Source organism: Camellia sinensis, chromosome 12 (genome assembly GCF_055761805.1).
Source record: "Camellia sinensis isolate YWXY chromosome 12, ASM5576180v1, whole genome shotgun sequence".
NCBI classification, from domain to species: Eukaryota; Viridiplantae; Streptophyta; class Magnoliopsida; order Ericales; family Theaceae; genus Camellia; species Camellia sinensis.
In genome coordinates this window covers 55,800,488-55,872,576 of record NC_138972.1, presented here as the reverse complement: position 1 = coordinate 55,872,576, position 72,089 = coordinate 55,800,488, and the positions used below count along the sequence as shown (strand labels likewise).

Below are 72,089 nucleotides of genomic sequence, written 5' to 3'. Positions count from 1 at the left end.
TTTCAAAATGGGCTCTTGAACTCGGCCAATACGACATTCAATTTTTACCTAAAACTGCAATCGAGGGGCAGGTGTTGGCCGACTTTGTTACCGAATTCACCGGCGAGCTCACCAACCTCAAACCTGATGAAGTTCGACCAAAGGCTGAAGTTCTACCAAAGCCGAACTGAAGAATTTATGTCGGGGATATTTGGCAATTGTACTGTGATGGATCATCTAACCAAAGGGGCAGTGGCGCCAGAGTTGTAATCATGTCTCCAGACGGCGTAGTAATTGGGCAGGTCGTCAAGCTTGGCTTCGAAGCATCAAATAACGAAGCCGAATATGAAGCCCTTCTAGCCGGTCTGCGGAATGCATAGCTTCTCAGCGCTCGGCGTCTGCTTGTGTTTTGTGATTCAAAATTGGTAATCAATCAACTAAAGGGGGAATACGCGGCAAGAAACGACCGTATGGAGGCCTACATGAAAATGGCCAATTCCTTGCTGGCAAAATTTAACCATCACGAATTGAACCAAATAACACGCGACCAGAACACACACGCGGATGCCTTGGCGTGCCTAGCCTCCGCCATCAATTCTGAGATCAAGCGGACCATCGAAGTAGGTTTCGTCCCGGAGCCGAGCATTGGCCCTCCGAATGAAATCCATGTCAACGTTATAGAATCCGTACCAAGCTGGATGGACCCCATTGCTGCATTCCTCTCTTCTGAACAACTCCCAGAGGACAAAAAAGAAGCACAGAAGTTGCGAAATAAAGCCCTGCGATACTATCTGGATCCGCAAGGAGGGCTTTACAAAAAGTCCCTCTCTGGTCCATATTTGGAATGTGTGCACCCCGACAAAGTGGAGGAGCTTCTGACAGAGATACATGAGGGCAGTTGTGGTGCCCATTCTGGCGGACGCTCCCTAGCCCATCGAGCTATAATGCAGGGATACTATTGGCCGACAATGAGAGCTGACGCAAAGAGTTATGTAAAAAAATGTGAACAGTGCCAAAAGTTCTCCCCATTAACCTATCTGCCTACCGAAGAATAGAACTCTATCACCAGTCCCTGGCCGTTTGCTCAGTGGGGACTTGATATCGGAGGACCATCGCCCAGGGCCCTAGGGAACAAGCGATTCTTAATTGTCGCGACAGACTACTTCACAAAATGGGTCAACGCGGAGGCTTTAACACATATACGAGATGCCGACATTAAACGCTTTGTATGGAGAAACATCATAACACGATTCGGCAGTCTGAGAGCTCTCATCTCAGACAATGGCACCCAGTTCGATTGTGGCGTATATCGAGAGTTATGCAGCAAATATGGCATTCGGCCTTACTTCTCGACACCGGCCTACCACAAAGCAATGGTCAAGCCGAAGCCTCTAACAAATCCATCTTGGACGGCATCAAAAAGAGGCTGGAAAAAGCTAAAGGCAAATGGGTCGAAGAATTGCCAAGTGTATTGTGGGCTCATCATACTATGCCGAGGAGAGCCACTAGAGAAACGTCGTTTGCTCTATGCTTCGGAACCCCTGGAAATCAGCCTCCCAACTCTGAAATCGCAAGTTTTTGATACGGGCCGAAACGACAAGATGCTTGCCCTGGATCTGATCCTGATCGAGGAACGAAGGGACCGCGCCCTGGCATCCATGGCATGGTATCAACAGCAGCTCGCCAAGTCGTATAATCAGCGAGTTCAGTTGCGCCGATACACGACAGGAGAGCTTGTCCTTAAGAAGGTACTTCCAGCCGACCGGAGACCGGCCGATGGAAAATTGGGTCCAAACTGGGATGGCCCCTATCAGATAGAATCCATCGGAGGCACAGAGGCATATCGGCTCTTAGACATGTCAGGAAGAAGCCTGCTACGGCCTTGGAATTCAACACATTTACGTAAATTCTATCATTGACCCGACTTGAGGGCTTGATACTTGTACATGTTCCACCTTTGCAATACAAAGTTTCTTGCTTTCTCATGCCCGCTCCCAAGCCTTGATTAATTAGGGCCATAGGGCCGATTAAGACTCCGAATTCGGAGCGCCCTTCGTGGATATCACGATTGGCCCAAATAAAGCCTCCGGATTCAGAGCCCCTTTCGGTGCATGACACCTTAGGGCCGATTATGACTCTGGATTTGGAGCGCCCTTCGTGGATATCACAATTGGCACAAATAAAGCCTCCGGATTCGGAGCCCCTTTCGGTACATGACACCTTAGAGCCGATTAAGACTCCGGATTCGGAGCCCCTTTTGGTGCATGACACCTTAGGGCCGATTAAGTCTCCGAATTTGGAGCCCCTTCTAGTGCATGACACCTTAGGGCTGATTAAGACTCCGGATTCGGAGCGCCCTTCGTGGATATCACGATTGGCCCAAATAAAGCCTTCGGATTCGGAGCCCCTTTCGGTGCATGACATCTTAGGGCCGACTAAGTCTCCGGATTCGGAGCCCCTTCTGGTGCATGACACCTTAGGGCCGATTAAGACTCCGGATTCAGAGCGCCCCTCATGGATATCACGATTGGCCCAAATAAAGCCTCCGGATTCAGAGCCCCTTTTGGTGCATGACACCTCCGACTAAGTCTCCGGATTCGGAGCGCCCTTCGTGGATATCACGATTGGCCAAATTAAAGTCTCCGGATTCGGAGCCCCTTCTGGTGCATGACACCTTAGGGCCGATTAAGACTCCTGATTCGGAGCACCCTTCGTGGATATCACGATTGGCCCAAATAAAGCCTCCGGATTCGGAGCCCCTTTCTGTGCATGACACCTTAGGGCCGATTAAGACTCCGGATTCGGAGCGCCCTTTTGGTGCATGACACCTTAGGGCCGATTAAGCCTATTAAGGTCGATTAAGACTCCGAATTCGGAGCGCCCTTCGTGGATATCACGATTGGCCAAAATAGCCTCCGGATTCGGAGCCCCTTTTGGTGCATGACACCTTAGGACCGATTAAGGCTTCGAATCCGGATTGGCCTTTTTTGAGATGCATTCGCATCACTTCATTGGCCGAAAAAATATTCACTGAGAATCGTTCTTAATTCAAGCCGGTCAATACATGTTTAAAAATTTACGCCACGCAACACAAAACTTGCCAGAAAGTTGAAATAATACGATTAATTAAACACATAACATTTCAAGACCAAATACAAACGTTGAAAATAAAAGAAATTCTATTTATTCGGCGCGAAGTCTATTCATTCGGCACCCTCATCGTCGTTCTTCTCAATTTCAAAATCGGAATAAGGAAAGTAGTGGTGATGATATAGGGGCGAGGCTGAATCAATGCCCACGGCTTCGAGAGTTTCCTCGGTTTGAAGGGCCTTGATCCAGCCATGCTTGAATCCACGATTTTCACATCGGCAAACCTCCTCGGCAAGGTCCTGTTTGGTCTTCTCTATCCCGACCTTCAGGCCGTTCTGAAACCCCTTTTCATAACTCGAGATCCGTTGGGTCATTCTCTCCGCAACAACCAATTTAGATTGATCGGACGCCACCGACACGCTCGTTTGAACATTCTTCAGCTCCCGAAGCTCACACTCAGCCTTTTCCGTGCGAATCTCCAGACTGCGATTCCTTTCGTCCTTTTTCTCGCTCTCACGTCGCGCCTCCCGCAAACGCATACCGACTTCGTAAGCAGTATATAGCCCTTTTACGGCCCCATGTATGCCGTCTCGAAATACTTCAAAATCTCGACGTCCGACCATCGATTATTGGACTTCCGGCGGGAATATCTGTCGAGCGAACTCGACTGCCACATCTGGGTCTTTAATGATAAAATCCCCTTCCGTCATTGGACTATTCCTCACAAAAATCGCAAAACTCAACGGTCGTGGCGTCGCATCAGGCTCAATTTTCGGTCACGGGCGCGGAGAATTTCCTCGTTGTTGCCTGTCCTTTCGGGGTGATCTGCTTTGATGACGTTCTTCTTCCCGATCCTTGGACATTCTTCTTCCTGTGCGCGTAGCCTCGCTACTACGACTCATTGCGGCGACTGATTCAGTCAATCTTCATCCCTCCCAAGTTGCCTGAATGGTAATAAGTAGGGCCTCTGGCGTGCACCCGCCCCATTTATCCTTCAATGTTTGCTGCTCTCCCGAGGCAACGTCAGTAATCCCAAACGTCAACCCACGAGCTGGGCCAGCTCGCACCCTGGCTAAGGCAAGGGCAGATTCACTAATCTGGTCGACCATGTTTTCAAGCGCAAGCGTGGCCATGTTTTCGAGTGCAAGCGCGGCCATGTTTTCAAGTGCAAACGCCGATCAATTAGCGCCTCAGCCAGCCCACGAGTTACACCCATTCGTCTTCCCAAGCTCGTGCCCTGGCCTGGCTAAGGCAAGGGCAGATTTACTAATCTGGCCGGCCATGTTTTCAAGTGCAAGCGCCGATCAATTAGTGCCTCAGCCAGCCCACGAGTTACACCCATTCGGCTTCCCAAGCTCGCGCCTTGGCTAAGGCAAGGGCAGATTTACTAATTTGGTCGGCCATGTTTTCAAGCGCAAGCGCGGCCATGTTTTCAAGCGTAAGCGCCGATCAATTAGCGCCTTAGCCAGCCCACAAGTTACGCCCATTCGGCTTCCTAAGCTTGCGCCCTGGCCTAGCTAAGGAAAGGGCAGATTTACTAATCTAGTCGGCCATGTTTTCAAGCGCAAGCGCCGATCAATTAGTGCCTCAGCCAGCCCACGAGTGACGCCCATTCGGCTTCCCAAGCTCATGCCCTGGCTAAGGCAAGGACAGATTTACTAATATGGTCGGCCATGTTTTCAAATGCAAGCGCCGATCAATTAGTGCCTCAGCCAGCCCACGAGTTACGCCCATTTAGCTTCCCAAGCTCGCGCCCTGGCTAAGGCAATGGCAGATTTACTAATCTGGTTGGCCATGTTTTCAAGTGCAAGCGCCGATCAATGTGTGCCTCAGCCAGCCCACGAGTCACACCCATCCGGCTTCCCAAGCTCGCGCCCTGGCTAAGGCAAGGGCAGATTTACTAATCTGGTCGGCCATGTTTTCAAGCGCAAGCGCCGATCAATGTGTGCCTCAGCCAACCCATGAGTCACGTCCATCCGGCTTCCCAAGCTCGCGCCCTGGCTAAGGCTAGGGCAGATTTACTAATCTGGTCGGCCATGTTTTCAAGCGCAAGCACCGATCAATGTGTGCCTCAGCCAGCCCACAAGTCACGCCCATCCGGCTTCCTAAGCTCGCACCCTGACTAAGACAATGGCAGATCTGATCGACCAAATACCTAAGCTAAGCAGCCGATCTAACCATAACCGAAAGCAATAACATTCATCAACAACATTTTCCTTAGCCAGTTGAGCACAACTCATGAAATTTTATATACTCAAGTTACCAAACAAAAAGCTACAAGCCCGCATAAAAATGCCTAGCAAAAAATAAACACTATGATTGTAGCAAAGGATGAAAAATACTAAATTAAAAATCGTAAAAATACATTTGACATCCTAAATATTGTCAGTCGGCCGGATCAGCCATCGGAATCAGACTCCAATGGCTCAACATCCAATTGCTCATATGGTATTGGCATAATCAATGAAGCGTTAGCAGCAGCAAGTGCTTTGTGCCAGCCATGTTTGAATTCCCGATTTTTAAACTTGGGGACTTGGTCCACGTACTCGGCGAGTCCAGCATTTTTTCCAGCCTCGAATACTTTGGAAGACTCCGAGTCGGCTAATTCCTTCGCCGCCTTCATTTCAGCCAACTCAGCCTCCAGTTTGGAGATCGCCTTCTGGGCTAACTTGAGCGCATTTTTGCTCGCGTCTGCCTTCTTCTCGGCATCGGACCTCAATTGATCCGCGCAACGAGCCTTCTCTATCTCGGTGTCGGCCCTTGAGGCTTCCTTGTTCGCCCTCAAAGCTTCGACCTCGGCCCTTCTTCTCTGGCCTTCAACTTCCTTGCGTAAATAACTAATCTGTTTGATGGCGTTGCGATGGTGACGACCCATATCGGCTATCCATCCGACGGCCTGTAAAACAAGAATTTAAAATCATAACTTCAACAGTATTTGGATTAAGTGAAGCTAAGTTTGAATATGTACCAAAAGTGTCGATTGGGCGGCTAGTGCTGTCGCATTCAGATCCGTTTCCACCCGGAAAGCCTCATTGTCAGACGACAACAACACGAACATAGCCAAGCTGAATGTGACTTCTGGATCTTTAAACGCCGAAGCATCAGAAGAAACCGGCATATTTTTTATCATCGGTTGAATGAAAAAAGGAACGATCACATCTGATCCCTCTAATCGAGGACGTTTGCCGCCATGTTCTTCTACGCCGGCTTCAAACTCGGCAGGGCGTTTCTCTGCCTCAACTTCTTGGCCAGCCTACACGATCAAAATAGATTCGGCATCCCGATTTTCTGTTGTCTCCACCTCAATAACGCGCAAGGACTCTGATTCGCTAACACGTAGGGAGAATTGAGATTCGGTAGAGGGTGGTACTTCAGACGGAAGGGCCTCCGCTCTTCACCGCGCGGCCAACCTTTCCGCATTCGCCTTCCTGGCAAGTTTTGTCAGGCTTAACCCGGCCATGTCTTCGGGGTTTGTGGTAGGAATATCCTCTAAGCCGTGAAAAATGCCGTCAAGCGAAACATCCCCTCGGCCCGAAGCGGATGGGGGATCGGCCGAATTCAATACCGCGTCAGACTCAGTTTCAGACTGATCTGATTCGGTAACATTAGCTACACCCCGCTCCGAATCTGACCCTTCAAAACCAACCTGCCTCAAGTTTTTGAAGTCGGACAAAATAAGAGCGATGAGAGAGTCTTCACCCTCCGGAACCAGGATATTTTCCGCCGCCGAGAAGGTCGTATATGTCGGCTCATAACGAAGCAGAATGTGGGCCGCCCTGTCTTGTTTCTGAAGACTTCGACGACCGAAATATTTGAGCGCGACCTCGATATCCGAAAGAACGGCGTCGTCAGTTGAAGACACAGATTTCTTCAAATTTCTCCCTACACAAGCCAAGCCGTAACATTTCAAAGAAGAGGCTTTACAACAAAAACGAACAAATAATAAAAGCGAGAAAGCAACCAGCCACCTGGCTCGCCCCTCCGTCTAGGAATAGGGTCGACGTGATCCTCCCCTTCGCCAAATTCCCAGTTACCCTGGACAACGACCATAACATCATCAACTCATTTTCCAGAATTGGAAAGCATAGTAATCAGCTGATGGTCGATATCCTTGGCCCTAAGGAAGAAACGCCCGTGCCGACCAGAAGACTTAGCCAAGGCATAACAATGCTGGATGGCTGGAATGCCAAGGTTAATTCTTAGGCGACGATTGAGTGCTATAACCCCCATTATGATTCTAAAGAAATTCACATTAGGTTGGGAAGGGATTAAACCCCAATGGCGAAGCACAGCCCTAAGAAACGGGTGAAGGGAGAAACGGACTCCACCCTCTGTAATTGACAAAATAGGAAAGACAATCGTGGTTTCGTCCTCCCTCTCCATATCAAGAGTGCCGTCTGCCACAAGCAACAAACGGACATCACCAGGAATGGAGAAATGGCATTTAAAGCCAGCAATACGATCTGACGAGAGGAGGTCTTTTAAATGTTTCGCCATACCCTACAGTCTATGAGAATATGCCAAGGAAGGAATAAACCAGAAAGAGTCCTCGAAGCAAGGGAGGAGAGAACTTACAAAGGACGAAGAGGATATCGGAGGAGAGTTTCAGGGACGATCCAAAAGGCAATCCAACGATGAGCATCATAAAATATGTGCTTGAAAGGACGTCGAAATTTTAAATCGCAATAAATAGACACGTACGAGGGGACAGGAAGTCGACACGACAATCGAAAGGGGTACGCTTAAATATCCGCATGAGGATGAGGACAACCGCCGAATTTTGGCTCTGACTTTTAGGAATTCAAAACCAAGCACTCTAGCCAACTGTCGTCGGTGAAGTGCTTGGGGGGCAATTGTGAGAGTCGAATAAGTAGAAGGGTCGAAAGATGCGCACTCCAGAAATTAGATATTATCCAGCTTCATATTGCATGACTAGGACGCTGAATATGTTAGGAAAGCCGAATAGACGGAGATCAGTGGCTCCGAATAAAAGAAAGGACACTAATTAAAAAGTAAGCCCTGGCCCCGAGGATCAAAAAGAACATGTATAAATACAGGAACAACGGTTATAGAAAGGTATGTAAGAATCACTTCACAAAAACTTAGTAAACAAGCTATCCTGAGTGTCTGAACTAACTTATCCGTCGGAGTGCTAATCCCGGCACCCCCGACCGGAGTGTTTGTATCTTTTAGGTGACCAACTGAGGATCACTAGCGTCTCCCAAGATCTGAAGAGTATTTCCAAACCACTTCTCCACAATTACTTTTACGCTATGTTTGGTAACGTTTACGTTTTCAGTTTATATTTACAAAAATTTTATAAACTGATTTTTGTTTATTTTTTGTTTATTTTTAGAAAAACATAAACTACAAACGCGTTTAGTAATTGACAAAATGTTTAAAAAAATTTAAAATATAAAAAAGAGTGAGAAATGACAAGTGGTGGCAAGTGGCGGCGGAAAGACGGTGGTGGAAAATGGTGACGGTGGGTGGTGGGTAGCTGGTGGTGGGTGGGTGGTGGTGGTAGGTGGGTAGGTGACGGTGGCGGGTGGTGGGTGGTAGTGAGTAGGTGGTGGCGGTGGCGGTGGCGGTGGCGGTGGCAGTGGTGGTGGCGGGTGGTTGGTGGTGGTGGCAGGTGGATGGCGGCTGGTTGGTGGTGGTGACGGCTGGTTGGTGATGGTGGCAGGTGGGTGGCGGATGGCGGGTGGGTGGTGGTGGTGGGTGGGTGGGTGACGGTGGCGGGTAGTGGGTGGTGGTGGTAGTGGGTGGTTGGTGGTGGTGGCGGGTGGGTGACGGTAGCGGGTGGTGGGTGGGTGGGTGACGGTGGCGGGTGGTAGCGAGTGAGTGGTGGTGGCAGGTGGGTAGCGAATGGCGAGTGGGTATTGGTGGCGGTTAGGTGGTGGTGGTGGTGGTGGTGGTGGGTGGTTAGGTGACGGTGGCGGGTGGTGGGTGGTAGCGAGTGGGTGGTGGTGGCAGGTGGGTGGGTGGCGGATGGTGGGTGGTGGCGGCTGGGTGGTGGGTGGGTGGGTGACGGTGGCAAGTGGTAGGTGGTAGCGAGTTGGTGGTGGTGGCGGTGATGGCAAGTGGGTGGCGAATGGCGGGTGGTAGCGGGTGGTGGGTGGGTGGGTGACGGTGGCGAGTGGTAGGTGGTAGCGAGTGGATGGCGGGTGGTGGTGGCAGGTGGGTAGCGGGTGGGTGGTGGGTGATGGCAATGGTGGTGGTGGCGGCGGCGGTGAGGGGTGAGTGGTGGTGGCGAGTGGGTTGCAGGTGGCTGGTGGCTGGTGGTGGCAAGTGGGTGGTGAGTGGTGGTGGCAGGTGGTGGTGGGGGGTGGCTGGTGGTGGGTGGTGGAAAATGGTGGCAGGTGGTGGCTAGTGTTGGGTGATAAAAAAAAAAAAAAAAAACTCAAAACTCAAAACAGAAACACATTTTTTGTGTTTTCATTTTTTGGGCAAATTTATAAACTAAGACCACTGATTTATAAATCAAAAATTTTACCAAACAAGTTTTTATTTGAGTTTTTAAAATTTTTGTAAATATAAACAGAAAATTGAAAACGTAAGTGTTACCAAACGGCACCTTAGTATTTTGAATTATTTTAGTTTAATTGTATTATTGGATAGCAGATAGTAAATGAGATTGATGATCTAATTTAAGATTTTGAAAAATGTGCTTATGTTAGTTTATGATTTGATTTAAAAGTTTAGGATTTTAAATGATTTATTTGTATTAGAAATTGATTTTGTTGTGTTTTTAATATTATAAATTTTAATTCATTAATTATTAATGTTGAAGCATTTTAGAAAATGAAGGGAAAGAGCCCAAAATAAATATTTACAAAATGGAAAAAAATGCTCCAAAATAAATTTTTAAAGAAAAAAATTCAATCCACAAATTGCTCACAACCACCTACATATCCACAAATTCTATCCGCACAAACCACAACCTATATTGGAGGCAATTACAAATTGAATTTTTCCTAAACCCACGTATATATGGAATGGGTCGTGGTTTGAAAAAAATGCTCAAAAATAAATTTTTAAAGAAAAAAATTAAATCCACAAATTGCTCGCAACCACCTACATATCCATAAATTCTATCCGCACAAACCACGACCTTCTACTATTTTTCCTAAACCCAGTTAGTTAGGCCCTGCCCTGCACACATAAAATTGTTATCTTACCTTCTACTATTTTTGTCATAATTTTAATTTAACTTTTGTTACTATTAGAACATTTTCAACGGTGCATCAATTTTTTCATCAAAATTAAGTAAAAAATTAAGTAAAAGTTTCCTTTGATATCAAGTGTTCAAACGAAGGATTTTGGAGTTTCATCAAAACACCAGTCGACCGAGCGGACGTCTGATTAGTCAACCGACCAATGTAATTTTTTTTTTTTTTTTTTGCCTTGAGGTGGTCAAATGGGCAAACGACCGGGTAGTCAACAGGCTAGTGTAACTTTTTCACAAATTTTTGTTTTGAGGTGGTCATCTGAGAGGACATGCGAGGGACATCTAGCAACGGCTATGAACAATGATTTAATGAAAAGCATAATGGTCCTCAGTTTGATGAAAGAAAAGTGAAATCATGAATTTGATACCTATTTGATAAAACTGTTAGAGCAAAAAAAAAGAAGTCTTTTTTCACCAAATTCAAATTTGAAGATAAATCTAAGTAACTATTGGAGATTGTCTTAGAATCTACTCAGACTTTGGTCTTATTTGACGTCAAACTAATATAGTTAAAAAGTCAAAAGTTCATATAAAAAGGTCAAATATTCAATTTCATTCTTTCTATTTTTTTTATTTATAAGTTTTTGTTTTTTATAAAAAGCAAAAAATTATTTAAAAAGTAAATTCTAAACAAACCCTTATATCTAAGAGGAAAGGAAAAAGGGATCACTCACCAATGCTTCACAAGAGATTTGAATTCACAACCTCAGCTATGAGACTTGAAAAAAATACCAGTGTAGTACAAAATCATGAATATATATATATATATATATATATTTTTTTTTTTATATATAAAAAAAAAAGGACGCTATATGGAGGTATCATAATATCTGTGGATCCTAGTTTTGGGATAATTGATTGTAAGTAAGATTTAATCCAACTCAAAGGAAGGAATCCATTACCGAGACAAGAGAGGAATGCACCAACTCTCGCTCTAACATATAAGAGTTTTGGAGACTAAATGTTTTGATCTCTAAAAGTGAAATTTTTGTTGCAAAAGACATTTAGGGATCAATTTCTATCATCATGAGGATAGTCGCTAAAAGGTCATTCCGAAAAGTCAAAAACAAGACTTTTAGCGACAAAATTTTAAAAATGTCACTAATAAATAGACTTTTAGGGACAAAATAATTTGGTCTCAAAATAGTTTATTTTTTTATACATAAATTTGGTCCCAAAAAGATAGTAATTCATTACTAATGTTTAACTTTCGTTGCTACACTTTGCACAATAAAAATATTTGGTCTCTAAAACTTTAATTTTTTTGTAGTGTCTCAACACGGAAGGTAGAATCACAAGTGGAGTACAACACAATCAGCTTCAACATTTGAAAAACGGGCCGCTAATCGCATCTTCCAATAGTCAGGATCTACTCACCTATGTTTAAGGAATGCATCTTTCCACTCTACCACCCCGGTGGTCAAAAATCATGAGTATCTAAAAAACTTAAAAAGCAACCTTTTTGACCGACCAACCAAACCATATATTCTCTTAAAGCAATGTTTTAAAACCTGGATCGGACCGGCTGGTTCAATTGATTGAACTGTCGATCAATCCAAGTTTCGGTCCGGATCAACCCTCAAACTTAATTCTCTTCTAGAACTAGCTTATTTTTTGAAAATTACTCTAAATTGCAATCAAACCGGTTAACCGGTCAACTTGACACCGGTTCAAGCAAATCGGCCAAGTCCATGCATGGCTTCAAAATGTAAAATGTTACATTAAAATGCTTGTAGTGAGACTTAGGGGTTGTTTGGATAGAGCTACAAAAGTGCTCTTTTTATCTTTTTTAAGTCACATCACCTCTTTATTTTTTTATACATTTTTTTTTTTATAAAAAATACATTTATTTAGAGCTACAAAAACCTTTTTTTATAGATTAAAAAGATAAAATAAAAAAACTCAATTTTTAAACAAATGTTAAGCATGACGAATACAACAATGGGTTATTTTAAAAAGGTCATATAAAATAAATATTATAAATATGTATATATTTATTTATTTATTTATTTTGTATGTAATGTCTATCACATTATTAAAGTGATGCTATTTTAGATTTTAAAGTTTCACAGAGTATCTTCATCTGATATGTCAAATTCAATACAATAGTCAAATTCAATACAACAGTATCTTCATCTGATATTTATTTATTCAATACAACATTTTTATTTTGGCATATGAAACGAATTTCAATCGGTGTGCTAAAAGTTGACATCGCTTCTGACATCACTCCTTAATGTTAATTTTGACATGATGACCACTTTTTTTTAATTATTTTTTTTATTTTTTATTATTGAACAGAGACATGAAAATTACTTCATGTCTTTTTTTTTTTTTTTCAAATAAAAGAAGACTAATGGTATACAAAAAAAAGTTTAAATTTAAAAAATGATGAAATAATAAATTTGATATATCGGATACAGAGTTTCTATGTCAAATTGACATATGCCAAGTTGTCATCTAAACTTAATTTTAAAAGTTTAGATAGAGATACTCTTATTATTAGAGGAGCGGCGGATATACCGATCTGTCCAAACCAACTAAACCAAACTGATCTGTTGTATTTTGGAGGGAGGCGTGATGACAAGCGGATGGTTGCAGATTGATTTTTTTTCAATCCGCCTAGTTTTGGATAGATGACAGATTTAATATTCATTTGACCTCAACTAAACCGTCAAACCACGAGCACCCTTAGTAATTTGTAAGACTTTGTGTTTTTATTTTGTTTAAATATTTTGTTTGTGTTTTCAATTAAAAAATAGTTTAAATATTCTATTGAATATATTCTATTGAAAAAGAGTTTTCAACTTGAATATATTTTTTTAATTGAAAAAAATAAATGTATTATTTATCTATATTTTTTGATTTTTAAATCTAACTCTAAAAATAATAAATAAAAAAGATGATATATACAGGTTGATTTTTATTTTTAAAAACAATAGATGTAACAATACAGAGACATACAATCTCTATTACTGATTTGTTCATGATTTTGGTGGTTTGAATTGTTTTTATATTTTAAGAAGCACATATTGTAATTCTTTATATGGATGAGGGACACTGTGATTATAATATGTGGATGAGGTATGCAGTGATTGTAATACTTTCTTAAGTTATTGACTGTAATACTCTTTTCTTTTTTTTCTTTTTGAGAAAGTGCATAAGTTGAATTATGTTAAAAATTTATAAAATTTTAAACCGCCAAACCGATTCGCATCTATCCGTCAATCTATCAATCCACTTGATCCACATCCGCTGGATTGGCGGATGGATGCAAATTGATTTTCTCTAATCTACCAATATAGAGGACGGATGACGAATTGAAAGTTCTGTCGCCGCAACCGATCTACACCCACCCCTGCTTACTATATAACACATCAGTTAATAAAAAAAAAATTTGTAAAATTTATTAGTTTGTAGAATATTTTTTATTTTAAAAATATTCAACAACAATATGATTGCTATAATGCATATGTGGCATTTTATGATTCGTTTGTCATAAGTTTTAGCAACTTGGCTGCCAATTTACCACAGTGACTTGCCGGCCCGACCAATCCTCAGTGCAACAAAAGATAGGTGGGAGCATTTCTAACAGTGAATCAAATTCTTCATTAAATTTGAGTAAAAAAAAATTAATTTTTTCAATTTGATATGGCTTGTTTCACCCATGTATCAAAAGGGAAGTGGTCGACCGTTTGGTTGACCGACTGGTCGACTGGTAAGGCCAATTTTTTTTTTATAATTTTTTTTGAACCGTTTGAACCAGTAATTTGAATCATTTAAACCAGTTCACAAGCCAATTTTTGCATGAGCCGATCGATCGGTTGGTCAACCTGGTGGTCGATCACTTAGTGTAAAATTTTCACAAATTTCTGTTTTAACGACTATGCACAGTGAATTGGTGAAAGGAGCTAGTCATCCTCCGTTTGGTGAAACATTTGTTATTTTTTCAATTTGATACTAATTTACTGAAACTATTGAAACTCTAAAAAGTAACTTTTTTAACAAATTTTTAATCTGATACAAGATTTGATAAACCCTTGGAAGTGACCTAATAAATGCTTTAAATGGTTTGAAAGTCCTCTTGTCATTTGTCCACAACCATTATTACCAATCATTTGGCTTCTCTCCATCTGTGTTTGGATTTAATAGATTTATTTTATAATAGATTTTCGTTTTAAGATTGGTTGATTATAATATTTACGTTAAAAATTAAAATAATTTGGTATTAGTAATTACATATTTTAATTAAATTTGTATTATAAAAAATTAAGAGTTATTTTTAAATTATATTTTTCATTTATTTCTTTAAAAATAAATATGATTAAAATATATAGTTATCAATATTCAAAACTTGTTTGGCTAGAACTTTTCGGGTTAAAAAATCACAAAAAATAAAATAAGTTAAATAATTCAATAAGATAAAATATCATATTTAAACCATAATCATTTCACTTTTTCTCTCATAAAAGTCAAAAAAACTAAAAAAAATCAAACAAAACAAAATTTTAATCCTAAGATAAGATAGTTAAAAAATCAAAAAACTAACTAAAAAAGTCAATTGCCAAATGGTAACTCAATTATCTTGATTTTTTACATAAATATTATATCTAACAAGTCTTAGAAAATAAATAATACGGATCATTGAAATTGTCCCAAAATGAGCCTATCAAACTAAAATGTTCTCTCCAGTTAAAATGACAATTTGAGAGAAGTCAAATCCTAAAAAAAATTACAAAATTTAAGAATAATAAGTCCTTTCATACTCTCATATTATATATAAAATTTACCATTGTTGAGATTATTACAAATCCTGACAAAATCTTATACAAGCGTTTGTTTTAGACAGCACTTAAAATTAAATTAATTAAGTAAAATGAAATAAAGTTGTTTGATATTCAAAACTTGTATTGCATAATTTAATGGGATTTTTGGTGAGAACCCCCTTCCATGAGGCCTATTTTGTCTCAAGCCCACGGATGAAAACAATGGCCCCAAAAGCCCTCAATTAAAAAAATAACATGAATTGACCGAAATGTCCATCCATATATAAGGGGGGAAATATGAAACAATTACACCGTTTCTCTCCCTTCTCTCTGTTTCATCGATTGAAAACCCTCGTCTCCTCTGAATATCATCGTTCGAAATCCCTAGCAATGATTGTAACCCTTCTCTGAGTCTCATTACTCTGGCTCTCTGGAGCTACTTCGTTACAGTTTCGTCGATTGAAACCCTAGCAAGGTTACAGGTTCGTCGCTTGGCATTACGCTTTACTCTCTCTCTTGGACACACATTTTACAGGTGATTTTTTCCTCTTTCTGCTAGGTTTTCCATATTATGAAGTCTGCGTGGGTTTGTTTTCATATTGGGAGTGGTGTATGAGATTACGTTGGGTGAGTAGAATTTGGGATTTTTGGTTGGACTAAGGATCATCTGTTCTAAAAATTTTATCATTATCTTCGAATACTTTATATTACTAAATCATGTGAGAATGTTAAGGTTTAAAAATTTTGAACAGAGTAAAATTTTACTTTAACTCTAGCCTTTCCTCATTACGTTTTGATTTTTGTAGTGTTTTGCTCCTGCAATTTCAATGCTTTGAAATTCACTTGCTTCATGAATTTTTCAGAGTAAAATTTTACTTCCAACCAGAGTAAAATTTTACTTATAATGAGAGTAAAATTTTACTTTAAATCTAGCGTTTGTTCATTACGCTTTGATTTATCATTTTGGGAGTGGTGTATGAGATTACGTTGGATGAGTAGAATTTGGGATTTTTGGTTGGACTAAGGATCATCTGTTCTAAAAATTTTATCATTATCTTAGAATACTTTAAATTACTAAATCATGTGAGAATGTTAAGGTTTAAAAATTTTGAACAGAGTAAAATTTTACTTTAACTCTAGCCTTTCCTCATTACGTTTTGATTTTTGTAGTGTTTTGGTCCTGCAATTTCAATGCTTTGAAATTCACTTGCTTCATGAATTTTTCAGAGTAAAATTTTACTTCCAACCAGAGTAAAATTTTACTTATAATGAGAGTAAAATTTTACTTATTACAGAGTAAAACTTTACTTTAAATCTAGCATTTGTTCATTACGCTTTGATTTATGTAGTGTTTTGGTCCTGCCATTTCAATGCTTTCAAATTCAGTTGCTTATAATGAGAGTAAAATTTTAATTATTACAGAGCAAAATTTTACTTTAACTCTAGCCTTTGCTCATTGCCTTTTGATTTCTGTAGTGTTTTGGTCCTGGCATTTCAATGCTTTCAAATTCACTTGCTTATAATGAGAGTATATTTTACTTATTAATGAGTAAAATTTTACTTTAACTCTAGCCTTTGCTCATTACACTTTGATTTCTGTAGTGTTTTGGTCCTGGCATTTCAATGCTTTCAAATTCACTTATTTATAATAAGAGTAGAATTTTACTTAATACAGAGTAAAATTTTAATTTAACGCCAGCCTTTGCTCATTACGCTTTTGATTTCTGTAGTGTTTTGGTCCTACAATTTCAATGCTTTCAAATTGACTTGCTTCATGAATTTTTCAGAGTAAAATTTTACTTCCAATCAGAGTAAAATTTTACTTCCAATCAGAGTAAAAATTTTCTTTCAGTAAAAGTAAAGTTTTACTTTCAGATTCACTTGTTTATAATGAGTAAAATTTTACTTATTACAGAGTAAAATTTTACTTTAACTCTAGCCTTTGCTCATTACGCTTTGATTTCTGTAGTGTTTTGGTCCTGCAATTTCAATATTTTACTTCCAATCAGAGTAAAATTTTACATCAAATCAGAGTAAAATTTTACTTTCAATAAAATCAAAGTTTTACTTTCAGATTCACTTGTTTATAATGAGAGTAAAATTTTACTTTAACTTTAGCCTTTGCTCATTACGCTTTGATTTCTGTAGTGTTTTGGTCCTGCAATTTCAATGCTTTCGAATTCACTTGCTTCATGAATTTTTCAGAGTAAAATTTTACTTCCAATCAGAGTAAAATTTTACTTTCAATAAAAGTAAAGTTTTACTGCCAAACAGAGTAAAATTTTACTGTCTCATTACAATGCTTGTGCATTTTGTTTAGTGTTTATTTGTTTTGTCACATTGTTGTTTATAGTAAAATGTTACACTGTTGATATAGGGAAACTTTTTAGTGTTTGAAAATGGTTGTTAGAAGAAGCAAATGTGGTGATGATGATGATGATGATTTTGAAGTTCCACCAACGGTAATACAGAAGAAGAAAGTCCCTAAAAAAAAGAGCAAAAGTAGTGAAGAAAGTCCTTCAAAGTTGAATATTGTACATGGAGTACGAGAGAGGGAGAACTATATGAAACAATATAGGTCAAATATTGTTTCATTGATAAACATAATGCAAGACACGAGGTTCACTAAAAGACACATCACTGCCCTTGAGAGAACACCTTTTGGGATGTTGTTTAAATGTTTTTGGAAGAAAGATGATGTGGTGTTAAAGAAGTTCAAGAAAGTTGATGATAATGTCATGGATATGATCAAATCTTATGACTTTCATGCAAAGGGATTTAAGCTTGGGGGAAAAACATGTGACATACGGGACAGTGATGTTACTTTGATTTTTGGGATAAAATCGGGAATGAAAAAAGTAGATGTGTCATATGGGAAGAAACAAGAATCACCTTTTGTGCAGAGAAGGTTTCGTAATATGTCAAGAATATCTGTAAAGAGTTTGCGAGAGGCATTAGAAGATGCGTTGGAACGCACAACGAGAGTTGATGTTGAGGATGTTGCACGAATAATGTGTCTATTTGTTGTGGCGACTTTACTATTACCAACAACTGGTCTAACAGTTGGATGGGCCTTTGTCGCCCTTGTAGAAGATTTGGAAAAGATGAATTCGTATGCATGGTCGACTGTAGTTGCATCCACGTTGACTACATCAATTCATTCTTCATTAGGAAGTCCTGAAAATGTCACTGGATGTGTACTTCTTCTTTTGATAAGTAAATTGAACTACTTTAAATATTATGCAATGTATCTTTAGAGAATTAACTAATTTTGATTTTTTATTTTATAGTACTGGTTATGCGAGCATACTACCCTCATTCAACCTCAAGGAAAAAATTTGTGTCCAAGGCTCCTTCGATGGGACTTATCAACATTGAGGAAAAAGCTAATGAAGAGGTCATTGCAAACACTAAAGCCCGAAGAGGTATCATCTTTCCAAACTTAGCCTTACTGGTTCACTTTGTTTAAAATTATACGTACATAATTAAATCTTTCTCTTGAATAGAGTAAAAGTTTACTTACAGTCAGAGTAAACTTTTACTTTGAAACATAGTAAAATTTTACTTACTCTTGAACTGAGTAAAATTTTACTTACAATCAGAGTAAACTTTTACTTTGAAACAGAGTAAAATTTTACTTTTACTCTTGAAGAGAGTAAAAGTTTACTTTAAATCAGAGTAAAAGTTTACTTACAATCAGAGTAAAATTTTACTTACTCTTTAACAGAGTAAAAGTTTAAATCAAAGTAAACTTTTACTTGAAATTAGAGTAAACTTTTACTTGCAGTCAGAGTAAAATTTTACTTACAGTCAGAGTAAAATTTTACTTACTCTTGAACAGAGTAAATGTTTACTTTAAATCAGAGTAAAAGTTTACTTTAAATCAGAGTAAACTTTTACTTACAGTCAGAGTAAACTTTTACTTACTCTTGAATAGAGTAAATGTTTACTTAAAATTAGAGTAAAAGTTTACTTACAATCTGTAGTGTCACGACCCAAACCCGGCCCTATGGGTTTAGCACCGTAACCGGCCAGTAATCCGAGATTACCGAAGGCCTGCTGAACAGTAATACAGTGAAACAGAGTACAGGGCCTGGCGGAAGCCAATACAGTAAATAAATAGTGTCCATTGAGCTGTGACAGTCTGTATGCAAAAAGGCTTTTCATGCATTATACAAAACGGTACAGAACAGTATACACAATATTCACATCCATATAACTAGGGACTCAACCCCTAGTAACAGTACCGAAAACATTCCGTCTGTACAACACGGTATACAAAATTAACAGTCACACAGTACGGGGACCTAATCCCTGTATAACGGTACAGTAAACAGTCAGTCTATACAAAACAGTTAGACAGTACAGAAGACAGGCGGGGGAAAATTCTAAAACACCCCTAAGCCTTAACAGTAGGCTCGGAACCTCGCAGTGAGGCACAAAGGCTGGCTTGACAAAACTGGAGTAACCCTGACGCCTCTAGCTGCGGTCTGGTGCCTGTACACCTACATATATATATGAGCAGTGAGCTAAAGCCCAGTGAATAACACAATATGTAAAGAGGTTAAGAATGAATGTCCTTACAGTATGAAAACAGTTCATTTCAATCAGTCATTCAGTTGTTCAGTACAGTAAACAGTCATATGTGGTACATCCATTAGCATAACAGTAACAGTAGGTCTTAAAAGACCGAACAGTAATGATGGCCATCAGTCAGTAAACAGTAGTGGTTCCACGAGGGAACCGACAGAGATCTCTGTAACAGTAGCAGTAACAGTAAACCGTAAATACTAAGGATGCCACAGTACAGTTCAGAAATAAAGGACATACATTCATTCAGTAAATAATACCAGTTCAGTAAACAGTTCAGTTCAGTATTCAGAAGATAATCAGTTGAACATATCTTTACACAATTGTTACTCACAGAGTTCTGGGCTACAGTATGCTAGAGCGTGTCTCCCCAGTTGCCAACCCTACACAGTTCACAGGTTGAACACACACTAAGCTACACAGTTGGGAAATAGCATAACTTAATCCCTAATTTGCCTTGGTGTGTTCTACAACGATATCCTCATCAAGATGTCTTAAACTAGGCCTAAAAATGCCTAGGATGGGATGAGGATGCAAAAATGCGATCAGAAAACAGTTACAGAATTTTCAGTAAAACAGAGTCCCGCTCGAGCTCAGGTTTCCCCGCTCGAGCGTACAGGCAAACAAAGGTACACGCTCGAGCGCAAACTTTCCCGCTCGAGCGTACTGTAAAAGTACTGGATGGGTGAAATCTCCGCTCGACGCCCGCTCGAGCTTGAGACATGACTCCGCTCGAGCGCCCAATACTCCGCTCGAGCGGACTGCAAAACAGTGCAGAGATATGCTGGTTGCTCGGATTCCACGCTCGAGCGTAAATTTCCCCGCTCGAGCGGAAGTGCGAAATCTGGAAAACCCAGATTGCACCTCCAAGCTCAAACTCAAGTTTAAATGCATCAAAACCGATCCTCTTGGGCTCATTTTCTGGAAAACTCTTATAAACACATGGAGTAACATGATTCAAAGATCAATTCGAGAAATCAAAGCCCAAGGGTGTTTAATTCAAACCAATTTCAAATCATTTTCCAAGAACATTCTTCAAACATGACATGCATGATCTTAAATCCTTTTCAAAGCTTCAATGCTGTTTCAAAAGAGCTCAAACCTTCAAAAACAAGATGAACTCATGGAGTATGACCAAAAGATGGACATGCATGTGAGGCATTATGAACTACAACCTCAAAACTTCAATATATGTACATGCATGCAACAATTAAGCTACAATTCGCCATCTAAACCATGTTTGGCTCTACACTCCTTCAATATGACATAAATCATGCAAGATTCAACTTAAAACATGAATAAGAAGACAATGGAGCTACCTTAAGTCTTGTATTTCAAGAAGGGAGCTCAAATATGCAATCACTTCAACAATTTCTCAAGCAATTCCAAGCAATTCAAGATGAAAACCAACTCCTCAAGTCTCTCTCTCTCTAGGGTCGGTTGAGGCTCAAAATGTGAGAAGAAGTGTGGGTTTAATCAATACGTGGAGTGTTTACAAGGCTCATGTGTGTGTGTGTGTGAGTGGCCCACTAGTGGCAAGGTTGTAATTAAATCCAACTCTTTAATTAGCTTATTTAATCTAATTTAATCATACCTAATCAATTTTCAGATAATTGTACAATAAAATCACGTAAATTACGAGGGTCACAGAACACTAATCGGTTTCAGATTCGGCCGCCGATAAGGCCTTCAATTAGCAGTTTAAACATACGAACATGAACAGATAATCATACAATCAAACAGATAGAATGAAATTAACTAACATATACTCAGTCAATTCAGTTCCAGTTTCAGTCAGTCAGTTCAGTACTTTTAATCAGTTCAATTATCGGTCAGTTATCAGTCATTATCAGTTCTGTTTAACAGTAACTGGTGATCAATCAGTCATTAATCAGTAATCAGTATGAGGGTTGTTACAGTCTCCCCTCCTTATAAAGAGTTTAGTCCTCTAAACTCGAGTTACCTTCATTCTGGAAGAAAACAGGATTCAGTGGAAACAGTTCAGGATATCGTTTAGCCATGTCATCTTCCCTTTCCCAAGTGGCATACACGCCACCATGGTTCTGCCAGTCAACTTTCACTAACGGGATCTCTTTGTTCCTCAGTTTCTTGATCCGTCTGTTTACAATCTGTATAGGCCGTTCCTCGTATGTGTAGTCATCACTCAACACTACGTGGGTAGGCTCTATTACATGGAAGGGATCCCGAAGATAGTCTCTTAACATAGAGATGTGGAAGACGTTATGCATATGCTCCATTTCAGGAGGGAGCGCAACTTGATACGCCACCGGATTGATTTTCTCAATGATCTCATATGGTCCGACGTATCTCGGTGCTAACTTGCCTTTGACTCCAAAACGAGTCTGGCCTTTCATTGGTGTCACTTTCACAAAAACGTGATCACCCACTTCATACTCTCTGTCCCGTCTTCTGACATCTGCATAACTTTTCTGTCTACTCTGTGCAGTTTTCAGTCTTTGCTGTATTAGTTTTACTTTTTCAGTTGTTTCATACACAATCTCGGGCCCAAGCAACGGCCCATCTCCAACTTCTGCCCAGCAAATCGGAGATCTACATTTTCTGCCATACAATGCCTCGAAAGGCGCCATACCGATACTCGAATGGTAGCTATTGTTGTAGGCGAATTCAACTAATGGCAGATGACTTTCCCAGTCTCCCTGAAAATCAAGGACACACAATCTCAGTAAATCCTCCAGAGTTTGGATGGTCCTTTCTGATTGGCCATCTGTCTGAGGATGATAGGCACTACTCAGTCTCAGTTCAGTACCCAGTGCAGTTTGTAGGCTTTGCCAAAACCTCGATGTAAACTTCGAATCCCTGTCAGAAACAATAGACACAGGCACTCCATGCAGTCTAACAATTTCATCAATATAGATAACAGCCAATTTGTCCGCATTATAGATTGTCTTGACAGGTAAGAAGTGAGCAGATTTGGTTAATCTATCAACAATAACCCAAATTGAATCCATACCTTTTCTGGAGCGAGGTAATCCAACGATAAAATCCATCGTGATATGCTCCCATTTCCACTCTGGTATGGGTAGGGGTTGCAATAGTCCGGCAGGTCGTTGATGTTCAGCTTTGACCTGTTGGCAATGAAGACATTTGGATACAAAATCAGCAATCTCTTTCTTCATTCCCGGCCACCAGAAATTCTGTTTCAGATCTTGGTACATTTTCGTATTCCCCGGATGGATAGACAATTTCGAATTGTGGCCTTCTTGCAGAACTCTTCTTTTCAGTTCAGTATCATTCGGTACACACAGTCTTTCTTGAAATTTCAGTACATTATTCTCAAATTTGAATCCCGGTCTCGGTTTAGATTCTCTTTCTTCGATGATCTTCTTCAAGAAGTCATCCAGTTGCTGTTTTTCTTTAATCTCTTCAATCAGTGCCAGTTGAGCAGAAATAGCAGCTAAGGTTCCACCTTGTTCCCGTAAAACAATTTCAATTTCAGATTTTTCAAGGTCACAAAGCAACTCTTTCTGTCCTGTAAGCAAACATGCTAAGTTTCCAATCGATTTCCGGCTCAATGCATCGGCAACGGTATTGGCTTTTCCTGGGTGGTACAAGATCTGTAGGTCGTAATCCTTTATCAGTTCTAGCCATCTCCGCTGTCTCATGTTCAGTTCTTTCTGTGTGAAGAAATATTTCAAACTCTTGTGGTCGGTTTATACTTCACATGTCACCCCATACAGGTAGTGACGCCAGATTTTCAGTGCAAACACCACTGCAGCAAGTTCCAGGTCATGGGTCGGGTAGTTCTTTTCATGTGGTCTCAACTGTCGGGAAGCATAAGCAATAACTTTCCCATTCTGCATTAAAACACATCCCAAACCCTTATGAGAAGCATCACTAAATACAGTATAACCATCCGTACCTGAGGGTAAAGTCAAAACTGGTGCAGTCACAAGTCTAGTTTTCAACTCCTGGAAAGCAGATTCTCTTTGGTCGGTCCAGTCAAATGATGTCCCCTTTTGAGTTAACTGAGTCAATGGTAGGGCAATTTTGGAGAAATCTTTGACAAATCTTCTGTAATATCCAGCCAATCCCAAAAAGCTTCGAACTTCAGTCACATTTGTTGGTCTAGGCCAGTTCACTACAGCTTCAATTTTCTGTGGATCGACAGAAATTCCATCTTTGCTAACAACATGCCCCAAAAACATAACATGATCAAGCCAAAATTCACATTTAGACAGTTTAGCATACAGTTTCTGTTCTCTTAAGGTTTGTAGGGCAAGTCTCAGATGATGTTCATGCTGTCCTATGCTTTTGGAGTAAATCAATATGTCATCGATAAATACAACAATAAAGTCATCAAGGTACGGTTTAAAAATTCTGTTCATGAGGTCCATAAAAGCAGCTGGTGCGTTCGTGACTCCAAAAGGCATAACTAGAAATTCATAATGTCCATACCTCGTTCTAAAAGCAGTTTTATCGATGTCTTCCGGTTTAACCTTCAGTTGATGATACCCCGATCTGAGATCAATCTTAGAAAACACTTGTGCACCCTGTAACTGATCAAATAAATCATCAATGCGTGGCAATGGGTATTTGTTCTTTACAGTTACCTTATTCAGTTCACGGTAGTCGATGCACAGTCTCAGTGAGCCATCTTTCTTCTTGACAAACAAAACAGGAGCACCCCATGGCGAAGTGCTAGGTCTGATGAACTTTTTATCTAACAGTTCTTGCAATTGCACTTTCAGTTCCTTCAGTTCAGTTGGAGCCATTCGGTAGGGAGCTTTAGAAACTGGTTGTGTTCCGGGAATCACATCAACGGTAAATTCAATCTCCCTGTCAGTCAAATCCCCTGGAAGATTATCTGGAAAGACATCTGGAAATTCCCTGACTATAGGAATACAATTCACATCAGTTTTAACACTATCATCAGTAGACACAGTCAGTACAGAACACAGATATCCTTTACACCCCTTTCTAATTAATTTAACAGCTTTTACTGACGAAATCAAATACGGAGGAGGTACTACTCCACTCCCATTAAACACAAATTCAGGCAAACCAGGTGGACGGAAAACAACTTGCTTGGTCACACAGTCAATAGTGGCATGATATTTTTGTAACCAATCCATCCCCAATATTACGTCAAAATGATCAATGTTCAATGGCAGTAAATCAATAAACAGATGCATATCCCCAACAATAATTTCACATGCGGGGTACATATAAGCACATGTCATGGATCCCCCTACGGGTGATGATACGGCTAGCAGATAGTTCATGGGTTCTAAGGGTCTATCCAATTTCCGTGAAAAAGCATATGATACATAAGAATGCGTAGACCCCGAATCAATTAATACATATGCATTTTGTGCACAAATAGAGAGAATACCTGACACAACGGTCTCGGTATTCTGCACATCTCCCGGTACTAGTGCGAACACTCGGCCTTGCCTCACAGGCTCTTTCCCCGTAACTCTGGGGTTAGGCTTTGGTGGAGCATTTGATGCTGCTGCGCTTGGTGCAGCTTTACCACTGACTTGTGGAGCAGAGGGGCAGTCTTTAACCATGTGGCCCACCTTGCCACACCTGTAACAGGCTCCAGATATTCTGTAGCAGACTCCCTTGTGCTTCTTGCCACACTCAGGACAGGGTGGTATGAATCCACTCCCTTGACTGAGGCTAGTTGTTGTCCCCGTATTCTGTTTCTTGTTGGCTGGGTTGTGCTTGCCTTTCTTAAATTTGAAACCCTGCCTTTTACCATGCCATTCAGTTGTTGGTGTCTCAGATTGTTTCACTGCTGCAATGTTTGACTCGGCCATCAATGCCCGGTCGAGAACACCCACAAAAGTTGGTAGTTTCAAAACATTTATCCGGTCAAGTATTGCCACATTAAGGCCACCTTCAAATTTTCTGGCCTTCTTATATTCAGTATCCACCATGTGCGGTGCATAACGGGCAAGTTCAGTAAATTTCGTCTCGTATTCTGCAACGGACATTGTGCCCTGCTTCAGTTGTTCAAACTCAGTTACTTTCCTATCCCTAACACACTGAGGGAAGTACTTTTCAAAGAAGGACTCCTTGAACTGAGCCCAAGTCATAACAATGTTTGTTTCACGGATTAACATCCACCACCTTCTAGCCTCTTCTTGTAGGGTGAAGGTAGCTAACAGTACTTTGTTCGCTTCTGAGCACGGAAACACTTCAAATAATTTCTCTGTTTCCAGAACCCAAGCTTCAGCTTTTAGCGGTTCAAGGCCTCCCTGAAAGGATGGCGGTTTCATTTTGCTGAACTTCTGGGTAAGAGCAATAATATCCCCATCATCCGCATTCGCATTAGGTTCCGGCTGTACCGGAGGAGGAGGTGGGGGCGTTGGTTCTGTTGTTGTTCCAGTCTAGCAGTTATCAGTTCTATCATTCTTTCCATTCTTTCCATTCTTGCCTCAGTAGATGAGGACTCAGGTTCATTTGCATTGTCCATTTCACTATAAGCAGTTATAACAGTTTTAAACATAAGCAGTCATTTGTTTACCAGTTTAACACATTAACAGATATTCAGTCATAACATAACCACACACTTATCATGCTCATGAGATGCCCTAATCACTTTTCTAGGACACCCTATAGCTCATTTGGACACGTGTGTGCGATATAACTCGTGGTAAGTATCGCTCTGATACCACTCTGTCACGACCCAAACCCGGCCCTATGGGTTTAGCACCGTAACCGGCCAGTAATCCGAGATTACCGAAGGCCTGCTGAACAGTAATACAGTGAAACAGAGTACAGGGCCTGGCGGAAGCCAATACAGTAAATAAATAGTGTCCATTGAGCTGTGACAGTCTGTATGCAAAAAGGCTTTTCATGCATTATACAAAACGGTACAGAACAGTATACACAATATTCACATCCATATAACTAGGGACTCAACCCCTAGTAACAGTACCGAAAACATTCCGTCTGTACAACACGGTATACAAAATTAACAGTCACACAGTACGGGGACCTAATCCCTGTATAACGGTACAGTAAACAGTCAGTCTATACAAAACAGTTAGACAGTACAGAAGACAGGCGGGGGAAAATTCTAAAACACCCCTAAGCCTTAACAGTAGGCTCGGAACCTCGCAGTGAGGCACAAAGGCTGGCTTGACAAAACTGGAGTAACCCTGACGCCTCTAGCTGCGGTCTGGTGCCTGTACACCTACATATATATATGAGCAGTGAGCTAAAGCCCAGTGAATAACACAATATGTAAAGAGGTTAAGAATGAATGTCCTTACAGTATGAAAACAGTTCATTTCAATCAGTCATTCAGTTGTTCAGTACAGTAAACAGTCATATGTGGTACATCCATTAGCATAACAGTAACAGTAGGTCTTAAAAGACCGAACAGTAATGATGGCCATCAGTCAGTAAACAGTAGTGGTTCCACGAGGGAACCGACAGAGATCTCTGTAACAGTAGCAGTAACAGTAAACCGTAAATACTAAGGATGCCACAGTACAGTTCAGAAATAAAGGACATACATTCATTCAGTAAATAATACCAGTTCAGTAAACAGTTCAGTTCAGTATTCAGAAGATAATCAGTTGAACATATCTTTACACAATTGTTACTCACAGAGTTCTGGGCTACAGTATGCTAGAGCGTGTCTCCCCAGTTGCCAACCCTACACAGTTCACAGGTTGAACACACACTAAGCTACACAGTTGGGAAATAGCATAACTTAATCCCTAATTTGCCTTGGTGTGTTCTACAACGATATCCTCATCAAGATGTCTTAAACTAGGCCTAAAAATGCCTAGGATGGGATGAGGATGCAAAAATGCGATCAGAAAACAGTTACAGAATTTTCAGTAAAACAGAGTCCCGCTCGAGCTCAGGTTTCCCCGCTCGAGCGTACAGGCAAACAAAGGTACACGCTCGAGCGCAAACTTTCCCGCTCGAGCGTACTGTAAAAGTACTGGATGGGTGAAATCTCCGCTCGACGCCCGCTCGAGCTTGAGACATGACTCCGCTCGAGCGCCCAATACTCCGCTCGAGCGGACTGCAAAACAGTGCAGAGATATGCTGGTTGCTCGGATTCCACGCTCGAGCGTAAATTTCCCCGCTCGAGCGGAAGTGCGAAATCTGGAAAACCCAGATTGCACCTCCAAGCTCAAACTCAAGTTTAAATGCATCAAAACCGATCCTCTTGGGCTCATTTTCTGGAAAACTCTTATAAACACATGGAGTAACATGATTCAAAGATCAATTCGAGAAATCAAAGCCCAAGGGTGTTTAATTCAAACCAATTTCAAATCATTTTCCAAGAACATTCTTCAAACATGACATGCATGATCTTAAATCCTTTTCAAAGCTTCAATGCTGTTTCAAAAGAGCTCAAACCTTCAAAAACAAGATGAACTCATGGAGTATGACCAAAAGATGGACATGCATGTGAGGCATTATGAACTACAACCTCAAAACTTCAATATATGTACATGCATGCAACAATTAAGCTACAATTCGCCATCTAAACCATGTTTGGCTCTACACTCCTTCAATATGACATAAATCATGCAAGATTCAACTTAAAACATGAATAAGAAGACAATGGAGCTACCTTAAGTCTTGTATTTCAAGAAGGGAGCTCAAATATGCAATCACTTCAACAATTTCTCAAGCAATTCCAAGCAATTCAAGATGAAAACCAACTCCTCAAGTCTCTCTCTCTCTAGGGTCGGTTGAGGCTCAAAATGTGAGAAGAAGTGTGGGTTTAATCAATACGTGGAGTGTTTACAAGGCTCATGTGTGTGTGTGTGTGAGTGGCCCACTAGTGGCAAGGTTGTAATTAAATCCAACTCTTTAATTAGCTTATTTAATCTAATTTAATCATACCTAATCAATTTTCAGATAATTGTACAATAAAATCACGTAAATTACGAGGGTCACAGAACACTAATCGGTTTCAGATTCGGCCGCCGATAAGGCCTTCAATTAGCAGTTTAAACATACGAACATGAACAGATAATCATACAATCAAACAGATAGAATGAAATTAACTAACATATACTCAGTCAATTCAGTTCCAGTTTCAGTCAGTCAGTTCAGTACTTTTAATCAGTTCAATTATCGGTCAGTTATCAGTCATTATCAGTTCTGTTTAACAGTAACTGGTGATCAATCAGTCATTAATCAGTAATCAGTATGAGGGTTGTTACATGTAGACACCCCATTTTTGACCGACCTTAAGACTCAGACGTCACCGATTGAGCGCTTGGTGATGTTGCATAATGTGCTTGTTCAGAAGTTTCAGAGTCACGGCCGTGAGCCCTGCCTCCGGACTTCCGAACCCTCTTCTGTGCCTTGTCTCGGTTTGCGAACCAGACTCGGTTTTCTCTGTTTCTTTTCCTGAGGGGAGGGAGAGGTCCAGTAGACCATCTCTCAGTGTCCGTAGGCTACATTTGGTGGCCGTAGGCCATTTTTCCCATTTCGGAGTCCGGTTTCCGGTTTTCGGAGCCGTCAGGCCGTGTGCCTCGGTTCGGGACCGCTTAACCATCTCCTATTGCTCTAATTTTTGGCATACTTCCTATTTGCTCCCTTTTGAGGGACACTGGGGGCTGAGAAGCCCACTTCGTGGCCGAACGCCACTTTCGGTGCTTAACAGCCCATTTTCGGGACCTCGAACTGCGCGTTTTGGCCCCCGAACATTCATTTTGCAACGGTTTTTGTTTATTTTTGGCAGGTACCTCTGTTTTATCACCGGGGAGGTCACTGAAGGGTGGGAGGCCAGCAATTGTTGCATCAACCAGTTATACATCCTCCGACGCCCTCCGGTGCCCGTTTTTCGCACTTCCGGGCTAATGTTGAACACCTTGGGCCCATTTTCTTGAACTTTGAACCACATATTTGTGATGTACACACATGAGAGGACCCTAAAAGTTCATGGCCGGCCATTAATTCAACTTGACCCTTTTGACCCCCTCCTTCCGGGCTAATGTTGAACCCCTTGGACCCTTTTTCTTGAACTTTGAACCACATATTTGTGATGTACACACATGAGAGGACCCTAAAAGTTCATGGCCGGCCAGTAATTCAACTTGACCCTTTTGAACCCCTCTTTCCGGGCTAATGTTGAACCCCTTGGACCCACTTTCTTGGACTTTTAACCACAGGGTTTTGTTGTACACAGGTAGGAGGACCCCACCAGTTGGTGGCCGGCCAGAAAATCTGATTGACCTTTTTGACCCCTAGCCGGCCGGCTAGGGGGTGTGGCCGGCCGGCCACCTGTAACAAAAGTACCAGGCCGGCCGTATTCCTTGCACTGTGCACTTTACAGCTGTGGAGCTTTATCCCCCAGAAAAGATCTTTATCCGGGGGATATTTCTTGGGGGAAAGTTACTCTCCTTTGCCCCCACCTTTACACCCCCTTTTTGACCCTTATAACCAGCTGGTGGCCTCCTTTGTTGGGGTTAGAAAACTTCATCTTCAAGCTTCCATATACAACTCCATTTCTATACCTCTCATTTCCTTGAAAAACCCTAAGTCCCTAACCATCACTTCTTCTACACCACCAAGCTCTATCACCACCACCTCATTTCCAGCAACAAGGAAGGTTTCTCAAAGGCCAAAGAAGCTGCAAATTGATCCAAGAAGCAACAAAAGTTTGAGTCTTCAAGGGTGAGTAACCTTTTCTTCACTTTGACCCTTTTTCTTGATCCATTTGTAAGCCTCACTTGCTTTTTTGTTTCAAGCTCCGGCCCTAACTGAAAAGGGCCCTCTTTTGAGCTCATCTTCACTTTTCATTAAGGGCTCAACCCTGTTTGAGCCCTCCATGACACACTTGCTTCATTGATCCTCTTGTATGTCATAGTTTTGCATGCTATTTTTGACCCATGAGAAATTTATTTTCGAGCATGTTGTAAACTGATATTAGGCTTATTTTGAGCCCCTCTTCAACATTGAAGAAGGGCTCAACACCATTTGGGACTTCCATGTTGTACCTACCTTTATACTCCTCTTTTCTTCCCCATTCTTGCATGCAATGGCAGCCTACCATGCTTTTGTTTTTGGCCGTTTTACAGTTCTGAAAAGGTTCTTATCTTGGTCCATTCTTCATGTTTCATTTAGGTCCTTTCATGGTTTGGGGCCTCCATAGGTCACTTCATGTTATATCCCTCTTTTATTCCCCATTCTTGCATGTTTAGTTAGCCTACCATGCTTTTGTTTTTGGCCATTTTACAGTTCTGGAAAAGTGCTTATTTTGGTCCATTCTACATGTTTTATTAAGGGCCTTTGGCTGTTTGATGATTATTTTGCATACCTCATGTTATAGCCACTTTTGAGCCTTATTTTGCATCACATTTTTAGCATGTTTGTATACCGATTTTGGGGCTGCCATAAACTGTAAATATTCATATTTTTGGTCCCTCTTCAATGTTGTAGAAGGAAATTTTTCAGTTTGGGTTTTGCTTGTATCACTTGCTTCATTGCCCCTCTTTTGGCCCCTATTCTTGCATGCCATTTTTTGCCATACCTATGCTTGCTGTTTGGCCTTGTTTATAACTGTGAAAGTGCATTTTTTGGGACTGTCTAGCTTCTGCCTTTGCATTGCATGTCCATATTGTGCATGTTTGGCATAACTATAGGTCATTTCGGGTGCCTAAATTCGCATTTCGGGACAATTCCATGCATTTCATGTCATTTCGCCTCATTTCGGGACTGTTTTCCCCCATATTTTACTGCTGAAATTCCATTAGAATGATTGCTATCATTTCCATGTCATTTCATAGCATTCCGCCATTGCCTCAGTTTGCGTGCCCGTGTGCACGCATTTCGAGGCACCTCATTTTTATCCGTCGGCATCCTATGTGAGTGTGGCTGAGGCTCACTCATGTTGGTATAAGCCCATATCATGTTTTCATGTCATTTCATAGCATTCCGCCATTGCCTCGGTTTGCGTGCCCGTGTGCACGCATTTCGAGGCACCTCATTTTTATCCGCCGGCATCCTATGTGAGTGTGGCTGAGGCTCACTCATGTTGGTATAAGCCCATGTTACATTTTCCATGTCATTTGCATAGTATTTTACCATTGCCTCGGTTTGCGTGCCCGTGTGCACGCATTTCGAGACACCTCATTTTCATCGCATTCCGTCATCGCCTCGGTTTGCGTGCCCATGTGCACGCATTTCGAGACACCTCATTTTCATCGCATTCTGCCATTGCCTCGATTTGCGTGCCCGTGTGCACGCATTTCGAGACACCTCATTTTTATAGCATCTTGCTATCGCCTCGGTTTGCGTGCCAGTGTGCACGCATTTCAAGGCGTCTCATTTTCATTACATTCATGCATTTTCTCGGTTTACGTGCCCGTGTGCACGTATTTCGAGGCCTCTCATTTTCATAGCATTGTGCATACTAGGTTGTATCTTAGTTGCATTCTGTCATTTTCCCGGTTTGCGTGCCCGTGTGCACGCATTTTGAGGCATTTCATTTCCATAGCATTGTATATGTTAGGATTGTATCTTAGTTGCATTTCATGCATATCATGCATATCGCATCGTGTTCGGGATAGGAGTTAGCCCGGGCACGGGAAACGAGGTACATTTCGTACTCCGAGTGACGGAATGTGTCTCAATTCTCCAGTCACCGACACTCCGGATTATCCATGATGGAGTTAGGTTTTAGCTGTAGTTTCATATGCATTCATCCTATATTGAGTTGTGCATTTCGACTCCTCGGCCATCATGCCTTGGTATGCGTGATTGGTGGCACGAGGATCGAGACATGCATATATCTGTGCAAATACATTGCTATGCCCCTTTCCTGCTCTCTGTTGCAGCAAAATCAGGAATCAGCAACTTTTTGGGGCTTGGCACGCATTTCAAGAACATATGTAAACAGAGGCTAATCGGGGCATTCCGGTGGATTTCCGCGCAAGACAATCCGGACATGCATCATCCATTAGAATTTTGTAATATTTTGGACTGTAATATTCTTTTATTCGGGACTGTAATATTTGGACTGTATATTTATTCAGACCCTCTGCGAGAGGGCACAACTGTAATAAGTGTGCGTGAGTGTGTTGTATGTCTTCCAACCCCACGTCTTTCTCCCTTTTATTTATCCGCTTATGATGGTTAGATTAGGGCATGTTTCAATTAGCATACAGTATGACAGCATGTTTGCATTCATTCATCTGTATTGCATGCACCGGGCTCGGCGCATCATACTAACTGCATTGTATTTTCAATTTCAAAGTTGAATACATGATAGTTGTAACATTCCATATGCCATCTTAGAATAGCCGAGCCTGCTATAGTTGCATTTTGCATGTGTTGCATTAGGCATTTCTGTATACTTAGGATCATGCATGATTTCTAATGTAGTTTCTATTTTGGCTTGGAGTACTCGGTGAGTTTTATGCTTTAGCATCCTTACATGCGTGTGAGTGACTACCATGATAGCATGCTTACCATGAGGCTATGTGCTTATGTGATATAACTGCCTGAATGCCTGTGGGTGAAGGTTGGGTTGTTTGAATTGGAAAAAATCATCAAATGTTTCAAGCCTACCTGCGGGTAGCAAACCATTTTCAAAAACAAGCATGAAATGTTTTGTTCCAATTTGGGCGACCCGGTCTATACTTGTATGCTGTGAGCATCACATAGTAAACTAGGCTAATAACCGGAATAAGAACATACAATGTTTTCAAAAATTGATATCATGGTTAGTAGAGGCCGGTCTATGACCGGGCGAGCGGGGGTGCTCACGAAGTGACCTTCCCCAATCGTACCCAAGTTCCCGAGCCGAGGCAACTTTGGTGATGACGGACACGTGGCCCCTTGGCACCGAGTCAGGGTTTCCTAAATTTCCCAAAATAAAATATTTAGGTGGCGACTCTGTATCTGGCAAAGCAGTCCATATTTGGCACTACTTTTTCAAAAAATCAGTTTCTCAAAACGATTTGTCGGATTTGGACTCTTTAGTTCAGATTAGGAACCGTGACATTAAAGAGTCCGAGCTGTAGTGACCCCAAATGAACAGAACGGGAGCTCACCCTCCTGGGGCGTTCGGGGACGTCTACACAATCAAACTAAACTTTTACTTTGAAACAGAGTAAAATTTTACTCTAGTGGTTAAAGTTTGCTTAATTGCTGGCTTCTTTTCTTTTTCTATTTTTCAAATGCAGGTAAATCACAATGAACTGAAGCCCATTTCCAGAGAAGAAATGACCCTCATTTGCAATGATGATGAAGAAGATGCATTGGAAATAGAGGAAAATTTGGAGACTGAAGAAGATGCATTGGACATGGAGAAAAATTTGGAGACTAAAGAAGATGCATTGGACATGGAGGAAAATTTGGAGACTGAAGAAGATGAAGATCATGTAGCTGAAGCTTTAGGAGATGATCAACCTTTGAAGGACTTCATTGATCTTCAAAAAGAAAACAAAAGGCTGAAAAGTGAGAATATGGCGTTGGTTGAAGAACTGAAGAAAATGAGGGAAACAATGCAAAAAATAGAAGAGGATCAAGAGGCAAAAACAAAAGAAACGATAGAAAAGATGAGCAACACAGAGAAAGAAATGGAGAAACTGAGAAAGGAGATTGAAGTACTCGAATCTGAAAATAAACAGTTGGTTGAACAGATTAAAGAAAATGCAGTTCATGCGGCTACCCAAGGTTTTGCTTCTAAAGAAATGCCACATGCTGAAGGAGTAGAACAAGAGCAAAACATTGGGATTCAAAGTACATTGAAAGAATCACCTATAGTCGTAGAGCCATTGCAAACATCCATGGTCAGGAAAATCAAAATCAAGGCGAGGAAGAAAAAAGAGATGTTTGATTTTGAATGTGAGCCAAGAGAGGCAAAGAAAAAAAAGACCACAAAATAAGCAATTGAAGTGATGTCAAAATAAGTGATTTGTGTTGACAACTTGTCTCTAAGCCAAGCAAAGCCAGTTGAAAGGGTTTTGTTTCCAGATAAGGCTGTAATACCCAAATTGCTTGATGAGAATGATAAGTGTCTACTGAACAAGATTTACAATTTGGAAACCACAGAGTAAGACCATTTTAATTTTGTCAAACAACAGATTTTTACTGTTATCAAACTGCAACGTGTTAATCAACATTTTTTTTACCTTATGACTAGTGCAATCATATGGTCCGGCACAGGAAATGGAGTATATGTTACATTGCATGATGTGGATGCAATTCTGAGAGATGGTGATACTGCAAATAATGTAAGTGGCCATACAAGTTTCAATGACTAGTGTTCACTTTAATAACTAAAAATAGTTTATTTTATTAACATATATTTAATTGATTTTTGTTTTTGTAGGTCATTGACAGCTTCATAGAAATGCTTGAGATTGAGCAACAAGTCAAGAAGCCAGAAAAGAATAAATCATTCTTTTTCTCAAGCCTTTGTTGGGTAAGCCATCAATTTGTATTTAGTTTGAATTGATAAATTTTTACTATGGTTTAGTGTAGCATTGTACTGTATTTTGGAGTTAATTTTTACTATTTGGTTTGCCAAAGATTGACAACTCATACAGTGTGTCACTAACACAACTTGAGACATGACACTCTTATATGATTAAATGCAGTCTTTAGTGAAATGGGGTTATGGGGAGCTGAGAAATCATTTAATTGATAAAGTCCTTCAACAAGATTTGAATGGATATAGATACCTTCATTTTTGCATGAATTCCAATGGGAACAAAAAGGAAGAAAAACCCTACCACTGGACACTTCTTGTATTTGACACTGAACTTGATGAGTGGAGACATTACAATTCTTTAAGGCCAAGAGACAACAGAGAAGATCCTTACCTTAAGGATGCAAAAAAGATTGTAAGTGTTTTGCATCATATTAACAGTAATTTTTTGTTGTGTTTTATTCTTGAATTTAATCGTGACCAAACAATTATGCAATGATGTTAGATAAAATATGTGGATAGCAAGTTGGCCAACAAAACGAAGAGAGGTAGAAGAAAGTTTGCAAACTTGGTTTCGGTGAAAGATAGTCCACAACAACGCCCAACATCGTGAGTATTTCACGCTACTATTACATGCTTGAATTGGTATTTTTCAAATTTGACTAAATCTAACAAGATATTGATTTTTATTTAACAATGTTGATTGTGGAATTATTGTATGTTATATCATGCGCCAAATCATAAGAGATGAGCCTATTGAAAATTCTATGGAAGATGATGAAATTAACAATTTCCGAGCGTCAATAGTGCATCAATTTTTGAATGATTATCCAAAAGCATGGACTGAGGAACAGTTCAACCTCAAACAAAAAATGGGCAAGAGCTAAGACCTCAAGGATGACAATGTGGACAAGTTCTGGGGAACTACTGTGAATGATTTTTGTAATTTCGGTTTTTGTAAATGAAAGAACGGTGAAAAAGTAATTGTAAGTGAAAGAATACTAAAAGAGTATTAGATAGTAGATGCTATGTCTATTGTTCTAGTAAATTTAACTGTAGTTTGGTGATTATTATACAAGGATATTTTGTTTTGACTGGGAATGAATGTTGTTATGGATAGAATACAATGATATAGGTAGAGGCTTAAATTTTTTTTCACTGAATGTTGCTATGAATGTTGGAATGAATGTTGCTATGAATTTTGTTTTGACTGGGAATGTAAGTGAAATGAATGTTGCTATGAATGTTGTTTTGAGTGGGAATGAATGTTGATGATATATGTAGTTGTGTTGTTAGATTTTTTTTGCACAAAGATTGCATGATGATCATCATGGGAGTTTGTGTGTTGTGGATTTTGGTGCAAGTTGGAAATGTTTTTCTAAGGGGACTAACATATTTTCTGAAATAAAGCAAAATTTTACTTTCAAATGAAGTAAAATTTTACTCTGAAATGAAGTAAACTTTTACTCTGCATAAAAGTAAAATTTTACTTTATATTTTGAAAGACTCTGTATCTAAAAGTAAAATTTTACTCTGCATAAAAGTAAAATTTTACTCTGAAATAAGAGTAAAATGTTACCAGAAGAATCTGAAAGTAAAATTTTACTCTGCATAAAAGTAAAATTTTACTCTGAAATAAGAATAAAATGTACACTCTGAATCTAAGAGCAAAATGTTACAGCCGGAATAAGTAAAATTTTACTCTGTATAAAAGTAAAATTTTACTCTGTACAAAAGTAAAATTTTACTCTGAAAGGCGAGTATTATTTGGACTCTAAATCTAAAAGTAAAATTTTATTCTGTACAAAAGTAAAATTTTACTCTGTATGAAAGTAAAATTTTACTTTGAAAGGCGAGTAAAATTTGGACTCATCTAAAAGCACAACTACAAGAAAAATTTTACTCTGTATGAAAGTAAAATTTACTTTGAAATAAGGTAAAATTTTAATATAAAAGTAACATTTTACTCTGAACATAGTAAAATTTTACTGTGAAACCACAAGCTCCTCACACCCATAGACAACCATTCGACGACAAAACAAATCAGAAACTAGAACAGACAACCATTCAAGAACATAGTAAAAATGTCTTTTATTGCAATGTCTCCTGACAAATCTAGTCTAAAAAACTATACTATTATTGCTATGGACTACTTATTGCAGAAGAACTGCATTATTTTCATACTTCTATTATAAAATCAATAATGTCTTTCACGGCAATGCCTCCTTGCAAGTCTTCCTATTATGACCGTACTTCTCGCATCTACCACACTGTACTCGTCTTATCTTCTCACCCCTAGATGGGATCTTATTCTTCCTTGGCCTACCAGGTGGCTTCTTACAAATTGGAGGAAGGACAACAAGATCATCCATAGCTACAAGAGGTTTCTCAACAGTGGGTATTGGATAAATGGACTCAACATAGCAATCTTTGAACTTGCTAGTGTAATAAAATGGTTCCACATGTGCATACAAATCACCTCCGCTCTTTTGGATAGCAGTCGCCGCGTGAGCACAAAGAAATCCATTCAATTGCCATTGGTAACATGAGCAAGTTCTATTCAAGAGGTCAACACTAACCGATGGCCAGGATTGAACCTCAAAAATGTGATCACTTGAACGACTAACCAGCCAAGTTCTTCCACTTTTAAGAGCATTTACTAATGTTGAATCCATCTCCGGACAAAGAAAAGTATTCCATTCCTTAGCTTGTTCTCTCCTTCTCGACATCAAATCCATGATCTTCAACCTAATTGAATCAATCATCTTTGTAGTGGGCAAATGGCGAGCTTGACGGATCCATGAATTGAAAGACTCTGCCACATTCGAGTGCATTTCACCGTATTTTTGTCCTTTAAAATATGCATTACTCCACTTGTCATAGGGCAAATTGGATAGAAACCCACAAATGATCCCTTTTCCCTTATCTTATAATTCTTTCAAGCACTGATTAAAACATTCCACTGTCGGAGCGTAAGCACACAAAGAAAACAAAAAAACTATTCTACTCCTGAAAGTATTGTTGAAACTTGGACCAGAGAACCTATCCCTCAAATTGGCCTTCAAGTGTTGGAGACAAAAATAGTGGTAAGCAGTAGGTAAAACCTTGGGTAAAGCCTCCAAAAGTCCAGCGTTCCGATCAGATATGAAGGTAATTGGTCTTTCATCCAACAATATATTCGACAAATGCATAAAAAACCATTCCCAACTGTCTGTAGTCTCTGTATCGACAATTGCCATTGCAAGCGGGGAAAAACCTGAAAAATAACATTTTACAATTAGTAAGTATCTTAAACGAAAAGGACAAATAAAGTAGATTTTTACTCTGAATAACAATAACATGTTAATTTGAGAATAAGTAACTTGTTACTTTGGAATAAACTATAGTAATATCTACCTTGATCCCCATCCTTCGTTGTAGCTGTTAACAAGGTGCCCTTATATTTCCCCTTCAGAAAAGTTCTATCGATAAACAATAGAGGACGACAATGCCTAAAACCTTGAATGAAAGCATTAAATGCAACAAAAAACCTCTTGAACCGTCCACTTTGATAGTTATAGTCAAGACGCAAATAGCTACCAGGATTTGTGCTCATCATAATATTCATATACCATCGAATCTCATCATAAGACAGAGAGAAATCTCCAAAAGTAGTAGTCCTAGCTTTCTCAACTCCCAACCAAGCGTGATTGTACGTAATGGTGAGCCCGTATTGATCTGTAAATTGACGCACAACATCAATTGGACGAGTTTGGGGATCCCACGAACTTCATTAACAATCAAACTTGCAACCAAATTTGAACTCATCCTTGAGTTTTTAGAAGTACGAACTGCAGCTCCACAAGTATGCTCATCATGTAGAGTCCTAATGTAGAAAAAATTATTAGCACTTTCCAGAGATGCATGTACTCGCCATAAACAAGCTTTCGACTCCCGCATTGAACACACAGCAGTGACCCGACACTTCTCATTCTTCACATACACAAACTCAAATCCTATCTCAATGGCATATTTACATAATGCAGTCCGAAAATCCTTTGCACCTCCAATAAATCTTTGACCTACATGAGTAATTCCATTCACCCATCCACAAGACAACAAAGTCCTTTCTTCATGTTGACAAAACATAGGGAGTAAATCCATTTCATCATCAGTAATGTTGGCTCCAGTAGCGTCCCCTGATTCTCCAACTCCATGTTTTTCATTTGAAATGCCCATTTCACTAATAGTCACATCAACCCGGTCAACACCAAGGGGATAAACAAGCGACAACATATTCTGAAAATTAGAATCATCATCAATCATGCATTGCGAATGTCCAGGCAAACAGTACGATAACAGTATGCAACCACTATTGTCAAACTTCTTCAATTTACAACTTAAGAAATCAGTTAAATCCTTCAACGTGCAGTTTGACACAACCTTGAACACAATGGTACGATCACCATACTTGCATAACAACATAAGAGGTGGAACCATTTTACAAATCTGCAATCAATTAACAGTAAAATTTTACTCTGCATAAAAGTAAAATTTTACTCTGATATATGAGTAAAATGTTACAAAAGGAATCTAAAAGTAAAATTTTATTCTGCAAAAAAGTAAAATTTTACTCTGCATAAGAGTAAAATTTTACTCTGAATCTAAGAGTAAAATGTTGCGGCCTGAATTTGAAAGTAAAATTTTACTCTCTATAAAAGTAAAATTTTACTCTGTATAAAAGTAAAATTTTACTCTCAATGTAAACAGAGCAATCGAACCAGAGTAAAATTTTACTCTGATATAGGAGTAAAATGTTACAAAAGGAATCTAAAAGTAAAATTTTATTTTGCAAAAAAGTCAAATTTTACTCTGCATAACAGTAAAATTTTACTCTGAATTTAAGAGTGAAAATGTTGCGGCCTGAATTGGAAAGTAAAATTTTACTCTGTATAAATGTAAAATTTTACTCTCATTGTAAAAAGAGCAATCAAGCAGAGTAAAATTTTACTCTGATATAAGAGTAAAATGTTACAAAAGGAATCTAACAGTACATAAAAGTAAAATTTTACTCTACATAAGAGTAAAAATGTTGCGGCCTGAATTTGAAAGTAAAATTTTACTCTGTATAAATGTAAAATTTTACTCTCATTGTAAACAAAGTAATCAAGCAGAGTAAAATTTTACTCTGATATAGGAGTAAAATGTTACAAAAGGAATCTAAAAGTACATAAAAGTAAAATTTTACTCTGCATAAGAGTAAAAATTTACTCTGAATTTAAGAGTAAAAATGTTGCGGCCTGAATTTGAAAGTAAAATCTTACTCTGTATAAATGTAAAATTTTACTCTACATAAAAGTAAAATTTTACTCTCATTGTAAACAGAGGATTCGGACCAGAGTAAAATTTTACTTTGATTCTCTGAAACAAAAGGCACCGCAATAGAACCAGAGTAAAATTTTACTCTGATTCTGTCAAACGAAATCAGGTCAAACACAACAAAAATAAATCAAACAAACAAAAATAAAAAAAAATCATTACAAATCAACATACCTAATTGAGAAGAATAACCTCTACAACTCGATCAACAATCACAAATCTCAATGAAACTTTCGTTTAATTGAGAGTGTTGATCATCGGCCACCAAGTAGGAGATGTTCGGCTGCGAGATCGTCTATTGTTGAACAAGTGAGAGATGTTCGGCTACGAGATCTTCAGATCTGAAAATCGTCTTCATCGATTTTGTGAAGTATGATCGATTTGGAGCTCAGATTTCAAATTTTTACGTATGATACTATATAAGGGCAATATTGTGATAAAAAAAATTAGAAATTATAAAATGTCCTTATTAAGTTAAGCATTTCTTACTGAGGGACTTTTTGAAAGAAAATTAATTGGGTTATCCTTTACCCTAATAAAAAGGCCCAAAAGGGGGGTTCCACCAAAAATCCCTAATTAAGTAGGTTCCTTTTAAATCTAAGGGCGTTGACTTTTATTTTAAATGGGATCTCTCTCCCAGCATTAGTCGAAGTGTTCGTAACTGACCTGAATATTTAATTATTAAAAAAAATAAAATAACAAAAATAAGTAGCTACTAACTTATTTAGGGATTGTTTAGAATGATATAAATAAGTATATTTTTTAATTTTGTATGAAAAGATATACAAAAAGTAGAGAGGTGATATTACCAAAATAAGTGCATATGCCAAATAGGGCCTTAATTTGTTGAATGTATAAAATTTTATTATTATTTTTTAAGGTATTTACGCCATAAGTCCATTTTTTTAATCTTTTGGGCCTAATGGTCCAAGCTCTAATCTCTTTGGGCCAAAGAATAAAATTTGTCCAAAAAAGATACCATCTGTTGAAATCATTATATCTGTCTATCTCTTGAAATCATTCCATTTGTCTATCCGTTTAAACTCACTAAGCCTGTTTTGCTATCTATTGAAATTCACCAAACAACTTATCTGTTGAAATATGACACATGTCATCCATTCAATACCTTATTTGTTTAATATAACATATTTCTCTACCTCACCGCCACCGCCACCACCTATTGCCACTAGCGACTTTTCTGATTTGTCTTTGTCACAAAATAAGATTTTTTTTTTCTTGAATCTAATGCCTTTTACACAATTTTGGATGAACTTTTAACTATTTTTTTTTCTATATTTTATATAATATTTTTACTATCACATATTTTCACAACAAATCTTTATTACTTTCACTACAATTATAATTAACCATATAGCCACCAACCCTCAACCATCACCTCCTTACCACTGCCACCACCACAACTATAACTATCACATCCACCACATATACCATCATTATCCGTTTCTTGCCAATATATCTTGAGCGCCACTACTACATACACCACTTACACCACAATCGGATCATTTCCACCCAAGACCACCATTGCCACCTCTGTATACTACTATTACTACTCATCCACAGCCAAAGCACCACTATGCCTCCTCCTCTACCTCCTCCATCACACCCACCATCATTTCTCTATCTCAATTAATCTCCCATCTAACGATGTTGACACCACCATCCCACCACCACAATGTCACCACCAAAATATATAAATTAAAAAAAAATTAATAATAGTAAAATTTAATTTTTAATTTTAGATTCTTATATCGAATAATTTATTTTAATATGGCATTTCAATTTTTATCAAACAACATTTCAATTTTAAAAAATCAACATTCAATTTTCAAAACTTTATTTTCAAATTTCAGCTTTCAATTTCAATTTTAATTTTATCTAATTGCACTTAACTTTAGATTTTTTTTTTTTTTTTTTTTGTTGGTTGGATCAAACTTAACTTAGATTTGAATGAGGCTTTTCAACAAAATATATTACCCTAAAAAAATTATGCGTCACTTCCACGAAGAGAAAAAAAAATAAATAAATAAATTACTTGTTTAAGTCTTTAATTTATATTAAAAGTGAGTTTTTTTTTTTAAAGGTTAAATACACTCTTAATCCCAAAGTATGTGCTTTTATTTCATTTTGGTTCCCATATTTCAATTATCAATTTAGTCCACAATTTATGTAATTTATGTTTAGAGAAATGCTATTGAACCCTAAAACATCATCCTTAATAAATTTACAACAATGCTAGAGGGCCACAATTTTTGTGGCCACAATGGCTCAAAACTGTTAAAACGACGTCGTTTTGGTATGTTTTGCACACAAAACGGCGTCGTTTTGGCAGTTTTGAGCCATTGTGGCCCCAAAAATTGTGGCCCTCAAACATTTTCCATAAATTTATTTACATTGATACGACAAGAAGTTGAGTTTTAAATGATTGATTTCTAAACAAATCAACAACTGACATGCAAATTGTGTAGGGTACAAGTCCTTGTGTGCAATGCAAATGACCAATATGCATAATCTCACACATTTTATACTTTTACTGCGCACATATTAGACTTACACCCTTCACACCCTACCCATGTTCTGCTTGCTCCTTGCAAAATTTGCAGTAGTGAGGAAGATGAGGTGTGGTGGGCAACAAGAGGGGCAAAAGGGGTTTTGGTGGTTCTAGTTGATAAGGTTTGGGTCAATTAAGTTGTTATGTTTGGCAAGGATAGGTTGGGAGTGGTAGAGGTGGGTGAGGGAAGTGGCAGGGGTGACAAGAACGGGTGAAGAAGACCCAGCCAGCCCAAACTTAAAATGGACAATTTTGATGTAACGGATGGCATAGATGTTGCTCTGGCAATTGTGAAAAGATTGAGTTTCGATTGAGTGGCGAATATAGAATATTCCATCAACGGAGCTCAATCCAATTAGGCTTTCAATTAAAATATAGATATATTTACATATTATTAAAAAAGACACTTTTTTATTTTAAAATTAAAAAAAAAGAAAAAGAAAAAGAGAGAGAGAAGGCAAAATAGGCCCACAGAAAGCCTAAATCATAAAAGAAAATAATTGAGTTTAAAAATGCCCAATATACAGCATGTCAATAAGCCCGTCCGCTTAGAGCATCTCCAATGCACTAGGCATATAATACTTGTTAGTTAAAATGCCTAGTGTGATTTACTTTTTTCAATTCCAATGCACTAGGCATATGATTAGGCATTTTGGCTCAACTCATATTCACTAGCTACATGTAGCTAGCCTTCAACGCTAGGCATAATGTATTAAATCATTAGGATCATTTCCCTCCATCTTTGTTGTTGACGTGGCATTCTATAAAATTAATAGTATTTGAATAAATAGCTAAAATAAAGAGCATGGTTGGAGTAAAAACATAAAACAGTTGATAGGCAAAATAAAATATATACTTTATAGTAATATTTAGATAGGTAAAATGCCTACTACCGTTGGAGATGCTCTTAGTCGATGTAGATATCATGAATGGTTGGATGCGAATGAAATTTTCTCAGTCCGATCCCATTTAATGGAGTGATAAATAACTTGCAACCTAACCCGTCCCATCCCGTGAGCACCCCCAGCGAAAACCTTTACGCTCTTTGCATACAGGGAAAACCTTTACTCTGTTTGCACTAATATTAAAAGAAAATTCAAGCTAAGGAATTTTTCTCCTAATTTCATATATTTGTATTTTCTTTTTTTGCCAGTCTGCCACCTGTGGTGTAATTCTGAAAAAATTTCCACTAATTTGCAATAATTAGGCCCTGCTTGGGGTGTCAATTTTTTTGACTAAAATAATAAAAAAAAATCAAAACACCCAATCACATGCAACTTGCTTGTTTTCATTTTTCAGAAAACACTTTTTAAAAAATTATATTTTCTAATTTTTCGTGTTTTTTTGTTTTTATTGAATTTTTTAATATTTTAAGCAATTTTTTTTACTTTTTAGACACACTTAACATAAATACACCTAAAAAGTAAAAATATTGTAAAAAAAATCTTTTAAAAATTTATTAAATACCAAAAATACAAAAAAAATACAAGAATTCAATATTTTTTTATATTTTTTATGTATTTATTAATTTTTTAAAATATTTTTTCACAAATTTTTTACTTTTTAGATGCATCTAACTAAGGTGCATCTAAAAAAGTAAAAAAAAAAAATTTAAATTTAAAAAAATATTCTCTAAAAACAAAAGAATACGAAGACCAAAAAACACAGTTTTCAAAAAAAACTTAATCTAGAAAACTCAAACCAAACACACTGATTATTTTTATTTTTATTTTTTATAACACATCTCTTTTCATAAATTAAAAAAAAAAATAGTAATTTCTTAAACAGCCTCAGCCCCCAAACTCCGCTGGCACATTATTTTTCCTTTTATTTATCTGATCATCCCACTAAAAATGTATTGGATGATAGACACCATGCCACTGACATTCCCACGTACTTAAACATGCATAAATTGAGCAATAGAAATTCAATTTTGTAAAGAATGGTCCTAAGAGTATTCTTGGCAATTTGTGCAGTTGATCATTGTTTTAGGCATTGAGTTATTCTGTCTACAAAAAAGTGTTCCTCTGTTTTATTTCTCATAATTATAGGATTTCATTTTTTTAAAGTAAAAATTATATAAAAAATAGATTATGTGGCTTTAAATTCATGAGTAGAGAACAAAGGCCCTGTTTGGTACAGCTTAATTTCAGCTTATTTCAACTTACAATTTAATTTAAACTATTTTGATGTGTTTGGTTTAACTTAACAATACAGCTTATAGCTTTTTACAAGTCAGAAATCAACTTATTCTTAGAGTGGGGTAGGAGAAACTTTTATAAGTTAGAAATCAGCTTATGAAAATAGTTATAAGCTATAAGCTGTTAAGGTATAAACTATAAGCACTTTTTCACAGTTCTACCAAACAGGGCCAAAGTATCCGATGTCAATTTTGAGACAATTTCAGTCAAAAACAAACATAAAGACTTGAATAAAATCGCTAGCAACACGAGAGATACGGATAAAACACCAATTATATCTACATAACTTGCGAAATATAGGCTATATCTATTTGTTTGCAGATTTATAATGAATGCTACATCCATAGAAGCAATTTTTTTTTCGTGATTTGATGCAGAGTTCACTCAATCTCAATAAATTTTTTCATCTGCATCATTCACAAGATCACTGGAACCACTAGATACTCGTATTCTATACTCAACCTATCACATACAATGCAATCACTTCAGAATTTTTTTTTTTTTTTTGTGTGTGTACAACATTCGAGACCTTTAACAAACAACAAAAGTTACAATGGAAGTCATTGAAACAAAATAAAGTGACTGTTCTTATTGTTCTTTCGGAGCATGGTGCTTATTAAAAAAGAGAGTCAAAGCGAAGAGAAAATTGGGACACCTGGTAAGGTCGCACCAGCATCAACAATGAAAATGTTGCCTGAAATATACTCTGAAGAGTCATGAATTAAGTACCGTACAAGTGACGTCAATGCCGGGTCTACTGTGCCATACTCTCTTAGAGGGACGGTTCTCAAAGCCACATTTTTTAACCAATTTTTTTGCATGAGACCCTCTGTGATCTCAGATTTGAAAAGTCCTGGAGAAATTGCGTTTACTCTGATTTTGTTTTCGCCAAGTTCTATCGCCATCATCTGCAATTAATTAATGTGAATAAGATTATCGTTATATTGAGTAAATGATAAATTGAATATACATGATTACTATGGCAGTGGTAATGTCTATCAATTGTACATGAATTGAATATAAAACAGAAAGCATACAGAAAATGATTTATATATGGACACACTACTTCATCCATCTGAGTTCTGTGTTTCTGCATCAGAATTCTTGGGATCATCTCAAACAACAACATAAATGACATGTCACTATAATTTAGAGCACATAAATAACTAGAAGTGTTGTTTTGTAGTTATTGAAAATCGCAGATCTAGCAGAAAATACGATGGATACAGCAGCCAAACAGTTGATGAAATTCATAATTCACTTAATAAATCATCTTCTGGACCAAAATTAATAGGGGCTTCATGATTCAAAAAACTCATTCTGGGGCATACATGCTTTCTTGTATTACATGCTTAGTTAAAATAGGATATATAGCACATGGATTATATAAAGAACACTAGAAAACAAGTGCAAGTCAAACACCAAATTAGCTTGCTACCATTGGCAACTAATTCAGTATAACATGTCCGATGAACAGAATGTTACGTTCACTTAGATGAAGCTCATGGATCACCCAAGAGCTCAGTGGAGTGTGGAATATCATTGATGGAGATGAAGGAAACTTGGTGTACAATAAGAATTGTGGTGGGTTTTGGCTGTGGAAAGGTTCTAGGGTTAGGTCATATGAGGTAAATCGAAGTGTCCAAGTTCTAGATGAAAAATATTAATTTGGGCTTCATTGTCAAAAGCCTTTAGTTGCTGGATTTCCTGAATAAGTTGAAGAATTTATATGGACAGCAGACAGCAGATTTGGCAGCTAAAGGGTAAGGTTAAAAGTTGGCTAGGGTTTAGGGGCTGGAAGGGGAGCGTGTACCCTTTCTAGTCAAACTTTGTTCATCGCAACTCATCATAATTCTGTTTAATATATTAAGGCACGTAATTGATAAACATAAAATGCCTGATTTTCACCATGCAGTGCATTCTTAAAATTTAGGGAAAACTTCACTTTTTGTCTTTGTGGTTTACTCCATGTGAGATGTACCCTATCACTTGGAAATAATAACATAACCCCATGGTTTGTGGACTAAAGTGCACCATTAGACATTCCGTCCAAGTTAATAGTAAGTGTGAAACACATGCCAACAATAAAGGAGTCAAGTGCTCAATTCTAAACATTAAGGGGTAAAGCAAACATAAAGTAAAACACAAGGGGGTTAAAGTAAATTCTACCCCCCAAAAATGACGAAAATATCTGGTAGTTTGCACAATGAGGTTACTTATGTACAATGATATTTTAATCTTTTTGCTTAAGCCATTAACAGGCCTGACAGTGCACTTTAATCCATAAACCACGGGGGCTTATTTGCTTATTTGAAATGATAGGGGGTTTTGTGCATAAGGGACAAACCACAAAGGCATACAGTGCAATTTGCCCTAAAATTTAAACCAATTTCACCCAGCCATGCAGCCAAGTCCAAAAGCCATGTTACATACAAGACTGAGATGTTAATATGTTATGAAACCTCACCTTTGTCATAGTATTTACCGCTGCCTTTGAAGCAGTATATGCAAGACTTCCAGGTAAATGCCCACGGCTAAGACCAGCAATAGAGGAAATATTGATGACTGAACCTCCCTTATTAGCAGCAAGCATGCGTAAGCAAACATACTTCGTCACTAACCATAATCCTGTCATGTTTGTTTTAATAATACTATTCCATTCATCCTCTGATAAATTCAACACTGATTTTACGTTACCTGAGATACACAGAAGAGTAAGTTGTATAAAAAGTGCTAAATAGGAGCTCAAATTAAACACAGATACATAGTCCAACGAGGAATATCTCAATCTAATTCGTTTGGGATTGTAGGGTTTATAGCCAAAAAGCCATTACAAGTTATCACATCACTCTCTCTACTTTCTACATGTATTTTCATAAAAAACAAAAAATTCAACTAAAATAGCCAGTTCCCAAACGGGTTGCAAGAGGTTGATATGAACCTCCATAATACAGATGTAAAAGACAGAAGAAAAGGAAAACCAAACCATCTAACAGATGAAACTAACATCTAACAGTACAACATTAGTTAGGCTTCTTTTAAGTGAACAGTCATATAGGATTCAGTTAGTACTATCCATTTACACACAGAGACAGTCTTAAGCAGATCTTGATTCCATAAATGTAAGAGATCTGTTCAAATACATGATTGCAATACATACTTCATTATGCAAAAATGTAGTCTATAACCTAGTGCCAACTAAATCCAACATGATTCAATCATTGTCGACCTGGATGTCTGATAATCACTATGGTGATATGCCTTACTGATGTGTTTCATTTCCAATTCAACTTCAAAAACTGAAGATCATGGAACACCAAGAAAAGGAAAAAAAAAAAAAGAAAGAAAAAGAAAAGCCCGTAGCAGCTGGGGTTGATGGTGATTGTGTGTCTCATCATCATTGATTCAAATTTCCTTTGGCTCAATGGTTGCTAATCAACTTTGAGGTTGCATGCCGAAAAAATATCATCAGTACAAAACAAGTAGGAAAATAACCTGTCAGTGTAGAAGACCAAAACAATTTACAAATCAGTGGGAATCTTTTTGGGCACAAGTCTAATGTGTGTAGGGAGAGGGTTTTAAATATTAGCCATTATTATGTATCATATAGGCCATTACAATGGGATTTTAGCCTTTCGATATGTTTATTCACTGATATATCAGCCGATAATGTTCAAAAAATTCTTCTTACATTCAACATAAGGAGAATGGTTGTAGTTATACTTTTTTGAGTGTATTGTATCACCGATGCCCATTGATATTCTGATTCCGTTATTTAAAATCACCTTGCTCCTACATTTATAGTTTTGTGTCCCATTTCCTACTGATTAGTTATTTTCCAAACAAAAATGATTGAGAGCTCTAGAAAGAGAACTCTAGAAGAACTCCAAATGGGTGGGACTTACCTGTGATGTGATGTGATGTGTGTCTTCTTTTTTTTTTTTTTTTTTTTTTTTTTGGTCACATGTATAGAGCTCTCTTTAGAGGAGATGGGGTCACTATTGTGACTTTAAGACAGCAGTGACTGTTGTGCCCCAATTTAAGGTATATTATGGATTTATTTTTATGATCTGAACCGTTCATTTTGTAGGATTTGTTGAGTACTTCATGTCTACCAAAAATCATATTAATCGGATATCAATAACTATACGATCGAATTGCATATTTTTTATGTTATTTCTCAAAAGAAAAACTTACTATTTATTTTTTTGGTTATCGATCGTATAGTTATTGATATCCGATTAATATGATTTTTGATATGCATGAAGTACTCAACAAACCCTACAAAATGAACGGTTTGAATCATAAAAATAAACCTATAATACGCCTCAAATTGAGGCACAACAGTCACTGCCGTGACATTAGCACAACAATGACCCATTTCCTTTATAGGTCAAATATTAAAAGCTCTTATCCTTCTTGTTTTCCAAATGAGTTTGGCCCTTTAGGCTCAGTTTGCTTAGCTTGAAAGTAATAAAAAGTAAAAAGAAACTAATTTTTTTTTACAACCTATATTAACATTATAATTAATTTTTAAGTTCTTGTGCGGAAAATAATAAACAAAAAAAAAATTAATAAAATTTAAAATTTTTGTTTTAATCCTTTTTTACAAAATTTTCATTGTAATCAAATGCTTGCAAGAAAAAATGTTTGGTTTCAGTTGTTTGGAAATTGAGTTTTTTATTTTTCATATTCTTTTTTGTTTTTGGTAAACATTTTTAAAATGTTAAATAATTTTTTTACTTTTTTAAATGCACCTTATTTAGATGTATCTAAATAGTAAAATATTTGTGAAAAAATATTTTAAAAATTTAATAAATACACAAAAAATACAAAAAAAATATATAGACTTTTTGTAATTTTTTTTTATATTTTTGATATTTAGTGAATTTTTTTAAAAAAAATTCATAAATATTATATTTTTTAAGTATATTTATGTTAAATATATCTAAAAGTTAAAAAAAATACTTAAAATATTAAAAAAAATTCAGTAAAAATAAAAAAATACAAAAAATAATAAAAATAATAAAATAATAATAATTAGTATAGAAATTATTAAATTATTTTTATATAAAATAATAAAAAAAATAAAAAAATAAACATTAATATTAAAAAAAAAATGCTCAATATTTAAAAAATAAAAAAAAATAAAAATATTTTTACTCTCCTCACTATTTTTCTAATATCATCTTTACTTTTTCCATTTTAATTCCCTTCCAACCTCCATCTAACTCACCTCCTCCACCTTAATTCATTTCCCAACTCCACAACCAAACACGACACGAACCCCACCTACATCTTAATCTCACCCCCACCCTCCACACCAAAAACCAACATACCCTCCGAAACTTTTAGCTGAACATAAATCATAAATCAAGGCAAAGAACAGGTACTTTGGCGAGGTCGTGACAGAAGTCTTTTTGTGAAAACTAGTTTGTCCAAGGCTAATTTGTCCAAAACCATATATCACTCTATTAGAAAGAAAATTTGGTAGAAAGTGTAAGTGAAAGAAAATGAAAGAAATAGAAAAGAAAATCACTCTTGAAGGATCCAAAACCATAAATCAATCCAAATTACCTCTAACACCAGCATTGTTGATCAGAGCATCAATGGTTCCAAACGCGTCCCAAGCCTTCTGCACAGCCGACTCGATAGCTGGCCCGTCGGCGCTCACGTCGAGCTCCACGGCCACTGCCCGAATTGAGCTCGAACCAGCCGAGTCGCTGCTGAGCCGGTTAATTTCATCACAGAGGGACTCGAGCCGGTCGATTCGTCGAGCCGCAGCGATGATCTTGCAGCCGGCTTTAGCGAGGTCGAGACAGAAGTCTAAGCCGATCCCCGAAGACGCGCCGGTGACCATGACCACCTTGTCGCCCAAGTGGCGCCACGGTTCGAGCTGGCTCGCCATTGGTTCGATCTCAAGCTCTTCAACAATCTTCTACAAAAGTTCTTATTAGCTACTCGCATATGTGATTCTATACTTATAGAGAGAGAGAGAGAGAGAGAGAGAGAGATGGGTGGGTGTGGGTGTGGGTGTGGGTGTGGGTGTGGGTGGGGTTGGGTGGGAGTGGATACGCGGAAGTAACTGGATGGAGAAGAGACCCAGAGGTGGGCTTTTACTGGGTCGTGGGAGCGGTGATTCATGCCATTATAATTGGTTGGGGGAGATGAGATATTATATGCGTTTGTTTAGTTTATATGCCAAGATATTTTTGTGAAAAAATCTTAAAATTTTATTTTATTTAAATTTTTTTTAAAAAAATTAAAATTATTTTTTTTTTCTCATATACATTAATTAATTTTTTTTCTCTCTTTTCTCTTTTTTTTTAATTATTTTTTTATCTCACATACATCTTATCAATTATAATAAAATATCAAATTATCCTAAACTCCTAAACTCTAAAACTATTTTTAAAATATACAACCAAACAAATTAAAAAAACTTCTAAACTCTCTTTTCCAAAAAAAATTTAAAAATTTATCTCAAAACGCAAATACACCTTATAATTTTGTATTATGCAATTTCAAAATATAAAAATTATGATAAATAATAATTAATAAAAGAATATCAACGCGCAATAGTGATTGGTACCTAATAATTTTCCGGAAATTAGTTACGGGGATCAAAGCACAGTGTTTTCTATTTTAACCAATAGATTAATAATGAGGATTACCTTGGTGTTTGTCTAGCTATAACTAATGATAAGGAGATTTTTTTTTCCTTTTTTTTGGATTAGTTTTACTACAAACTCATGTTGATAATCCCATGTATTGTTGTTCAATTCAAAGTTAAGCTTATTTTTTAAATTTAGTAATGTGTCGAGATTATAATTGATTGTGAAAATGAGATATCATAATTTTATATTAAGTAATTTAAAAATATAAAAAAAATGATAAATAATAATTAATAAAATAATATGAACACGCAATTGTTGTTGTTACCTAACAATTTTCCGGAAATTAGCTGCTGGGGACCAAAGCACAGTGTTTTTCTAATTAAACCAATAAATCAATAATGTGACAATCTTGGTGTTTGTCTAGGTATAATTAATGATAGGGAGATGTGTTTTTTTTTTTTTTTTTTTTTTTTGATAGGTTTTATTGCAAACTCATGTTGATAATCCCATGTATTGTTATTTAGATTTAAAGTTACACTTATTTTTTAGATTTAGTGATGTATCAAGAAAATGATTAGTATTAATCAATTATCTTCTTGACACATCATTGAATCTAGAATATGGATCTAAAAAGTGAATTTTTATGTTATTTTTCTAATTTAAATCGTTCAATATGTATGATTCGTCGAGTACATTACTCTTCTAAAAAATCATATTAATTGTATAGCAATAATCATTTGATCAGATATATTTATGTTAATAGCAAGCATAATTTTAAAAGCAAACCATTGATTTAAATGTAATCTGATTAAGTGATTATTAATGTCCGATTAATATGATTTTTTTCAAGAATTATGTACTTAACGGGTTTTACATATTGAACAATTTAAATCATTAAAATAGGTTTAGAATATAACCCACCACAAACTAACAACATATCCGCTAGCCTGATTAAGAAGGGTAGGGATGTCTCTCCCTTAATGATATATTATTTGTTAAAATAAACAAAAATTGACAACTTGATATTTGTTGATAATTTAATCAATCTTCAAATACTAGATTTCATAACCATTTATATTTATTGTAATAGTTATTAAATTTTGTTAAAGTTTGATGAATATTAAAGTAGAGAGATAATATGGTAAATTTAAGGGAGTGGTTTCTTTCCAGTCTCAAATCGGACACTTTTTGAGTTTCGTTTTGATAATTTGAACGGTTGACATTTTAGGGTTTGTCGAGTATATCATCACTGTTAAAAAAAGTTGACCGGATAATAATAATCACGTATTCAGATTAGTTTGTATGAGAAAAATAGACAATGAGAAAATAAATCGTTCATATAAAATTGATTCAAGCACGTGGTTCCGTTATCCAATCGACTTATATTTTTGCAATGATGATATACTTAACAAACCTTAAAATATGAACGGTTCAGATTATCAAAACGGAGTCCAAAAGCAAACCCAATGAGTTAGATTGAATTGTTCAATTCGATTTAAAATTAGAGACGGTTTAGACCCTTAAATTTAAATGTTGCCCATTTTATTCTTAAAAATTAATTATCATTTATTATAATATAATTAATTCAACCCCTAATTGTTGATAAAGAAGTGCCTATAGGTACACATTGACCGGACTTCTATTTTTAAATGGACATGTGAACATGCCACTGGTTGTTAGGCGCTTTTTCGTTTCTCTTTGACAAAACAAAAGGTACAAAAGGTTGTTACATGTCAATTCACCCCCCCGACCGGGGCCAATTTGTCATGTAATCGATATAAAACAGACAGGACAAATTACGAAAAACTTACAAAAATGATTTGGACCATTAAAAAAGGACCTCTAATGCATTTTTAATTTGTCTTTTTCTTTTTTCTTTTTTGTCTTTTACTTCATTTTTTTTTTTTTTTTTTTAATATAGGTGACAGCTCATTAGAGCTGCACTGTTGCAGCTCTAATTAGAGCTCCGGAACATGACCCAAAAACTTATTCCAAATTATCAATCGAGAGAAGATAGGATAGAACAGAATAAGAGAAGTAAAACTTGCCCCGCTCCATTTCCACAAGGGGCGGAAAACCGTGCAGGGCGGGACGAGAAAACGCGGGTGCGGAAGAGAGAAATACCCATCCCCATTCCAACACATTTGACGGCGGAACTTTTGGGTAATTAACATACCGGAGCCCTCAATGGTAGTTTCACATCAAATTACTTCCTTATCCTTTAATTTTGGATAGGTTGGAACAGGCCATTTGTTTTGGGGTGTAATGGATGAAATGGGGTTAAGATGGAGGTAGGGTTATTTAGTGTCGTGTTTGTTTGTAAAGTTGGGGAAGAGATTATGATGGAAGAGGGTATTAAGATGGAGGTTGGAAGGGGGATTATGATTGAGGAGGTGGAGGTAGTATTCGAAAAATAATGAGAGGATTAGAAATTTTTATTTTATTTTATACATATTGAGAATTTTTTTTGAATATTAATGTTTAATTTTTATATTTTTTATTTATTTTACTATTTTATATAAAAATAATTTAACAATTCTTACACTAACAACTATCATCAAAACAAACACAATTTTACTTAATCCCCTCACTATCAATCCCTTCACTATCAATCTCCTCCATTCTACCTCTGAAAACAAACGAGGCCTAGGATACTTCTTATTTATTAGCTTTTAGTAGGGTGCAATTCGGACAGATTCGATTGAGTTGGGAGGTTATTCAAGTCCCGCCTAAGTTATGCTGAGACCTATCCAGACTCAAATTATAACTCGAGATTGTCTGTTCAAACCCGATTCCATTTAAAACCGAATTGCCCAAATTGTCCAAATTACCCGAATTGTACATGGATTTAGTTTTTATTTTCCAGCTAAATTATTAATTTATTAATATTAGACTCTATTTAGATTTTTTTTTTTAGAAAATCATTCATAATATCCAAACAAATAATTTATATAATGTAAGAGTGATGTCGCTATAATAATTTTTATAATTTATGAGAGAATAAAAAAGGTAAGATTTTGTCTTACTTGTATATATAATATATATATTTAATATGATTTAATAATCTTAAATGCTTTATTATCATATAATAGTTAATAATTTATATATATTTAATATTTTTATATATCTATAATTCAGGTTGTTAGGCACTACTAAAAAAAATACTTTTTGCGACCGTCACATGCCGTCGCAAATAATAAAAATACAGTCGCAAAAGACTTTTTGCGACGGCCTATGCGACCGCAAATGGGGGACGCAAATGTAGGGGTGGCAAATACTTTTTGCGACGGCAAAACAACGGTCGCAAATTATTTGCGACTGCCTAAACTACTTTTTGCGACAGCTATTTTGCTGTCGCAAAAAAAATAAAAAAATAAAAAACACTTTTAGCGACCATTGTTTCACTGTCGCAAATAATTATTTATTAAAAAAAAATCATATATGAGTTTGCTACAACAAAAAAAAATCAATTATAAGCACCAAACAATTTTTTGTAAATGAAAAATAACAAAATTAACAAATTAATTAAATTTATAATAGACATTATCCATTAACCATCCTTAAATACACTGTACTAAAAAATTCAAATCTTCAAAAAAAAAAAAAAAAAAAAACACATAATCTTTGGCTCCCAACATCAACGGCTCGATCATATCAACTATTCCCTCAACAAAATCTGCAAAAACATATATCAAACTTGATCTGAAAATTTAATGCACTTCAATGTGTTAGTTTAGCTTGAAATAATCAAAATAAAACTATGTCATAGTGACCTCTCTCTATAGCAGATCAGTGATTTGCAACAAGAGTTTCAATTACCTTGAGAGTAACTTCAGGCTCCACCAGTGATCTCAGTTTACCATATCAGTTGATGATGCATGTTCTGCTAGAGCAAGACCAGCTCTCAAGATAGGAACAATCTGCAAAGCTAAACAAGGTCAAAATTAATTTCCTTTCAAATCCTTCATTCCCCCCTCCCCCCAACTCAATCAAAACACTAATGTTTTATGTAGAACTAAGAATTCGAATTTAAAAAATTAGTATCTGTTACAACAACATACTCTACATAAATTATGGTTCTTTTGATTGTACCTTATCTAAACTATCAAATTGGAATTTTAAATTGGTGTGATTTTAAATTAGAACTAAGAATTCAAATGTAAAGAATCCCGATTCCCATCACGAGGACAACACTCACAGCAACGATATGCAAACTAAATTTGCAGCCACATCAAGATTTGAAAATGTTAAAGGACCCAAACTTCGTTATTAATTCGTTACTAAAATATGCAGCTCATTTTATCTAATCAACCAAACAGTAGTACAAAATAAAATAGCAGAGAGAGAGAGAGAGAGATGCAGTAACTTGAAGGGTCACTCACTAAAGATGGGGCAAGCAGTCTGCTCATTTCTAAGAACAGCAACCCAGTGCTTGACCAGTGGATGTGGAGGAACAAACACCTGAAAACCAACACAATTATATGTGAGAACCTAATCGAATTAAATGCTCTCTTTGGTTACTGAGAAAATGCATGAATTCCAATGCCAAACAGAAATCAGAAATTTCCCTCATTTCCTTCAATTTTCCAGCACTTTCTCAGCAACCGAAAGGATGGTACACTCACCAGCATTCTATTTTCTGATATTGATTTCTCCGACATCGTCATTTGGGATTTGGCGGCCATACAGCTAGGGCGCCAAAAATTTGAGCAGTAAGAAATCTATGACAACAAAAAAAAATTAAAAAAAATGAATCTCTAGGGGCATCATCGAATTTATATTATATGACAATTTTGGAAATGGTATGCTTAATTACAAAACTCAATTGCAAAAGAGCATAAGTACCAGATCTTTAGGGGCATCATCGACAACTTCAGCAGGTTGGTCTGCTCCAGTGCTTGCCAAACATGCTCCTTTGCAGCTCATATATTTCTGCATACTATTTGCAACAAGAAAACATATAAAGCTAACAGAAACAAAAACAAAAACAACAATAATAATAAACTTTGCAAACATATCAAAGAAACATTAATTCCAATGATAACAAAAAAATAATAATCAGAGAACAAAAAAATATAATAATTCCAACTATTCTTAATAATCAGAGAACAAAAAAATAACCTAGATAGCTCACATTCCAATGATAACATTAATTCCAACTATTTTTGCTTCCACAAGTGCATTAGTAGTGCCTGTTGTATTGTATTATAGTTGTCAATTCAAGGATCGTATCATGCATCAAAATCCTAACTGTGTGAATCGTGAATTGAATCAAATCAAGAATCAAAATCTAGAAGAGACTGTTTTTAGGTTTTTTTTTTTTTTTTTTTTTTTTTGATGACAAAGTATTCTAATTGAGATGACAAAAAATAAATGCAAGAAAATTCGTATTTTCATAAATTTTCAAAAGCAAAGAAAGAGAATAAAACTTCAATATCCATTATAGAAATCAATATATATATATATATATATATGTATGTATGTATGTATGTATATATTGTAGAAATTAACATATAGAAGATAAGAAACCCTATCGCTACCTACAACACATAACCCTATCGGACACCATACAAAAGCTAAATAAATTTGTATTTAATCACTACCTAGAGCTGTTAATATCATAATGCAGCCTTACGTCATATATATGGGGAGTTCAAGAAATGGTAATGGAGGAGGGAAGTCTTGTATGTGGCAAGACTTAAATCCGTTTTTTGTTTTTTTGGTTTATTAGAGGTCGTAGCTAGAGAGAGGGAAGTCTTGTATGTGACAAGTTCTGCCCAACTGGATTAGCCCCAATTAGTTCATCGACAACCTTTTTTGTAATTAGTTGGGGATGATAGACAAGGCTCCTCCACGTCTTTATTATATGGGCAGCTATAAATGGAAACAAAGTAATTGTATCAACATAGAACATTGGAGTCAATTGAAAGCTGATAAAAACCCAGAAATTTACTTGTTCTCTTCATCCAAGCAAAATTTAGACAAAATGTTAGAAAGCATATATGGATGCATACAAGTCCATTATCATGAATAAAAAGAAGTAACTGAATGTGTAAAACTCTCGCTAAAGTCTATATTGTCATGAATATGCAGTCATTAAATGATGTTATTTTAAGTCCCTGAAGTGAACAGAAAATATATACAAAATAAGTCAAAACTATCTAACAACATAACATGATGCATTCCACAACAAGTCAAACAATTCCCCAATAATTTTTTTATTATTTATTTTATTTTATTTTTATGTCAGTGAAAAGAACACAGATTTTTGGGACTCTTTTAAACAGAATAAAACAACAATGAATTCTGAGCTCTAAAACCAGATCAAGTACACATATGAACTCGAAATTGAATGAGAACAAATCAAAACAAACTGAATAGAAAAACAAAGGAACTTTTGACAGAGTTGGAATCTGAATGTGAAAAAAACAAGCAGCATAACCAGACAGACATTTAATCATAAGTTGTCATTGTAATTTGATCAATCCAAGTAGTTCAAAGAGTACCTATCATTCAAACTTCATTTGACTAACGCTAGATAAAATTACAAAGAACTGCAATCGTATTATTGTGATCCATATCAATTTGACTAGCAAATACAGAATCTAAAGATAACTAAATTAATCACAATAAACCAAAGAAGTCTGATCTACAAAACCAGATCAAACGTAATTTCAAACTCAAATGAGAATAAACAAATCAACAAAAAAACGTATTATTATAGTGCAAAAAATAAAAAAACAAAGGAATTCTCAAATACAAAACCAAATCAAGCACAGATATGAAGCAAATTGAAACAAACTGAATAGAAAAAACAGAGGAAATTTGAAGAGAGTTGGCACCTGATTTATACACAATGAAGCTCAAAGACAATCTGTGTGTGCGCGCGCAATGTAAGTGAATTTTGAGATAGATGAAATGCATGATAGGTGAGCTTACTCTGCTGCATTTGAGAACTCCAAGAGACCTTTTCATTGCGGTCTACTAGCAGAGTTAGGATTTCTCTGTGATGAATCGCGCAAATTGCAGCGAGAGATGTACACAAATACAGAGAGAGAGCGAGATTGTGCGAAAGAGAGATTGAGAGATCAAGAGAGGAAAAGAGATTAAGAGATCAAGACAGAAACAGAGAGATTGAGAGATCGAGGGAGAGATTCATACTGGTGGAGTTTTTCAGACAACGATGGGAGAGCGAGACAGAAATCAAGAACGAGAGAGAGAGTTGAGTGAGTCTGCTAGGGCAAAACTAAGAAAAGGGCGCAAATAAATAAAAGAAAATAGCACCTTTTACTACCTACTTACGTTTCATTACGGTGTCGCAGTTTCTTTTTTTTTTTTTTTTTTTTTTTTGCCACGGCTAATCAAGCCGTCACAAAAAAATAGACGCAAAAGGTCAATTTTTTAGTAGTGAGGGTTATTTGATATCTTTAGCCTAGCTCACTCAAATTTAATTTAAACTTTTAAATTTTGTGCATAAGTCCATACCAAATTTAAAAATATCTTATATAAATCCTAAAAAAATTCAGACTAAATTTGAGTTGCTGGGTTAAGGCCACCCAAATTGCACTTCTAACGTTTAGGTGTTCTTTTTTAATTTCTCTACTCTATCTTGTCTGGATAGACTCTTCTTCAGACACAGAGGGCATGTTTGATTGAATGAATTAGAGTATGAGATTGAGATTATTAATCTGTGGACCAAATTATCCTATGTTTGTTTTAACATTTTGGTTTAGGATTATTAATCTAATGGATAATTAATCCAACAAATTTGTAGGATTATTAATAATGGGGTAGAGGTGGGATTATTAATCTAATGGATAATTTATCCTATTAATCGAATTGGATAGTAAATCCCACACTAAGTTGATAGGATTATTAATAACTCACTATCAGTCTTGTGAATCAAACATGACCAGAATGTATAGGTACCCGGGAGTGAGTTGGAATCATGCACACTCATCATTGATTGATCATGGAAGTCATCTAATCAAAGTGCGGGGATAGCATGGGTTTGCTTAGATAACAAGAACCAAACAATCAATCAAAAAGCACCAGTGATGCATCTACTCCAAACTCCATTGGTGGCGGAAGCGATAGCATGCTTGGAAGCTATTAGATGAGCAGTGAACAAATGGGTGAAATGTGTAAGAGTTCAAACGAATTGTCAAGTTCTGGTGAGAATGCTCCAAAAGAAAAGAATTCAGATAGATTGACAGATTGATGTTGTTATTAATGATATTATACATTATGCTAACTGTTTTGACTACTTTTGTATAGTAAAATAGGAAGAAATGTAATTCAATCATCACATGAACTGGCAAAAGGTGTTAGTATTAAGTTTTAAGTAATATATATATTAAGGTTTCTAGTCCTCCTCCTCCTCCTCATATATATATATATATATATATGTTCATTGAAAAAAAATATAGGTAAATTATTAATAGGTTTTAATAATTAAACTTAATTTTCATATATTCAATATGATTTAATAATTTTAAATATTTTTTATCATGTAATAACTAATAATTTAAAAAGAGATTGACTAATAAATCTCATATTTTAGACTTGTAATATATATAATCTCATATTTTTTCTTATGATCCATTTAGTCATTTTGGATGTGTAATGGCTCATTTGTCCGCTATATTGGAGTGTCACATTTAGAAAAAGTATACTAAAAAGTTTTTTAGTGTCACATCATACCCGTCAGGTTAGAGTGTTACATTTGAAAAAAGTATACTAAAGAATTTTTAATTTAGGAAAAATTACATATACTCTCTCGAGGTTTAGCTAAATTACAGATACTCCCTGAGGTTTGAAAAATTATAGATTCCCCCTGAAACTTATATTTGCATAACAAATTAAGAGGTAATTTGTTATGAAAATATAAACCTCATGGGGAATCTGTAATTTCTTAAACCTCAGGGGTATCTATAATTTAGCTAAACCTTGAGGGGGTATATACAATTTGCCTTTTAATTTTTTAGAGTGTTACATCATACTCACTACTTTGGAGTGTCACATGTCACGTTTGGAAAAAGTATACTAAAGAGTTTTTAATTTATTTTAGAGTGTCACAGCATACTCGCCGCATTGCCACATTTGATAAAATTATACTAAGGAGTTTTTATTTATTTGAAGTGTCACATCATACCATCACGTTGCCACATTAGGGAAAGATACACTAATTTTTTTTTTAAGTATCACATCATACTCGCCACGTTGTCACATTAAAGAAAAGTACACTAAATTTTTATTTTTTTTTTAGAGTAAAAGTTTTGGAGTGTCACATCATACCCGTCATGTTGTTACATTTAAGAAAAATACACTAAGGAGTTTTTAATTTTTTGAGAGTGTCACATCGTTAGAGTGTCACATTAATATTTGTCATATTAAAATATTATATCATACCTGTCACATTAATAAAAATGTATAGTTGTCCACTAAAACACTACCAAAATAAAAAAATACTCTCTACTAATAGGACTTAACATATCAATAAAAAAAATTTAAAACTAATTGGAGTACTTATTTGTGAGATGAGATTTATCAGTAAATATTCCTAACTTATATATATTTAATATTTTTATATATGTACAATTCGGGTTGCTAGAATCGTTTGATATATTTATCCAAGTTCATCTAAATTTATTTCAAATTTTTAAATTTTTGTTCCAACTTATACCAAATTTAAAAATATTTTATCCAAATTTAAAAAAAAAATTCAAACTAAATTCGAGTTGGTTCATTTAAGGCCACCCAAATTGCATCCTAATTTTTGGATTCGGAGAGGTTACTGTGACGTGATATGCTGTGAGTTTGTGGAGGCTTTTTTAAGTCTTTTTTGATAATCTGAACCGTTCATATTGTAGGGTTTATTGAATAGATCATCCATGCAAAAAATCAAATTGATTGGAAATTTATAGTTTTATAATAGAACACATTTGTTTTAAAAAAAATAAACGGTTGACATTATCTTGTTAATTTTTGTAAAACAATTTAATTTGATCATGGGGTTACGAATTTCTAATTAAATTATTGTTTTGAATAAATAATATACTTGACGAATCTTATAATATGAACAGTTCAAATTATTAAAAGACACTAGGAAAAAACCTCCATAAACTCATAGTAGATCGCTGCTGTGACATCCTCAGGTCCCTAATTTTTAGATGTTCTTTTGTAATTTCTCTGGTCTATCTTGTCCAGATAGACTCTTCTGTTGCATTAGATGATATTAGGCCATCATTACATTCCATTTCCCATTTAACACACACACACACACACACACACACACACACACAAAAACAGGGCTTTTCTTATGAGTAATCTATCAATAGACTATAATAATTAAACTTAATTTTTATTAATAATAAATTTTAATAAAAAAATAATTAAAAATAATTTCATATGATATTTTTTATATATATCTTTAAAAATTGATAATTAATGATTTTTTTGTTTTGTTACAATTTTTATAAATTATCACTAAAATTTATAATTAATAACATTTTTCTGTAACAAATGTTTTAAACGGTCACTGAAAATTAAAAATTAGTAACTTTTTTGTGACAATTTGTTAAAATTATTGCTAAAATTTATGATTAATAACATTTTTTGTGACAATTTTTAAGTTGTCTCTAAAAATTAATAATTAGTGACTTTTTAATAGTGTTTGATAAAAAATGTCACTAATTATCATAGAACTTATTGGACAGTAAATCCACCTATTATGACCTATACGTAAGTCTTCCAAAAATTATACAAGCCTAACATATAAAAATTATTATTTTACATTGAAGTACAAAAAATATATTGAGCCATACCTATTATACATATAAATTTTGTATGATTTTTTTAAAAGTATATTATTATTCTTTATATTATCAATACCAATCACTTTGTTTTGTTTTAGTTGTTTGAAAACACTTTTCAGAAAATTTACTTTCTTATTTTTTTTATTTTTTTTTTGTTTTACTGAATTTTTTTAATACTTTAAGTAATTTTTTAATTTTTAGACATATTTAACATAAATACACTTAAATAGTATAATTTTTGTGAAAAAGATCTTTAAAAAATTCACTAAATACAAAAAATATAAAAATTAAGTATATTTTTCATATTTTTGTATATTTATTAATTTTTTAAAATATTTTACTTTTTAGATGCAGCTTAGTTAGATGCATCTAAAATTTTTTTAAAAAATGCTTAAAATTTTAAAACTATTCACTAAAAAAAAAACGTAAAATAAAAAACTTAATTTTCAAAAAACTTAATTCAAAAAATTAAAACCAAACAAACTGAATAATGTTTGATATGAGCACGAAATTCATTTTAGCGTAATATATCATTACCCTTTGTATTATCAATAATATTAAGTGCACAAAAAAATTATAGTATACGTTTTTACATTTATTTCAAATTTTAGCCATATATTTTTATATGAACTTTTTGTATTCTAATTCCATATACCTAACATTACTTTTTTTCTGTATGAATAATTTTTTTTTAATTAGTCTTTGTATTATCAATATTAATAATGTTAAGTGTCCATAATTAGCACACAAAAAGTAAAAAAAAAAAAAAATTATATTGTGTAACAGAAATTCATCTTGCGTGTTATATCATTACTTTGTGTATTATCAAATAAGCAAATCACAATCACCCACTATTGATGTGTTTGTTTGTTTGATTTTATCTTGAGTCATGTTCTGTAATTCTTGATTTTTGTTTAAGAACTCACATTTTCTCAAAGTCACATGCAATGGTTGTGATTTATATCTATTTTCCTTTTGTTTCAATTGTTTTCCACCGGTTTGCATAGGATATGCCAATGGTGAACTCTTTGTTGACATGTATAGCATTAATGTACACATTCCGTAGAATTATATCTATTTTCCTTTTGTTTCAAAATTTATATGCTCATTATGCCTTTTGGGCATGATTAGTAGAATTATAATTACAATATAAAATTGGAATGTTAGTTTATGAATTCACAATTCTATATTTAATTATAAATGTTATTAATCGAATGACATGTACGACAGACATTAGGCTTTGTTTGTCATAAATTAAAATAGTTAAAAGGTCAAAAAGTTACCATTCTATTTAAATTATATCATTTTATTTAAGTCACATCACTTATTTATCACATCACTTCAAACTTAATCCAACTCATACTCAATCCATATTTCATAAAAAATCAAAAAGTGCATTTATTTAGATCATCTCAAACAATCCCTAATCTGACAAAATTGACGAATTTTTAATATTGAGAGGGATTGAAAATCATAATTTTAAATATAAAAGAAAAAAGTTAAAATAAATATATAATAAATGGTTATCTTACTAAATTAATTAGATAACTCTATATTAATTCATGAGATTATTAATTCTTTTATTATTAATCAAACAAGTGCTTTGCGTACAAATTTTCGGAGAGCATCGCGTTGACATTTTTAATGATCATAATAACATTTTTAATGATAATAATACATTTTACTTCTATGTACACATGCATTTATTAAATTAGTAGTTGGGTACGTACGTCGCAAGCGTCACGTGAATTTTTTTTATTTTATTATCAATTATTGATATTGTAATTATGCGTGTTTCTTAAATCGGTATATGATATGTATATAATGTATGAAGACTTACATGAGTAAATTGATCTGTATCCAAATACAACTAAGTAATAAATGAATACATACTGTGCTGAAGAATTTAAATGATAAATGAGAAATTTTATAAATATAAATATTAATTTATAACTAGGGTTGAGATCACAATTTTATCTTAAACAATAAACAATAAGTAGGTCCTTTAAATATATAGCATTACACAAATATTTTTCTACCAACTTCCCACTTTAATTTTTCATAATTCGTACCTGTAATATAATTGAATATATGAAATTAATTGCACAATTGCACGTTTTTGTTTAATAGTTCATCTCATAATACAAATTCATTAAACCTATTATTGCATATTATTTGCATACTATTGGTGTAAGAATGCATTAATATCAATATGTAATATATTTTTATACATAAAGAGTTATTGAGTCTCGTTTCCTATGTCACGAATATCTTGTATCATAAAAGATATAACATTAGTTATTAGTATATTTTTATTTATATATGTAGAAAATGTGAAATAGTTTTTTTTTAAAGAAAATTGAATGATATTGTAACTTAATATTTCTATCGATGTAGGAATTTCATAATTATTTTCACGATATTTATAAATCTATTCTTATAAGTATTTGTAGGGTCACTTTCATGAAACTGTCAAGTTATATTATTTATTATAACATCTGTAAGTAATCAGCAAATAGCAAAATTTAATCAAAATTTTTTATTTGATGTACTTATTTTTTGTATCATTGAGTTGCTGCAATAATGTTTGGGCATCATTTGATTTTTTTTTCTTCTTATAATTTGATTAAAATGTGTGCATGAAGTACAATATATAATAAAATTCTTGTTTCAACTAGTTTAATTTTGCTTGAAGAGCATGTTACAATAGAACTTCTGTAGTTTTTGTTTCATTATCTTCTTGTTTTTCTTCTTGTCCACTATTATAATTCACTGTAATAAAAATATTTTGATGAGTAAAAATTTGAGGCGATATCATATTATTATCAATTTCAAAATCATGTTTCCTTCAATAATGTGATTTTTTCTGTGAGGGAAAAAGAACAATTATTGTCGTGATAGAGATGTTTTTCAAAGTCCTGATTTGTTATTGAAAGTGTTTGTTGTGGACACTTGTTTATATGACATGTATGTATATATGTATTGAATATAAGTTGATAGGAGAACAATATAGAATTCCACAATTTTTTCCTAACAAATATAACTATATTACTAAATTAAAGTGTCTGATGTATAACATTATAGATTGACAATGTATAAATACGGTAACATATATAAATTTATATATATATATATATATATATTTATATATGTAGATATTGACATATATAAAATATTATAAAAGTAATATGTGAAATCTTTTGTAACAATATAATACATGTAATAATGAGAAGTTAATTATTTATAATTAAATAGCTGTTCATAATGTAGATGTTTAGTGTTACATTTTTGTGTGTATGCACTATTTTTTAATCAGATTATTAAATTCACATAAAAATTAAAAGGAATTTGTAAATAATTTGTGTAAAATTAGGGATTAGAGAAGAAAAATTTCAAAAAAAAGAGAAGGTTATAATGTTTGGTTTGGTTTGTTTTTTCAAACGTTCGTTTTGAATTTTTTGGCTTTCATATTTTTGTTTTTGTTTTTGACATTGTTGTTTTTAAGAACCATTTTATTTTCTTTTTAGATTCATTTAATTTAATACTTTTTTAATTTTTAATTTTATTTTTAAATTTAGATTCACTTAATCTAAATACATTTAGAAAATAATTTGTTGTGTATTCTTTTTGAAAAAAATTAATAATAATAATAATAATAATAATAATAATAATAATAATAATAATAATAATAATAATTCAGTACATTTTTGACTTTATAAATTTTTTACTAATTTTTTGCTTTTTAATTCTATTTAGATTATTAGATATTAAATTTTCATGTAAAATTATAATTTAAATATAAAATATAAAAAAATTTAGTATCTTTAATAACCAAAACTGAGAAATTATGAAAACCAAAAATTGAAAAACAAATTTAAAAAATAAAACCAACGAAAGTGGTTCTTATTTAGAATTTTGATAGCATACCTTAGTCATTAAAATATTATGTAAAATATTACAGTTTATAAAATATAATTATAACCTACGAAATTTTGAGATGTAGGACAAATCTCTGTTTTAAAAAAGCTTTACGATTCAACCAAAATTATTCATAGTGATTTGATCTGTGATAGACAATTGCAAATATTATATATATCAGTATAGAAGCAGACATAGAAAATAAAAAAGAGTAATTATTTTTTGTTCTTTAATCATCATCAATGTAAAAAATAGGGAAACATTTTTTTAAATAAAAAATAGGAAGATTTTTTTTTTTTTTTTTTTAAAAGAGACAGTCTGTTTATATTTATATAGAACTTTTGGAAGTAGATATATCGTTTTTGAGTGTTTAACTCCAAAAATAAAGAGATAGTTGGTTTAAATAGTACTCGTCATGACTTTTAAAAAATATAGTAAATTTGAGAGAGTAAAATTAGAATTTAAAAAAAGTAAAAAATATGATAGACTTTTCACACTTTTATAATAGTAGTAAATATTTTAAAATAATTTTATATTATCATAATATTTCATGCAAAAATTGCACACACATCTTAAAATTTTCTAACTTCAACAATTAACTTTTATTTTATCATAGGCATGAACTACTCGTGCGAAGCATGATGCCCAGTGTATATATATATATATATACAGCAATGTTACAGACCCCCAGTGGGGGTGACCCCCAGTGACCCCCCAGTGCCACGTGTCGGCCTGGGGTTGGCTGAAAACTCAAAAAAAAAAAAAAAAAAAAAACAGTTTTTTTTTGGACCATTGAGAGGTGACCCCCAGTACCCCCACTGGGGGTCCAAAGCTTTATTCATATATATATATATATATAATATAAAATAGAAGGATTTTGAAGTTGTCTTTCTGATACAATTGGTTAGAATAGCTGAGATTAACCAATCTATGTAATTGATGGGTGAATTTGTTAGGATTAGTACACTTATGTGATAAAGGTGGGTTCCATAGGATGGTTTATACATGTATTTGGGTTAGGCTAGTAAAGTTCTGAATCAATTAGAAAACTTAATGTGTAGGATTTGGTTACCTAATGGTGTGGAACTAGAATTCTCATAGGTAGACTATTATAACTAGTTATGTAGACTATATGGTTTCTTTGAGAGAGATTGAGAGATTGAAGTGAGGGAAAAATAGAAATATAAGGGGTGAGAGAGAAAATATTGTGAGGACACCAGGTGAGCAAGGGGCTCAACTACCCTTGAGCATAGGGTTTGGGTAATGGTGTGGGTTTTGAGTGTTTTAGCCATCTTATATGTATTCTCTATTTTATTCATAGTGGAATCTCTCTCTCTCTCTCTCTCTCTCTCTCTCTCTCTCTCTCCTGTGAATGTAAGTAATTTGGACCGAACCATGTAAATCTATGTGTGATTATTTTTCTTTTTGGTATGTGCATTATGTGCTTCCATGGGGTGGTTGATGATGGTGCGAATAGAGGAAAGTGAAGTCTTATAGTACACAGAGAAAATAAAAGAAAAGAAAAGAAAAAAAAGAAAAAAAGAAAGGCTGAAAGGTGAAGGCTTCTGGAAGAAGAAGCATGGTAGAAAAATTCACAGCGAATGTGGATCTTAAGGTTTTTAGGGGTTGCAGTTTCATTGGTACGATAAGAATTTTCAGATTCTGAACAAGTTTAAAGGGATTGAATAGATTCAAGGGTGATCAAAGATGATTGCATGTGATCCAGGTGATCTTGAAGCAATCTGGTTCAATCAGTGATTGATGTAAGACCAATCACTGATTGGTAGTTGGTTAGTAACTTGTATAGGCTCATGGAGTATGTTGTGACAAGAGGGAAACTACTGTCAAGCATCAACTGAATAGTATGAATCGTGGGTGAATAGTTGCGAGCAACAATTGCAAGGATATTTGGTGGCCACCAAAAGAAAGACACTGGGTTGTTGGATGTTCACAAAAAGAAACTTTAGGCATAGAAGTTGAGATGGCTTAGCGACAAGAAGTTTTATACCAACTAAAGATGTAGGTCTATTTCTACGAAGGTTTTGGTTTGTGGCAATAGTGACATCTCAAGGAGGTGTGGCGGATCACATCGACTTGAGTTTGAGGATAGAGAAAGCTACGGAAGACACGTTTGAGCACTATTGTGTGAGGTGCAAATAATGTAGGCACTTGGTTCAAGAGATGCAACATTTTCTAGATGAAGGTGGAGTGTTATGTAAACCAGGGCATATAAGTTGGATGATGCATATAACATTTACCCCATATAGGTTGAGGGGATGATTGTTAGGATTAGTCTACCTATGTGGTAAAGGGGGAGCTCATACAGTTATTAGGTTGGTTTATAGATGTATTTGGATTATGATAGTAGAATTTGGAATCTATTGAGAAACCTAATATGTGTATTATCTAATTGTATGAAATTAGGATTCTCATGGGTAGACTGTTATAAATAGTCATGTGGACTATAGGGTTTCTTTGAGAGAGATTGAGGTGAGGGAAAAATAAAGATGTAAGGGGTGAGAGAAAAAAAATACTGTGAGGGTATCGAGTATGCAAGGGCTCAACTACTTTTGAGCATAGGGTTCAGGTAGTGGTCTGAGTTTTGAGTGTTTTGGCCACCTTACATGTATTCTTTATTTTATTCATAGTGAAGCTCAAGCTCTCTCTCTCTCTCTCTCTCTCTCTCTCTCTCTCTCTCTCGTGAATGTAGGCAATTTGGGTCGAACCACATAAATCTATTTGTGATTTTTTTTCTTTTTGATATGAGTGTTGATGTGCTTTCGTTCACGTTGGTAGGATATGAAATAAATCCTAACAAAATTTACTTGGATCAAAACAATTTTTCTACCCAAAACAACTTCCTATCACTTTCCTCCCATCATTTACGTCCCATATCTCTCCCTCTTGGAGAACGGATTATTGCAATCACTCAGGGGGCCATTTTAATGATCCAAATCGCTCACTTTTTAAAGTATATCTGTAGACATTTCATTTTTGACCAGCCTTAAGACTTGAGCACTCTTTCTTAGGTACCCGATGATGAAAACAAGATGTGCTAGTTCTATGGATCTCTTAGCAAGAAGTCTAAGGTTTGAGCCTATAAACTATCGAAACACCTATTTTGGCCATGGCTTTTGACGAAATGGAAACCTATTTCAAAAATGAGTTTGGTTGTGCAATTCTAAACATTACTAATATGTCATGAGGCTCATTATTTCTCAAACCAAAGTATTATGTACCATGGGATTCTGGTTTAGACATAACCCATTTATTATTTTGGATCCGAGATTCTTATTTTTGAATGGTTGTTCATATCTTTATTTATTCTATTCCTTGTTGAGTTTGGTTATTGAAGTGTCGTTGTTGTGTTTGGAACAGGTTAGGAGTTAGTCTTTCCAAAGAGTTGCCGTCCAAAATTTGGCTTGTTCGCTTGAGTGAACCTTCTTATGCTCGAGCAGCCTTTGAGATCTTCCAGTATTTTTTGCAGGCCTGCAAAAGATACTGGGAGTGTGGTGTTTTTGGCTCGAGCGGTGTTTCTTGCGCTCAAGGGGTCTAGGCTCGAGCAGTCTTCCTTGTGCTTAAGCGGTTGGCTTCTGTCTGCAAAACTTCTAGGAGGGTGTCATTGTGCGCTCGAGCAGTAACCTTGTTCGCTCGAGTGGTCTCACTTTTTGTGTCGGTTCGCTCGAGATGTGTTTTGGTCGCTCAAGAGGTCTGCACATATATCAGTTCGTAAAAGTCACTTTTTAGATCACTTTTTCATTTCTCTCTCTGTCTAAACATTTCAAAAACCTAGATCTACTCTCTCTCTAAAACTCACCTTTAAACCTCAAATATACCCTCACCCTTTTATCTCTTTACCATTGACCTTTGGAGAAAAATGTAGAGCTCACCTAGAGCTTCATTTTAATATGAAAAGTTCGTGTTTTCGTTGACGTTGAGTTTTGTGGCTTTTGGGCTCCTCTTCTGGTGTTAAGGTAGGGATTTTCTTAACGATATGCATGTTATTTAGTTGCATTATATGTTATTTTTGTTAGTTATGGGTTTTCATGACAATGGATTTGGATATATACATTATTGATATACAAATTTGGGGAAAAAGACTTGTTCTCGGTTATGGTTTGGGGATTGGTAACCTAGAGGTCGAGTTATGAGTTTTTGAAGAAAATAGGGTTTTAAAGGGTTTTCCAAAAGTTAATAAAAAACTAGGGTTTTGGATGTTTTCATGGAAAAAGAAGAAATAGAAATGGTTGTGGGATCTTGGTTAAAATGCGGATTGGTTAAGAAATGTTTTAAATAATTGGAAAAATACCGAGTATTATTTACTTATTTGAAATGGTGGTTTTGTTGGAAACGCTATGAGCGATTTTGGGGAAATTGTATATTTTCAGTTGAGATTTACAAGACTCGTGAGGAGTGTAAATGTTGTTTTGGGAATCATGAGATTTTGTATAAATCATTAGGATTTTGATTTGGTTATGATTTTGAAATATTATTATTGTGTTGTCTTTTAATTAAAGATAATTGTTTTTGACAACCGGTGGAGGGTTGTATTGATTGTTTTAAAAACTTCTTGTGGATTAGGGAAATGGAAATATTTACAAATCATACATCGCATTGAGCATGTCATGGATTTGTAACTGGAGATTTCACGTTTCAAAAAATGTATTGTTGTTTTGAGATGCATGTATTGTATTATTGAAAGGGTAAATAAAATGGTAAAGCTAAGAGGGAGTGTTAAAGCAGAATTAAATTGACCTATGTGTCCTTTGTGTAAGACCTAAAATCCACACGGTAGGTGCCGAGCTTTCCGGTTAATACCGGTAAAAATGGCATTGTGACTTGTATAGTTACTATTATAAACACTGGCCCTGGGGATTTATTCATTATATTTACCACTTGATTATTTTAAAAGAATATTATTGATTTGGAAAGATATTTTGGAAATCTCGCATTATATTATGTCAAAGAGAGAAAATACATGTTTTATCATATCATTTCACGTGCATTCATCTTATGACATTGTTAAGCATCATACATATCATTAAGTTTATTTCTACTGGGCTTTATGCTCACCCTACAAGGATAACCATTTTCAAGTGAACCTGTGTGCCTCCGCCAAAGTGATGTCTTGGGAGGATTTTGGAGTTTGAGGTTCATATTCATTGCTTTCTTGGTTATTGTTGTAATTTAAGCCATGGGCTTCTTTGTATTGAGTTGTGACTCACTTGCTATAATCGGGCAATGCCCTTGACACGCCCCACTTTTTATTACTCGAAGTCATTACCAAATTCATTAGCTTAATTCAATTACAAGGATAACATGCGGAAATAAACTCATATATTCAATCCGTAGAAGTTATTAACGATACTCTCATTCGTATGCAAAGAAAATATTACATGAACATACTTAATAAATTGCCCTTGGGCTTACATCACTTAAGGTACAAGAAGAAGGGTGTAACCCTTTTACAATAATGGCATTCCGCCAACATAACTGAGGCCCCGTGGCCAGTAAACAAGTAGATCCCAATCTCACAGTTCAACC

The 72,089-nt window shown here is 35.7% G+C and overlaps 4 protein-coding genes across 4 annotated transcripts; 2 read left to right on the top strand and 2 right to left on the bottom strand.

The window, feature by feature from the left end:
* The first annotated feature begins 17,465 nt into the window (after nucleotides 1–17,465).
* LOC145803580 (uncharacterized) lies at nucleotides 17,466–34,520 on the top strand. Its single transcript, XM_082896888.1, has 3 exons — nucleotides 17,466–18,263; nucleotides 18,357–18,491; nucleotides 33,816–34,520. Exons 1-3 carry the CDS (start codon nucleotides 17,466–17,468, stop codon nucleotides 34,518–34,520), a joined length of 1,638 nt encoding a protein of 545 aa, XP_082753014.1.
* A 110-nt stretch (nucleotides 34,521–34,630) lies between these two features.
* On the top strand, nucleotides 34,631–35,678 carry LOC145803579 (uncharacterized). Its single transcript, XM_082896887.1, has 5 exons — nucleotides 34,631–34,687; nucleotides 34,778–34,868; nucleotides 34,967–35,059; nucleotides 35,235–35,480; nucleotides 35,571–35,678. Exons 3-5 carry the CDS (start codon nucleotides 34,988–34,990, stop codon nucleotides 35,676–35,678), a joined length of 426 nt encoding a protein of 141 aa, XP_082753013.1. The 5' UTR covers nucleotides 34,631–34,687; nucleotides 34,778–34,868; nucleotides 34,967–34,987.
* A 1,597-nt stretch (nucleotides 35,679–37,275) lies between these two features.
* Nucleotides 37,276–41,875, bottom strand: LOC145803578 (uncharacterized). The gene is made up of 5 exons (XM_082896886.1): nucleotides 41,828–41,875; nucleotides 38,677–39,553; nucleotides 38,462–38,563; nucleotides 38,094–38,321; nucleotides 37,276–37,991 (listed from the first exon to the last, which is right to left on the bottom strand). Exons 1-5 carry the CDS (start codon nucleotides 41,873–41,875, stop codon nucleotides 37,276–37,278), a joined length of 1,971 nt encoding a protein of 656 aa, XP_082753012.1.
* Nucleotides 41,876–45,448: 3,573 nt separating this feature from the next.
* Nucleotides 45,449–51,401, bottom strand: LOC114319641 (uncharacterized). Its single transcript, XM_082898656.1, has 3 exons — nucleotides 50,771–51,401; nucleotides 47,661–47,890; nucleotides 45,449–46,101 (listed from the first exon to the last, which is right to left on the bottom strand). Exons 1-3 carry the CDS (start codon nucleotides 51,099–51,101, stop codon nucleotides 45,823–45,825), a joined length of 840 nt encoding a protein of 279 aa, XP_082754782.1. The 5' UTR covers nucleotides 51,102–51,401; the 3' UTR covers nucleotides 45,449–45,822.
* Between the last annotated feature and the right edge of the window lie 20,688 nt (nucleotides 51,402–72,089).

Bases quoted from the DNA above. Each gene is read 5' to 3' on its own strand.
- LOC145803579 (XM_082896887.1), top strand. From the start codon at position 34,988: ATGCTTGAGATTGAGCAACAAGTCAAGAAGCCAGAAAAGAATAAATCA. The intron at 35,060-35,234 runs GTAAGCCATCAA...GATTAAATGCAG, and splicing joins TTTTCTCAAGCCTTTGTTGG to TCTTTAGTGAAATGGGGTTA. The intron at 35,481-35,570 runs GTAAGTGTTTTG...CAATGATGTTAG, and splicing joins TTAAGGATGCAAAAAAGATT to ATAAAATATGTGGATAGCAA.
- LOC145803580 (XM_082896888.1), top strand. From the start codon at position 17,466: ATGGTTGTTAGAAGAAGCAAATGTGGTGATGATGATGATGATGATTTT. The intron at 18,264-18,356 runs GTACTTCTTCTT...TTTATTTTATAG, and splicing joins CTGAAAATGTCACTGGATGT to TACTGGTTATGCGAGCATAC. The intron at 18,492-33,815 runs GTATCATCTTTC...TTTCAAATGCAG, and splicing joins AAACACTAAAGCCCGAAGAG to GTAAATCACAATGAACTGAA.
- LOC114319641 (XM_082898656.1), bottom strand. From the start codon at position 51,101: ATGGCGAGCCAGCTCGAACCGTGGCGCCACTTGGGCGACAAGGTGGTC. The intron at 47,891-50,770 runs GTAATTTGGATT...TGTGTATCTCAG, and splicing joins CAACAATGCTGGTGTTAGAG to GTAACGTAAAATCAGTGTTG. The intron at 46,102-47,660 runs GTGAGGTTTCAT...AATTAATTGCAG, and splicing joins CGGTAAATACTATGACAAAG to ATGATGGCGATAGAACTTGG.
- LOC145803578 (XM_082896886.1), bottom strand. From the start codon at position 41,875: ATGGTATATGTGGTGGATGTGATAGTTATAGTTGTGGTGGTGGCAGTG. The intron at 38,564-38,676 runs GTATATGAATAT...CTTTCATTCAAG, and splicing joins TCTTATGATGAGATTCGATG to GTTTTAGGCATTGTCGTCCT. The intron at 38,322-38,461 runs GTAGATATTACT...GTTATTTTTCAG, and splicing joins AACGAAGGATGGGGATCAAG to GTTTTTCCCCGCTTGCAATG.